The sequence below is a fragment of the Liolophura sinensis genome, chromosome 4 (genome assembly GCF_032854445.1).
Source record: "Liolophura sinensis isolate JHLJ2023 chromosome 4, CUHK_Ljap_v2, whole genome shotgun sequence".
In the NCBI taxonomy this organism is placed as follows: Eukaryota; Metazoa; Mollusca; class Polyplacophora; order Chitonida; family Chitonidae; genus Liolophura; species Liolophura sinensis.
The window spans coordinates 20,157,715-20,229,803 of NC_088298.1; the positions used below are offsets into that span (position 1 = coordinate 20,157,715).

At 38.4% G+C, this 72,089-nt stretch overlaps 2 protein-coding genes across 5 annotated transcripts in view; one reads left to right on the forward strand and one right to left on the reverse strand.

Moving 5' to 3' along the window:
- Nucleotides 1-12,915, forward strand: part of LOC135464638 (outer dynein arm-docking complex subunit 4-like) — a 21,573-nt gene extending 8,658 nt beyond the window's left edge. For both annotated transcript variants that reach the window (XM_064742096.1, XM_064742097.1), the window contains 10 exons: nucleotides 1,364-1,535; nucleotides 1,872-2,093; nucleotides 2,916-3,123; nucleotides 3,478-3,564; nucleotides 4,544-4,740; nucleotides 5,233-5,457; nucleotides 6,026-6,076; nucleotides 7,888-7,947; nucleotides 9,886-10,126; nucleotides 10,902-12,915. In XM_064742096.1, the coding sequence (XP_064598166.1) occupies nucleotides 1,364-1,535; nucleotides 1,872-2,093; nucleotides 2,916-3,123; nucleotides 3,478-3,564; nucleotides 4,544-4,740; nucleotides 5,233-5,457; nucleotides 6,026-6,076; nucleotides 7,888-7,947; nucleotides 9,886-10,121 (1,458 nt within the window). In that variant the 3' untranslated portion in view covers nucleotides 10,122-10,126; nucleotides 10,902-12,915. The remainder of the gene's footprint in view (nucleotides 1-1,363; nucleotides 1,536-1,871; nucleotides 2,094-2,915; nucleotides 3,124-3,477; nucleotides 3,565-4,543; nucleotides 4,741-5,232; nucleotides 5,458-6,025; nucleotides 6,077-7,887; nucleotides 7,948-9,885; nucleotides 10,127-10,901) is intronic.
- A 10,070-nt stretch (nucleotides 12,916-22,985) lies between these two features.
- On the reverse strand, nucleotides 22,986-55,682 carry LOC135464816 (zinc finger protein Xfin-like). 3 transcript variants are annotated; one of them, XM_064742383.1, is made up of 7 exons: nucleotides 55,529-55,682; nucleotides 34,216-35,366; nucleotides 32,827-33,468; nucleotides 31,640-31,912; nucleotides 30,319-30,579; nucleotides 28,529-28,891; nucleotides 22,986-27,949 (listed from the first exon to the last, which is right to left on the reverse strand). In XM_064742383.1, exons 2-7 carry the CDS (start codon nucleotides 35,057-35,059, stop codon nucleotides 26,679-26,681), a joined length of 3,654 nt encoding a protein of 1,217 aa, XP_064598453.1. In that variant the 5' UTR covers nucleotides 35,060-35,366; nucleotides 55,529-55,682; the 3' UTR covers nucleotides 22,986-26,678. The 3 variants fall into 3 exon arrangements, with proteins under 3 accessions (XP_064598453.1, XP_064598451.1, XP_064598452.1); XM_064742381.1 differs by having other exon boundaries at nucleotides 55,398-55,682; XM_064742382.1 differs by lacking the exon at nucleotides 55,529-55,682 and adding an exon at nucleotides 46,000-46,100.
- Nucleotides 55,683-72,089: the final 16,407 nt, after the last annotated feature.

The window sequence follows — 72,089 nt, forward strand, 5'->3', positions numbered from 1 at the left end:
AGTTGCTGCAAGACTTTCCCACGTACAAGATAGTTATGTGGTCTTCAGTATTTTTTCAATTTTTGATTTTTGAAGAGAAAATGACACCTGAAAGTAATTTTTGTAAAATTTTAAATATCCTTTTCACCTAAAAGAAAAAATCTGAGAATCAGTTTTTATGTTTTCATCTCCTTTAAGGATGAACAGATTTAATGTGTATTAATTAGGAGATTAGGGATAAGTGAATGAATCATCATGGCTTAGGACCACAAGATCATTACCATTGGAGTATTTGGCGTAAAATTTTCGTCCCTGACTATGCTACTCTTTTCTTTCATGATTCTGATAGTTCTGTTGATTTAAGAAAGGTGTTTGGAGGTTTGTTTGAAATGTAGGATCGTACCATGATTACAAATAATAATAATAATAAAAAATATTAGAGGGGTGGGGAACAATTCAAAACCCAGCCCTATCAGAAAAAAAAAAGAGTGGGTTGGTAGGTACCCTAAATGACCATAAATTTCGTCCAAGACTAACTTGAGCATTTTTTTCTGATTCTGAGATTTCCATCAATTTTATATAGGTTTTTTTGTGGTTTGATTGGAACATGGGATGATATTCTACTGGAAAATTGTAAGTTTCTGCAACAAAGATAATATTTTGTTATGTTTTATTTGCATCTAAAAATGCACTTACATGGGCGAAATTTTAGGTCACTTAGGGTAAATCTTCTTTTTGTATCCTGACTGATATTAACATTGAGAGGAATTGTAGTGAAGACAAATTCCCGAAGGCTCATTTTTTGGTGGGTCTGTCTGGTTATGCCCAACACGAACAAACATTTTGTAAAGATGTCCAAAAGCATTTATACTTGTGAAATATTCTGTGCAGTTCTGAACATTTTTTTACTTGACTTTTTGCATGACCCTGCCTGCAGATCTAGATGAGCCTCAATTTTATTTGCAAAATATCTTTTTTAGTTTTTTGGGTGGCTTGTTGGAAAAACAGCTGTTTGTGTTATTTTCTTGTTGATTGTACGACCATTGTTTTCTTAATATGTACATTCTTTAAGTATTAATTCTAAAGTGGACTTCACTTGAGTGCCAACACTTACTCTGTACATCTATTGGCACATCCTTTAACTACATGGCAATTCTTTGCAATTAAATTTTACTTATATGTAGTTTACGGTAATTGGGCAATTTTATCGAATATTTTGGTATGATAAGTAATTAGTTGTAAAATTTTGAGAGCTTTTGAAGATCAGAAAAAGTATTGAAAAGTATCAACTGACAAGCTCATATATTCATCCAGTATTTGATTGTTTAAATAAAACAAAATGTTAAAATTTAATAAAATACATTAAAAATATTGTTCCTTGTAGAAAAACAAAAAGCAAGGTAAAGGTGCATACAGCAAACCTCAGCCAAAGAAAGAAAATGAAAAGCGTGACAGGACGCGACCAAACAACAGTGGTGACTCCAAAACAATAAAACAGTTGCTCGGGGAGTTGTATGGAGACAAAGAATTTCTGGAGCGTCTCTTACAAGATGAAAGTAATAATTGGTGTTTTTGTCCCTTTTTTTTTTTTTTTTTACATTTCTTGTTGTTTGTTTTCATGTTTGCTTTAAAAGAAAGATTTGAGAATAACTGTCACAGGATGAAAGAGGAATTAAAATTGATCAGATTTTGATCAGATTTTGTCAATGAACCAGATATGTTAGCAGAAGATCAACCATGAGATCAAAGATGATGGAATGCTAATGCTCAGGGAGCTTTTGCACAACAACACCAAAAAAAAAAAGCAAAAGAACAAAAAAAAAAAAAGACATGGTTCCTGTTGAAAATTAAAAAAAATTGAAGTTTGTTGAGTCTGTTTTGTTTGATTACAGGTGTGACAGGTAGAGACACATCCACCAGTCAGGAAGTGAAGAACCTTATTCTAGATGGCCTAGAATACCTGGACACAAGGACAGAGTTCTGGAGACAGCAAAAACCATTGTACGCGCGGAAAAGGGATCAGCGGCTGCGCGCCATGGGGCGTGAGGGAAAAACGGGTAAACAGGCCAACCCAACGCGATACGTGCTGCGCAGTCTGGAGGAGATTGATGAAGGTGTGATATATGCCCTCTTGTCTGAGCTTCGTTTGATATAAAAAGGCATATTTAGATGCTGTTTTTGAATATTTGAAAGTATTTCCTGGATTACTCAATGTTTCCTGCATTTCATGTGAAGTATAGAATTTAAATTTTCACGCGGCACATTTTTCTTAATTTTGATTGATTCATTCATCATATAGGGTCTCTTAAGATTTTTTTTTGAAGTTTGATTAATTTCTTAGCAGAAAAAGTAAAGAATTGGCATCAAATGTTTCAATTTCACATACCAAACTACTGTTGAAATACAGTAAATTGGGTAAATTTATTTATTTATTTATTTGATTGGGGTTTCACGCTGTACCCAGGAATATTACACTTATACGGCAGCATCATGGTGGGAGGAAACTGGGCAGAGCCCTGGGGAAACCCACGACAATCCACAGGTTGCTGCCATACTTTCCCACTTATGGCCGGAGAGGAAGCCAGCATGAGCTGGACTTGAACTCACAGCGACCGCATTGGTGAGGGGATCCTGGGTCATTATGCTGTGCTAGCACGCTAATCAACTGAGCCATGGATGACCCATTTGTGCAAATTAATATGTATACTAACAATGTGTGTATTTGTTCGTAGAAGATTATCTAACAACAAGTTCTGACAACATTTCCACTTTAACTGGTTCATTTTTCTCAAAAAGGCTGAGTCACATAAGACGATGAAGCATGGATTTTATTTAACTTATTTCAACTCACTTTCAATGCAAATACTAGAAAAAAAAAAGCTGCAAAACTGTTATATCTGCAAGGAATGGATTATGACTTTGTTGTCATGTTTCAGCTCAGTCCCAGGGTAAATATCAGAAAAGTCTTGACAAAGCTCAAAAGACACTGAAAACTGTCCAGGGTTGGTCAGACGAGGAAATCCTTAATCGCGAGGAAATCATCGCAAATCTTCACAGCCAGATAGGAAATGCTCATCTGGAGATGGGCAGATATGACATCGCCCTGGATCATCATGAACAGGATCTGGAGATCGGAGAACAAAAGTAGGTATAGTGGGGTGGAAAATGAGGGCTTAAAAATAGGTATAGTGGGGTGGAAAATGAGGGCTTAAAATAGGTATAGTGGGGTGGAAAATGAGGGCTTAAAAGTAGGTCAAGTGGGGTGGAAAATGGCTTAAAAGTAGGTCATATGGAGTGAAAAAACAGGTGGGGAAAAATATTGTGTTGGTATATATCTGTTGATTTTCCATCTAATTGACACTTAACTTCATTTGCTCATGATATAAAGTAATATGAAGCACTTCCAGAAATCATATCAGTCTGATATGAAATGCATGATTTACTTTAAATATGTGGTAAAAACAGCATATGATTTTGTTCATTTTTCTTGTATGACAGTAACCTGGCTGAAGCAAAGTCTCGGGCTTTGGACAACATTGGGAGAGTGTATGCAAGGCGAGGCGATTATGAAAATGCCATCGGCATGTAAGCCACGGTGATTTTTGCTGAATTTGTCTTGAGTATAGCATCTAATTTACATGTGCCCTAATTCCTCAACCTCTCTGCAGATAAAAGAGCAACTTTCAGTGAAAATTACGCACATTTTTCATTTTATTATGGAGAGAAAATAACTTTGGTTGGATTGGTCAATTTCAGGGCTCCTGAAAAAGTATAATTTAATCACTCTGCACAGAATAATGCCATTAGAATACGCTTAACTAAACACCTTGGAAACATGTGAAAGGGGTGAAGAATTACACTATATGTATAATACACTAAGCTTTGTATGAAATTGGAAAAAGCGAAAATGTTTGCAAAATTAAACATTATTTTTCAAAGTGAAGGCAAATAATGGATAATGTTGTACAAATCTACAATGAAACATTTCTTGTCCTAAGCTGTTGTCTGGATGCTAAACTATTTCTTGAAAGGTTTACTTACCCTAATTCTTCAATCTTTTCAACCACCTCTGCAACCAATATGTTGAAGCATCCTACGAGAACTAAGGGATGTAGAGAACTAATTTGTACTGTGAAGCTGGCATTTTTACTGATATAAGCGAACCTTTTTAGCAACATTTTGATAACAATTGTATGCTTAAATTCGGCTGTAAAAAGTGCTTTAGTTGTTGTACAGGTTGAAGATTAATTAACAGACTGTTATAACACACCATTGCAAAAGGGCCTTTCATGAAATGTTGCCTCATTGGCTAATAATGTTCAGCGCAGAGATTCCCTTTTTGCAACTTGTGTGAAGTGAAGTATGTTGATTAATATGTAATGGGAAAGAGATTAGAAACATTTCTTGTTAATTGTGTTGTGTTGTTGTTAAATGGTTACATTGTCAAATTTCCCATGTAATATTACAAAATCCAGCAGGTAGTAAGTTGTTGTGACGTTGAACATTTGCTGTAGTGCAAAACTGGTCGAAAAATGTTGCCATCCTGTATCTCTTTTTGCCACAGATGGGAAAAGAAGTTGCCCATGAGCAAGTCATCGCTGGAAAGCACTTGGTTGTACCATGAGCTGGGGCGATGTTACCTCGAGATGGAGGATTTCAGCAAGGCTAAAGAATACGGGGAGAAGTCATTATCAGCCGCACGAGATGCTGACGACATTGATTGGACGCTACATTCCACAGTTTTGATCGCTCAGAGTGAAGGTATGGCCTGAAAACATCAGACATTATAACTTTGGCGTAAGATTGACCTTATGACTCTGAGCATCTGAAAGCAGCTGGAAACATCTGTTGATCTATGCACACATGCAATCACTCAAAACTGCTGACTCAGCAGTTGCTCACAGTCTGCTTTTCTAAAACTCTATCAAAGCATCAAGTTGTATCCAGGTTCAGTGAACTATGCGTTCTTGCGCCCAGTTGCTGCCCATCGTAGCTAACATACTTGCAAACAAACTGAATGTGTTCAAACACCGCTAGATGATCACGATTACAAGGTTTTTTCATCTTTTTTACATAAGCACTACACATACATGTAGGCAGAGTTCGACCGTTGAGTTCGACTCAGATGCTTAGCCTCACAAGTTGACCTGTTAAAAAAAGTTTTAGTTTTAATTTTTGTCTCTTTTACGGCGAGTATGTAGCATTGTGTCTTTTACTGTCTGACAACTTTGCTTCCCCACCCCTTCCCCGCAGTCAAACTTAGGGAGTACCAGGGAGCTGCTGACTCATTTGAACAAGCTCTAGAGCTGGCCCAAACCCTTGGGGACAGGAAAGCTGAAGATGCCATTAAGACAGCGCTGGAAGATGTCAATGAGCAGATTGTGCGAGAAATCCGGGCCGATGAGGAGGACAGGAAGGCTGACCGTAGTAGTCCACATGGGTCTGCAAGGTCAAGAACGTCCAATGGTCACAGTGAAGGTACAGTTTAAAGAAAAAAAATCTGAAAGTCAATTGCCTGTAATCAATTTGCACCAGTTTGAATCTTTGTTCCCCAAGAGTTGGCATGTGGGACTAGAATAGAGTGAGAATGCAGGTATGTTGATGGTTCTACAGTATTACCTATAGGTACTAAACAGCTCTAGGTCCAACTGCATGATCAAGTCCTGCTCTTGCTGCTTCCTTTCAGGCTGTGCGTGGGAGGGTCTTCCAGCAACCTGCTGATGGTCAGGTGTTTCCCCTGGGCTATGCCCGGTTTTCTCCCACCATAATGCTGGCCGCCGTCGTATGAGTGAAATATTCTAGAGTATGGTGTAAAACACCAGTCAAATAAATAAATGAATCCAACTGCACTGTAAACTAGAATTAAGTAGGATTTCAGCCCTAAGATAGGCTTTGAGTGTAATGATGATACATTGGCAGTATATTGCTACAATTTGCCTTGACTCATTCAAACATTGACCTAGGTGTATATTTATTTTGGCCCCGTAAAAAAAAGAAGAAAGAAAAAAAAACCTGGTGACTTTTATTTGCCTTATTTTCCCCTTAGAGCGAAGAGAACGTACAATTTCACGGAGGAGTGATCGTAAAGACTCTAGAGGTGAGTAATAACGCCAAATGAAATTTAAGTTTTATATCATTTCATGTTTTTAAAGAAAATATTTCTCTTCAGGATGAAGCAAATTTTGTTATTAAAACCTGTAAATTTTAAATAAAGTTGACATTTTGGTTAGCTGAGCTAAAAAGCCAATTAATTTGATGGTCTCTTTCAGAGGGTAGCTTTATTTTCTTGTAAATTTACAGGCAGTTTTACATTTTTCTGAAGTTATTTAAACAGATATGTTTTTGATAAGCTGTACATACATAAATAATATAGGTTATTTAGAATCGGTCAGATGTACAGTGTAAAAATGTGTTTTGAAGGTGGAAAAAAAAATGAGACACCTGTTTTAATGCACACCTGCCAATGTGTAATTAGGGTGTAATTGATTTAGACATGTTTAATTAAGACTATTACACTGATCTGGAATCCTGCACAATCTGGACCCTGAGTGAAGCTGGTAAGACACTTCATCATCAGACTGGGGTGCATTTAAGACTTGAGATGCAGTGTTATTTTCTGTTTGATACCTGATTCTTATTTTTCTTCATTTCCTTCCATTCTTGTGATCCTTCATTTTCACAATTAATACAAGCCTGGAAACAAAAAGCAGGCTGAGGACAGTGTCCTGCAACAAACAGTGGTTGATGTGGCAACTTTTTGGTTCTAAACAAACCTTTCATATAAATATTGAACAGCGTTTATTTTTTAATGAGAATTTTGCTAGTTCTAGCCTTCACCACCTTAAAAAATATTTCCAGGTTTCTTGCTAATAGATTATAACTAGTTTGAAAACATTACAGTTTCCTTTTAGATGTGACATGCAGGTCTAAAAGTCCCTCCATTACTGTAAGTCTGTCAGTCTGTCGATTCGTTTGTCAGTCTCTTGTTTGATCAGATCATATTGAGACCCTGTCTTAAAATGAGCCAGTCTGTCAAACGTTTGACATGGGTAAGGGGTCTGGGTACAAGATGACCTCAAGTGACATCAACATTTTGTGAATTTGCCCTATGCCCCGCCAACCGGTTCTCTTATAAAATTATGTATTCGCTCAAAATTCCTCCCAAAATCTCCCCAAAATGATGCAGGTTATTAATTCCCCAAAAGAGACCCATTCTTTCTGAGCTTTTCCTTCAGATTGCATAGATAATTACCACCTGTATTCTTAAACATTTCAAACAGGTTTTCTTAAATCTTCTTTTATCTTTTACAAACTCTTTGATATTCCCTTTTTTTCTTGTTTTTCCTAAACAGGTGGTATCTGTGCTTTATGTTGTTTGACATTGTCCATGTTTATTGCACATGAAAATTGATGTGCAAAAAGTTTTTTGTGGTCCACAAAATCCATGAAAATAAAATTGTTAAATGGTTTTCAAGGTTTTGAGAATCCTTTATTTTGGGATAAGTGCTTGAAAGTACTTTTTCCAGTTTTAAATGTCGTGTTTCAAATGGACTGATAAATAATCTACTAAAATAGTAGCCATTGATCTCCATCGGAATAAAATGGTTCTTGAAAGAATTGAAAAAAAGAGTTATTAGGCCCTTTTAAGTTACTAAAAAACATTTCAAGGTCATCTTCAAAAATTGTAGACAGGCATTCCTTTATTCTTTTCCTCATGGAGGGAATTGACACTTGTTGTGAGAATAGCTTTGGAAATGTTTTATGATTTTAGTTAAATTTAATACAGCTGTGGAACTGCATGTATATAGTAAAGTAACAAACAAATGGTCATGGTATCCGGAACTAGTTTTAGTTTGGCATCGATAAAATTACATGTATTATATTATTGTGTCTATTTTTACCTTCAAGATGAGAAGAGTGACGACTCAGGGGAGAAAAAAGACTCAAGGGAAGCAACTCCAACTAAAGGTGAGTAAAACCATTATCCTGATTAAATTTAAAATTAAACACCTGATGCAAATTGAGTATACTATAGCTTTGTAAGCCAGGGTACAGGTGTATAAAGTTCAGAATCAATGGTTTTATGATTTGCATGTTATGACTGATATATAGGTACAATTTGATTTTACCTGTACCAGGCGGAGCAGATTTTATGACTTCTTATGGTTTCTAAAAAATCAATGACATGGTTGTGCTTTTGTGATATTATTTGTATGAATTCACATATTGTGCTGTTTAAACGCTGTTGTGTGTATGCTTACTAACACAATGACTGCTTCGCCACAATAGGCATGGCTTTAATGTGTATGAATGGCTTCAGTGTGTTTTAAAGGAATTTTACTTGGCTTGGAGCCATGTTTTTACTTGATCTGTTTTCGTTTAAAACTGCTGTAATTTTTCAGTCATTTTGCGCTTTTTGGTTTAGTGGCATAAACAGAATTAGGTGGGTTCATTCATGCATGTCAGTGGATATTTCTGCGCATTTCGTTCCCGAAATACTTCTAATTTTCCAAAAGACTACAAATCCAAAACTGATCTTGTTACAGCCTTTGCATTTGTAATGTTATATTAGGTTTGTGCATGTTGGAAGACAATGTTTCCCAAACAAAATAGAAGTGAGTTTCAGTAACCAGTCTTCAGGAAAGAAGTTATGCTCGCTCATATTTTGAAAGTGCTTAAATTTTTGTACACCTTTTCTAAGTGCTATCAAATTATGTAAATGCCGGTTATTAAAGAAACACAAATGGGTTGTGCTATTGAATTACTCTAATTCCTCAACCTTTTCCATAAGAAAAGGCTACTTTTAGTGCAATTTATGCATGTTTTTAATTTCATTTTGGAGGCAAAACTACATTGGATTGATTGGCCAGTTTCTGGGCTACACAAAAGTATAGGTTTATCAGTCTACACAGAATAATGCCTTCAGAATATGTTTGAATAAACATCTTGCAAACATACAAAAAGGTTGAAGTATTACATTACTTCAAATTTTTTGTTATCATGTGTTTTAAGGGTCAACCAAAAAGCTATTCTCACATCATAATGCTCCATTTGTAATACATGTATAATTATTGAACCATTTTGTTTTGGGTGAGCTTATTCTGTGTATGTGTACACAAATGCATGCTGGGATTGTTCGCTTACCGTCATATCGCTTCATTTGTTTTTACGTTTGTTAATTAATGCTTGGTCCGTAACTATTACTTTCTGTTTTCTTTTTGTATCCATTATGCAAATTGCTTGCAAGCTGCTGTTTATATTGGCTGTCATTATTAATATTTGTTTTATGGCTTGGTATTTACACATTCACTGCTGACACTGTCCATTTTTGTATGTTTTGCTGTGTTGTCCTAATTATAAATGTATTTGTTTTTGTTATAAAACTTACTCCTTCTTTTAAGACCATTGTTAAATTGGTTTATCTTTTCTGCTTAAACTCTGATGTATGCAAGTGGTAAATGTTTGGTGAATATGCCAATCAAAAATCAATAATGAATAATTTGAATAATTCAGTTGTTTTGGAGATTGTATCATGCAATTCCCTTTATCAGGTGTGTGTCCTCAAAATGTAATTTTCAAACTAATTCATTTATTTAGCCACATTTAAACACATAATCCAAACAGTTACATTTAGTGACAAGAAATTATCAGTTGGATTACAATGGTCTCACTCAGAAGTGGCAGGCTTTCTGGCAGAATTTGATTGGTCTGTTTGAGTATAGGCCCCTATTGTCATTTGCCTGTGTTTATTGTATTGGAATGTGCTATTTATGTAAGTTTCGAACTCTGATTCTGTTGTTATACACTTTGTTGTCTGTTTGATTTCTTGGAAAGGTGTTATTATCTAAGTATAATGGATATAGAGCAAATTCCAATTTTTGGTCAAAAATTTGTTAAATTTCATAGAAACAGAAGAACCTCTTAGAAAATCCCCTTCCCCGGAGAAACACGAAGAAGCATCTAGTAAATCCAATGAAAATGATGACCAATCAAAGGATGAGAAAGAAGCAGACATAGATCAGTCAAAAAATATAGAAAATGAGGACAATGGTAGCGTTAAAGGAGAGGAAACTGAAGATGACAAAGAGGGGAAAAGAGAAGAGGAAGAAGAAATGAAACTGTCTCAGATGAGGATGAACTGATGAAGGTTTGAAGAATTGTCTCATACTCAGATGTGTAATTTCATGTTGATTTTAAAACAAATATTTTCCTTTCAGCCCTCTCACCAGTTCACCAACTTTATTAACCTTCCACACATTAGGCTGGTGTTATTTGGTGACCTTTATTTTGTGCTACGGATCAAATTTGCATCAGGTAGCTAAATGAAGTTAAGTTTTAAGTTTAGGAAAATATAGCTGCTAATTTTTTTCTTTCTTTTTATTCTCTGTGTATTTTTTCGTTGTTATGTTATTATTACCTTTAGTTATCTGCAAATTTCCACAGTTAAATTGTCTTACCCATGTATGTGTGTACGTATATGTGTGCAGTATTGTATGAGACGTCCTATTCTGACTTCTGTCTCCCACCATAATGCTGGGTGCCGTAATAGAAGTGAAATATTCTTAAGTAAAGGGTAAAACCAGTCAAATGACTAGATAGATATTGTAATAATTATCAAAGATGTCATTAGTAGTCAATAGTATTCTGCAGAAATATTTTTTCTGAATGACATTTTTATCTGCCATAGACTACTGCTTTACGTCAGAGAACTAGAGAAAATGTGGCGTCACGTTGCAGTCGATAATGGAGTCACGCAGAAGTTGTGTCAAGAGCAAGTTTCACCAATTTACTGGGTTCAAAAAATCTGAGAAACATTTATTGCAGGTTTCAGATAATTTGAAAGGTGGTATTTCAGTGGACATAAACATTGGTCAGGTGCTGCCTTTCACTTTAATATTCTTCTGTTTGTTTGTCTTTTTCAGAAAACTCAGATGTTAAAGATGCTATTTGAACCAAGCCCAAAGGAAATACAACATAGAGAAATTGAGATTTCATTGGCTGACATCTGGGCCCTCCAGCCAATTGTAAGAAGTGTATCGTGTGGTGGGAGAGTATGTGTTGATCTTTTGAAGTTCATGATTGGCTATGACATGAATGACATTGGATGCACATTTGTTCAAGATAATATTATTTATACAAATTATTGAATACCAATCATGACTGCCTAAATAAAAAGTTGTTCTTACAAACTTTTTAAAAGTTTGCGTACGCTGATGGTGTTGGTTTATTGGGAAAGATTTATATCAGTTTGAAACAGATTGGTCCAAAGCTGTGATGTGCTTGTTTGTTTTTCACATTTTTTTTCCCTGTTTTTTTCCCCCTTCTGGCATGTCAGATTTATTGTTCTTGCTTAAAAGAACATAGTAAATGAAATGTGCCTGCAAAGAGAAAAATGAGTTGTTTGTCTCTTATATCACTTTGGGGTTTTGAAGATGAATGTGTTTTTACGCAGCTTGGAACAAAATTTGACTGTTTTCCTTAGCTTTCGATCTGAGCTGTTTGTCTCAAATGTAAGTGTTTTTATTTGGCTTGGGACCAATTTGTATATGTCTTTCCTCGGTTAAGACCAAATTGTATATGTTGTTCCTTGGTTAAGACCAATCTGTATATGTTTTTCCTTGGTTGGAACCAAAGTGTATATGTTTTTCTTGGTTTGGGCCAAGTTATGTATGTTTTTTCTTGGTTGGGCCAAGATGTATATGTTTTTTCTTGGTTGGGACCAAGTTATATATGTTTTTCCTTGGTTGGAACCAAGTTGTGTGTGTTATTTCTGGGTTGGGACCAAATTGTATATGTTTTTCTTGGTTTGGGCCAAGTTGTGTGTGTTATTTCTTGGTTTGGACCAAATTGTATATGTTTTTCTTGGTTTGGTTCAAGTTGTTTGTGTTATTTCTTGGTTGGGACCAAGTTGTAAATGTTTTTCCTTGGTTGGGACCAAGTTGTATATGTTATTTCTTGGTTGGGACCAAGTTGTATATGTTATTTCTGTAAAAACAGCTATCACTACGCAAAAAAGTGTGATGTCAGTGCCTTTTTTCAGTTTCTTTTACATTTCAACGTTATATATTAATTATTGACGCATGATGTTTTTATAACTTAATTTTATGAATACGCAAATTAGCTTTTGCTGATCTGAATTTGTTTAGTCCGACATTTACCTATTTGCTATAATTTGATGCCTTCCTTGAAAACCTTTTTTTTCACTTTCTCTACAGAAGTATAAATTAAAACTATTTTATGGAAAAATTGATGATACGCACTCAGCACTTTCATTAATTATGTCCTTCTTAAAATTTTCTCTTTAAATGAATTTAGAAATTTTGAATTGTTACAAATTTTAGAACTTTAGTTCATATGAAATATACTGTATTGTTACCTTATGAAATGAAATACAGGTTTTGATATCTTACATACTTGTGAATCAAGCACTGGTTTTGCTATCTTGTATAAATGAAATACATATAGGTTTTGCTCACCTGAAATACAACGTATGTAGTGATATATTGCATGTTGATCCATTTGAATCTTGTACAATTCCATGCTTTCTATTTGCACAAAGTAATGATGCTGTTAAGTGAAGTACTAGCCAAGCTAAAAGTCGAGTAGTGTACCAGTAGCCTGCCACTGGTTTGTCTATGGTGCATTTGTGAATTGATTTTAGAACATTGAAAGAATATTCCAGTTTGTTCCAGTGGCCTAATGACTATATCCACAACACTAACTGCATGCACACTATCAACAGATGAATAGCACAGTGTGGTTGAGGAATGCTGGGATCATGCTACAAGTGTGCTACTGTTAAGCTTGTAGCATTCCGCTCTGAACAATTGGACTCTTTGGCACAAGTACCGTATGTTTAATATTGATGCATGTTAAGATTTGTAAGCTATGGAATGTTCATGAGAAGTGAAGGCAAAAAAATATTTTGGGATATTATGTTTATGTATACCTCTGCCTCTTATGAATGAAATAGTATGTAAAGTGTTATAATACAGTTCATTAAGAGAAATTTTAAATACCTCAGTATTGAAATCTTGAACCTCTTTTTTTTAAATTTTATTAAAATTACATCATGATTATGATTGAATTACATTTTCCAACTGATTTGAAATGGAGTCCCATGTAGAGAAAGAACTTGCGTATAATAATCATTGTTTTTTGGAACTCTTGTGAATATTTACACTTGGATTTTGTTTTACACCTGTATTTTTTTTTCTACTATGGACGTAGTATTTGGATTAGTATTTGAGGGACTCTTTTTGTTGTAATCTACGTGTGATTGTTCGTATGGTTGGGCGATGCTGGAAAAAAAAGAACGCAAATATTTTAGGGCTAACATTCATGCATTACTTCTATTTACCTGTTCTTCTACATTCGCTTTTCAGTCGCAAATATATTATATCTATAGCAAATACTGTGATAGCCAACGTCTTATTATGCTTTGGCCTTATTACATGAGCTTGTAACCTTATGACGTACTTATGACCATATTACGTATGTTTGTGACCATATTACATGTGCTTGTCATCTACTACCCCGTTCACACGGGCAAAGTTAAGCTGGTTTAACTTGTGAAAGTGGCTTTGAGCCAATTTGGCGTCGCCCATGTGAACGTAAAGTTGGGACATTTAATCCGGTTTATTTACCCCAGCTAGCGACGTGGCTTTGAGCCAGTTTCAGGGCTTGAGCCGGTTTATCTGTGCCGTGTCAAGGGCAACTGGATTAAATGTCCCGGGGTACGTGGAGCTCAGCATGACATCGCAATTACTAAACCGGCTTAAATGTGAACGGGCAAATCCCTGAACTGGCTTAAAACTGGCTTGGCCATATTGTAATGTGAACGCACGCATTTTCACAACTGGCTTCGATTTAAACCAGTTCAAATTTGATCCGGTTTAAATTTTGGCAGTGTGAATGGGGTATTATTACATATACTTGGTGACCCAGTGCCTTGTATTGTCCCTGTGCTATTGTGGCAAAAAATGTGCAAAAAAAAGCCTACGCATCCAAACGAGAGCTTTTGTGAAATATATAAATTCTGAAGTCATTATGGACTAGTAAATAAAATTAGGTTTTGCTTGATGAAGGTCAGGTGTTATGGGGGTTTTTTGGGGTTTTTTTTGGCTGACCCACTGAGCAGACGTGATGTCATATGAATCAGCTGCAATGGTAAGAGTTCAAATTCAGCTCGGGCTAGTTTTTCTGCAGCTTTACGTTCTGATGGTTATTCTACAAAGAATTTGCTCTTGATGTGAAATAGTATATGGTGTCCTAATGTAGAGCGAGGTTAACTCATACTCGTTTTTCTAGATTCAGTTTTCTCAGGTGTTTCATGAGCATACATACACTGAACAAAAGTGTTGTCATATGAATCAACTGTTGTAATGGTAAGAGTTCAAATCCAGCTCAGCCACTTTGCCTGTGGCTTAAAGTTGGGATGATTATTCCACTAGGAACTTGTAATTGGTTAGCTTTGAGATCTGTAGACAATCTCTTCTCGGCTCAGCTTCCACGTTATTTCTGAAAGTTAAGTTGGGAAGAATGAAAGAGATATCAGATCCAGTACTACATGTGAAATCTGCTACAGTTTCACAATGTTGAGATTGGTTTCCTTGTATTCAGTCCCCGGAAGTCTGTTACTTCTGGTCCGGCAGCATTTCCTTGGACCCTGTTTAATTTTATAATGTTTTTTTGTTTTTGTTGTCATGGTTGGATGAAAAAAAAACAACAAAAAACTAGAGCCCAAGAGCTGTGAAATGGGTCTATTGCTCTTCCTCTAGTTTTATATTTCTTGTAACTGATGACAAATTGTCTTCTAATACAATTCATTGGTCTTCTCCACCCACAAAGGGCCTATCAGTTATTCTGTCTGTAATGGAGGACTCAGCCCCACCTCGTTATGACTTGACTTTAAAGAGAATGCATTGCACCAGAACGTCATATTATGATATACTTTAAGATTGTAGACATTTTCCCGAAATTTTTTTTGCAGCTAACTCGTTACCATTTCTATTTGTTCGGTTACTATGAGCATGAAAATCTTCATTATTTGTACCACTGCGCTATGTGGCAACAGATCAAGACTACATACCGTAACACAATGCATGTTTTGGTTCTTACATTGTATAGTTGTATCTCAACAGTACAAATATGGTCAGGGCACATAAAATACATGTACAATCTGTCAACCTTTTTTTCGATCTTTTCAGGATTATAACAAAATGTTCAGCAAATATAGCAAACGTAATTAACAGCTCAATCCATAACTAAACAGATAACGTCTTCAACGGATCATAAAAAAAACTTTTTATAATAGGTTTGTTGGCATTTAGGCAATCAGGAAGATCAACTATTGAGCAGTAGTCCACGGGTCAAGTGGTGCTACAGATAACTTTCAGAGGTAGTGCGGTATTCCCTACTTTTGCAAGAGAGGGAGTACACAGTTTTTTTGAAAACACTTCACAATTTTGGGTCCCAAACAAATTTTGGGGTGGGGGCGGTCAGCTGCATATAGTGTGGTTCAGCTGCATATAAATGGCCGTCGCACGGAATATACTGGGAGCAAATCCGTAAATGAACTCGATTCAGAGAGAGCACATTTCAGTTTATCCAGAAATGTAAAACATGTTATGGGTTAGTTTATTTTCAGCTCCTTATCCTGAACAAGATAGGGAGAGAGAAAAAAACGCGACCACGAGTGTTCGCCTCAGTAACCAGAGTGGTTGAGTTACGTGACCAAATCTGGCCGCACAGGGGAGATAACACGAGTCAGCTGGAGGAAGAGATTTATTTATTTGATTAGTGTTTTACGCCATACTCAAGAATATTTGACTTATACGCCGGCGGCCAGCATTATGGCGGGTTGAAACCGGGCAGAGCCGAGGTTGCTGGCATGGAGGAAGAGAGAGAATTTGAACAGATGTAAAGCGAATACAATACATACTGAAGATAATTTTATACACGCTAACCTGAAAAACATTTTTTTCTCAAAATTATCTCGTTTTGTTTATCTGTTTGTTTCATTTACTAGCTTACCCAAGATCTGTGTTCTTTGTATTCATTATTACTTTGGTTTTAATTTTTACCATCATTATTTTGACATAGATGGCCTGCTTTAACGCTATCAAGCTCTTTTTTTCTCCAAATAACTCGTCTGATGCTCTTGCTTATTTTTAACTATTTTAATGTACCTTTTTAATTATATGTTTGTTTGTTTATTTATTTTTAAAATTTATCATTCCTTTGCACATTTATTTATTGATTTAAAAATATTTATTTGTTAATAAATATTTTTCAATTAAATAGTATAGGTTGAAAAAAACGGCAAGAAAAATATTCAGAAATAATTCATGTTATCAAAATGAGTTTTTCTGCTCTAACACCAAGCTTTTTTTTTGGGGGGGGGGGGGTCAAATAAATCGACTGATGCTCTTGCTTATTCTTTAATATGTAATAATAATTATTTGTTTACTTACTATTTTATTCATTTATTTTTAAATCTGATCATACCTTTGTACATTTATTTAAATAAGCATTTTGCAATTAAATAGTACAGGCTTAAAAAACTAGAAAGAAAAATTGTATCTGAACTAGCCTAGTATTATATAAATGTTTTTCTTAGTTGCTGCTTTCACAATTTCAGTGTTGTAAATACCGTAAAATATCCTATGGGTAAGAAAACTGACTCACAAACACAGTTTTGTCATTTACAAAAAGGTATGTCTGAATTGGACTACCGGTGTGTCTGTCAGACATCCAGTCACCATTTATATATCTATCATACTTGTCAGCACAGGAAGCATGTTTCCAGGCAGGGCACTCCTTTCTTTCATCCATCACAGCCCACCATGTCTTCCAGACAATCCGGCTGGCCACCCTTACAATGGCACAATATCCTATAAACTGGTATTACGGTATTAGCAGGCAATTCTGTTGTAAAACTAATTTTGGAAAAAGTTCCATTTGACCTATTGACAGACATTTAAGTAAATGTTGTTTCATAACACTAGTGTTGTATATCAGCTTTAGTGTAACGGCCTGTCCTAGGCGTAACATTAATCCGTGAGTAGAGAGTTGTTGCCCGTTGTACTATGAGAGTTATTCCCCATGTTTTTGTATTGATTTTTGAGTGCCTGTGTGCAGCCATTTTGCGAAAACCTATAAATGCAGATTCTATCTAATTTCAAAGAGACATGGTCATTAGTATGTTTTTTTTGGTTTGTCATAGCTGTTAGTGTCAACGTAATGACAAGTTGTAATTCAACTGAATAACTGTGTAACTTTTCATCTAGAAGCTTTATTTCGAGTAAAATGGAATAAATGTAAAATGCACATGGCGTAATGTTATAACCGCCATATGGTGCCCAATTTTCGTTTTGTGTAAACTCTATTCTTGACGCACGTTTCTAGCTATCTTCCGTTTCACGGAGCTTTCAGTCTAATCAATAAACCTTCAGTAGTAATCCCAGAAACTGGGAGTAGCCGTTTCTTCATCGCAGTGCGATATGAGCTGTGGTGCTAGACATGCGAACCGGTACTAGAGCTGGCACACTCCGTTACATTTATTGTCCCACGGTATCCAGTAAAACAGAACTCTACCAAATTTGCATCAGCCAACACACCACAGTCATAGCTGTTTTCTTGTTGCTGGATGTCGGGAATTTTAACAGTATAAATCTTTTTTTTCCGATTACATGAGCGGAGGTGAATTGTATTTGTAATGATTGAGTTAGCGTCTTGTCATGACATGGATCTTTGTCCTCATTCGTACTGGTTCCTTCGCATGTCTTACAAGCACCAGGATTAATATTTTGTAAATCTGTCTTTATGTATTCTACTATTTCTTCTGGCCTGACAACTTTTTTCTGGAAAATAATTTCATCTTCAGGTACGAAAATGCCCTTCCAGGTATAATTTCCTACTCCGCAATATCCTAGCAAAATTTCGTGACAATAAAATAAAAAACGTAGTGAGATAAAAGAAACTGAAATCTAAATTATCTGCTGTCATATCCTTCCAACCATGTAAACTTTTCGTGACTGCATTTAAGGATTCAGACATGTTATCTGTGGCCCCAGAAAATGAATCAGATAGATTTGACTGTTTTTCAGTTATCTATTGTTCAGAAAACTTTACAATATTTGGCATTATTCCTTTTTTATAGTATGACACGTCAGCGCCTGACCACTTGGATGTGAGTTTTTAACAGGTCTCCAAAAACTGTGATTTTTTGTCACATTGTAAAAGAACTTTCAAATCCTGCATGTAGGCTGCGATGTTTGAGGATATATTTCCGCCGAAGCCAGAATTTAAAATCACGCTTAAGGTGATTCCAGCTATGTAAAATTTGACAGTTTTGAAAAGTTTGTTCAATAGCCTTCGTTATTACTTTTTCAGGGTCATTAGTAATGGAGAATTTTAGGGTAGATAGCCTCGTTATAACTTCTATGAGTGTTTCAAAAGAGAATTTGTGATATTTTTGAAATTTTCTATCATGAATCAGAAATACCAAAGAAATAACAGGGGATTCGTTAAACAGCTCGTGTCAGTATACTAATGGGTAAACGTAAAAATCGCCAAATAAAAACATGGTATCGTAAGCTAGAACAATTTCTTTCGGTGAGGCTTTAGTCAGTGTGTTAAATTCTTGTACTATTTCGGACGATTCCACTATTGCTATCAAGTTGGGATATACTGCCATATGCAGAACGCAGTCACCTAAATGATGAGCTAACTCGTAGAGATTATATTATTTATTATTGTATCTTCATGACTTAACCGGTTAGCTCGAGATACAGATTCTTTTGCGTCTTTAACTTGCTTCAGGTTATGTGGATTAAAGACTTCGACAGGCTTCGCTTGTCGGGTTTGCACAAACTGCTTGTCGATAAACTTCCATGGCTGTCTTATTTTGACTTTCTACCTTAACACGCTGAATGACAGGAGGGGCATGTTCTTACAAATTCTTTGGAGTTCTTCATTTTTTTATTACCATGGAATCAAGGTGTGTACACAGATTTATCATTAATATAATGCACAAGAACAGTTTTCGGATCAGAAACTAACCAGTAAGCCATCCGTTTAAATTCCATAAATCAATTAAGACTCTTTTTTTCCTTGAAAAACATTTCAATTCATTAAAGTTTTCAGATCTAACTATGAAAAATTCCCCGCTGATAGGTTTGATTGGAGGGATAGGTGATACTTTGTTAGAGCTGTTTGTTAAAATTTCAAAAGCCCTATCGTAAGCGATTCTTTCTGTTCATTCCCCGTTTGCGTTACACCTCCACCAAACGCGACGTCAGCCGTCGGTTTCTCTGCATTAGAGCTATCCTGCGTGAAGTCGGGCATCAGCAAAATGATTTAAATCCTTATGGTTTTGTGGTGGTCGTGAATAATTTAATGAAAACGATGAGAGGAGATCCATAATTACCATGCATGGGTATATATATATATAGAATGACGGAATCGGCCTTGTTGTTTAGGTGTGATAACCTTTAGGGAAAGATATCGATTTTCTACAGTTTTTAGTAGTCTGGTGCAAAACTGAATCATTGAATGGAAACATTACATATATATATATATATATATATATATATATATATATATATATAATATATAGTTCTTACAACCCTGTTCGCTCCCATGGAGCTAAGGTGGAGTCCATCTCGGTTAAGGAGATCCTCTGGAGCACTCCTTTGGAAACGAAGGTGTGTCCAATATACAAAAAGCCATTGGATTCTTTGGCTTAATCTTGCCAGGGCACTATTTTCCTCCAGGACCCTTTCATTGACTGTTCCAAGAAACCGCATAGTATTGTGAGAGTCGTTTCTGGTTCTGGGCAGAATGCCAGACAGGGTGACCAGAACCCTGAAATATACATCAAGGTAAAGATAATTGCAGAACAAGCGTAAATGCTACAGCTTGTGGCTACGGGCCACCATTTGTACAGTAGACAGGAGCTATCATGCAGCATGTTATATGAGATTCCCTCCTACACAATAAACTGCACGATTCTTTTTTTGTTCGAGCAATGTTAAAACAAGATCAGAACGTGTAGCTTTCTGGGCAACCTTAATTCTGTTACAAAAATGTGTCCCCACAACTAAGAACCAAGTCTTTCTTCTTGTTCCGGTACATGTCGTATGTTATCTGGTGGTGTTATAGTCATTTCTGCCAACGTGATATAAGTGAAATTTTCTTGAGTACGTCGTAAAACATCAATCAAATAATTCAAGCAAGAAATACATTCCTTTCATGCACTCACATTTTTCTATATTTTTTTCTAAGGATAAAACCTGTATTAAAATATACAAAAATAATAATTTTAGGATATTATTTTACGAATAATTTACAGCTGATGAGAAATGAACTGTGATGCATGTATTTAAAAAAATAATTTCATTTTAAAAGGAGGAAATCAATAAATGTTTGACCTCACTGGACTTCATTTTATTCAGAATGTGTGAGGACAAAAAACTTTTCATTTGAAAAATAGACAAGGTTTCTTCTGGGAAACCAAGAAAAGAAACAAACGTTATTATAATACAGTAAGCAAATCTATAAGACTTAGAATTATGTCTGTAGTTCATAAATTTTCAACAGTTGTGGTGGCTTACATTTTGAAAACACTAATCTATTTCTGAACCAATTTTTTCTTTAATTTTTTTTACCTGTAAATTATCTAATTGCAAAATATTTATTGAGAAATAAATAAATGTGCAAAGGATTGATCAATTTTAAAAATAAATAAATAAACATATAATTAAAAAGCTATATTAAAATAGTTAAGAATAAGCAAGAGCATCAGACGAGTTATTTCAAACAAACAGTCGATGACACAGAGCCCGTTTCTGAAATCGCTAATGACAGGTATTTCCTGGGACAAGTGAAAAGTGTCCACAACACTTCGGTACCGCCATGGCGAACTGTGCTGCACATAGATGGTACTGACATTGACTTTGAGATAGACTGTTGTGCTGATGTGACTGTGATTTCTGAGAAAACGTTCAGCTACGAGAGAGACCTTTCAGATCAACATCAGTCATTTTGGTCAGTCCTGGAGGTCAGTTAAAGTGTTGGATCAGTTCATCAGTTGTTGTTTTCGTAAATTATTACCTGAGAGTGTATGTAGTACAGAGTGATATTGACCATTTGTTGAGTCGCTCAACAACTGTCGAAATGAATTTGATCGCACGTTTTGACACTGTAACACACCAAGAGCAGAGTGAAGATGTGTTTGGTGAACTTGGTCTAGTGAAAGACACTATGGTCAAAATTAAGTTGCGAGATGACGCTATTCCGTATTGTGCTACAACAGCTAGGCGAGGACCTGTTCCACAACTCAAGCGCATGGAGCGTCTCGGTGTTATACGAACAGTCACAGAACCGGCTGATTGGTGTTCACATAGGGTCGTTGTACCTAAACGGGGTGGTAAAGCACGCATCTGCAGTGATCTAAAGCCACTTAATAAAGCCGTTAAACGTGACTTGTATACTTTACCAAACTTCGATATACTTCATGAACTATCAGAAGCTAAGGCATTTTCTAAGTTAGATGCATCGTGTGGTTCTTGGCAGTTGGGCCTTGATGAAGAGAGCAGTAAAATTACACCTTTCATAACGCCTATTGGGAGATTCAGATTCTTGAGAATGCCGTTTGGAATATCAAGTGCCAGTGAATTTGTCCAACGCGAAATGACTGAATTGTTAGATGGTTTCCCCGGGTAAGTGGTATTCCAGGATGACGTCATGGTATTTGGTCCAGACGTAGAAGGACATGATGACAATTTATCCATTGTTCTTAAGAAAGTGAGTGAATCTGGCATGAAACTCCTACCGAGTTACTCCATAGACCAGTCCATGTGATCATGAAAATCACAGCCACCTCATTGGTGAGAGGCTCCTGGGTCTAGTAGGAAACCACTAGGCTACGCAGGCCAAACATCTCCCCCCACAGCAAATCCACAAGTTTGCAGACATTGGAATCAAAACACCACATAAAATGTTATTTATTTTTTTATTTAATTTAATAGGGAATTTAAATACATACTGAACAACCAAAAATAATTAACTGACTTCAATCATGACAACAAAGGACAAACGCCATGTTCCGTGATGGCCTCATCACTAGTGCGCTTACACAAAAACAACAAGAAAATGATCTAATACAGAACTGGATTGGAGAGTTCCTCTCCGGAGCGTAAGATAACAGAGGGATCAGAAATAATAGTGCAAACTTTGCACTTTGGTTGGTCGCATTCTGAGAGATGCCAAATTGTTTGTGATGCCTCTGTTATATGCCTCATAAGTTCACCTTAGTACAAGAAGTGTTCAAATGAACACTTTTCTGAAAATTGTCTGTTTACAAAGTTTTTACATCTTATTTTAAACTTTTTTTACTGAAAGCTGACAGTGAAATTCAAAACTTTTCTCTGTATAAAACATAAAATTTATAGCAAAGCATATATAACCTTTAAAATTTAACATTATTATGAACTGGCTTTCCTCCAGGAACAAACAGATCATTCCATGCTGTTAACCATTAAAACTCTTCATTTTTCATAATTATAAAGAAAACACAGTTTGCTGTTTTGAACAAAAAAGACCAATCCTGACTTCCTTTAAAAAAACTAACTTTCATTTTTCCAACAAAAAACTAACTAATCCTATGTAACTTTCTTTAAAAAACAAACAAACAAACTTTTATTTCAACTAAAATTCCTGATTTTTAAGATCATCTAAAGAGAAATGTTTTTAAAAAACAAAAAACCAGAACATATGGTTCGAACATCAATTCTCAAGCTGACCCACAACAACATGCGACAACGAACAGAAGGTAAAATAATTATTCCATTTTTCATTATCACAGATAATACCATATACCAGAATATATTATCATTATTATTATTATTCAAAGGATACTCTTTATGTCATACTGTAACGTTATATATATATAGATATATATATATATATATATATTTATAGATGTATGAATATTTGTGGATATAGTTTGTATATAGACATCTTATACAGAAAACAAACGTAGATCATCTGACACTTAACAATAACAAGTTCACAAAAAGAACACCACTGTATCCACGAAAATCACACAATACCGTAACAACACAAAGAAATGAACAAAAAAAAAATCATTTCAAGGAAATGTATTAAGAACACTTCTGAAATGATTTGCATGTTCATGCGGTCAACTCAAGTCTGCAAAAATCAAGCACTACATCTATATAATCAATTATATATTATAATAATATTAATAATAATAAATAATGAATAAAGAGGGGAAAAATAAATGGTTCATACTTGTATGAACAAAGTGTGCATAACAATAAATTAGCAAAGGAACGATGGGAAGTTAAAAGAAAAACTGAGGTGTAATGGTGGTGGCGATGAGGAATAAAAGGGGCATCACTCTCTCAATCCTCATTTCCAAATTAACTGACAAGGTTATCCCCCTTGTTCTGCATGACGCATTAAACTGTAACATATTTACAAACTGTGAGTAAAATACATGTAGATCCACAAGGAACAGCACAAAATACATCTACACATTAATTATTAATCAAATTATTATCAAATAATTAATGGCAAGAAAATTTCACTTGTTAAGCACCATTATGTATTTTGAAACTTCTGCAAGTAGATGGCTCAAACCCAGTACAGGTAGTAAAATTCTAGAACTTTTTCTCTGTAGGCCTACCATCAGGTATTTGCAAAGTATTAATATCTTTAGTTCCTGTTCCATCAACTTTAAGCTCCCAGAGAGATGGCCATCTGCAATATTATCCGCCAGTCTCGATGCCTATGATTTAGTCACTGTCCGCAAATTCTATTTCATTACTGTCACCTCCGCTTTTCAACTTTCATTATTAAAACTCTATCCATATTACATGTGCATTACCACTTTCACTATGTTTTTAGGCTACCAGAAGTCCATTAAGGTTTCACTGTTTCACTATTAACCCATTACCATTATGCCTATTACATTATCAGAAGTTTCATTATTTCACCTGATAAAATTTGCAATTCACCTGTTTCATTACCTTAAGTAATACACCCTGTTTCAGTATGGTACCATATCTTTAACATTGTGAATCTTCAACACTATACCCTCCTCTTTCAGTTTCCTATTTCACATCTGTCACTTGATTTTGTGTACAGACATTTCACTGACAGGCACTAGAGAAATAAGCATTATTAACCCAGATACAACACAGCTCTTCGACAATTGTAAAAAAAAAAAAAAAAAAAATCATTATTTTTTAACAACCATAACATTAACTTAATTACTTTCTCACAACAAAAAAAAAACTGTTTTAAAAACCCACAGAATTTCTCTGCTTCAAGTTGATCAACTTTTGTGATCAGGTTTAATCAATTCTAGTGCGATCAATTCTAAAAAAACTAACTTTTTCATAAAAACTGACTGAGAATATATGACAATAACAAAAAAAATTAATTACATAAACTGTGAAAATGACAGGCATAAATTAATAATTAGTAGCTTAGTTACTGGAACTACATGTGTCTTCAATAAAGTGAGCTTTAATACAAGCTCTACCCTATATGGTTGAGAATTTGATATCAAGAAGAAAATCTCAAGGAACAATTAAATCTCTTCACAACAGGGGGAGAGAATTCCCGCCAAAAAACACGCCACCTTCCATGGAAAAGTCGCCATCAATAACAGTAGCAACAACAACAACAAAACGCTTCATAAACTCTACAATAGCATTACCAACCATAATTTATGAACCAACACAATCACATATGCAAATCACAGCACTGGGGCATGCTGGGCAATACTTCTGGGATATACATGTATTTATAGGTAGATATAGATATATATTACTGTAATATGTAACTATTTTCACAGAGAAACAAAATATGGCCCTGGCCTATCCATAGCACAATAAGGGGAAAAAAATAACAAAGAACTGAATAAATATATAGACAGAAATCTAAGTACATGTACGTATTACAAACAAAATTAAATATTCCAAACAATTTTTCTCTTTCTTTCCGTGTCCTGTACTTCCATCAACTTCTACTCAACAAGTGCCGTTATTAACTCCTAAAAGGAGAAATCTCATCAATTTGACTTTACAACTTCATCATGTCACATATTATCAGTATCTACATGTACCAAGTAAGGGGCGGCTATAAGGACAAGATATAAGGTTACCATGGTGACGTCAACACAAGACGATTCCATTATCAACGTCCAACACTTTACACTGATATTTCAAGAGTACATATAATATTCTGCCGAGAACAAACCATTTAAAGTTGAAAGGAGGAAAGAGTGGACAGATTTGAAGTGTCTTACAGAAAGGCCACAATGAGTAAAGGTTTGGATCTGGCTGGTCAGCAGCTTTTATGATCAAATTCTAGAATCATACCTGAATTGATCAATACTACCGATTATGGTTACTACATGAGTGAATACTGATCACATTTTAATGTTTAGTAGTTACGATCTGAGATCACTGCAGTACACCAAATGAAATCATTATCAAAATGATCAAAAATTTGGGATGTTGATCAACAGTTTGTGATCAAATATTAGAAGCATAGATCTTGCAATCATATAAAAAAATCTTGACCAAACCTTTCACCAAATACAACGTACTTTATGAACCTTAGATCAAACATTTGGCTCATACTGACAAAGTTTGGAAGTGAGCATTAATATGTAGTGGTAATGTCTTCATACAAAAATCTGCAAGTCCAAATAAGGAAACCTTATTACAGGAATAATAGCAGGCAATAGCAGGAGAGTGAGTAAATTGTTTCGCAAAAATAACGAGGAACCCCCGAATTTCCAATGACATCTGGGAGACAACATCCTTGTTTCTGAACAGTTCACAAATGAACCCCCCAACTTTGATAGCTTCTAGATCAATCCACGATGACAGTTCTTAATATGGGCTTTATCATTTTCTTCCCACCGCATAACGACCTCACCGAACCAGGCTCTTGGCCAATCAAACCTCTTGACTAGTTGCAAATACACATATACATAAATATACAAACATATCTCTCCACTTATGCCATAATAAATACCTGACACAATACCAAATGTATTTTTCATTTCACAGGGCAAATTTCACAAAGTATCATTGCCGGGCATGTTTAATCCGTCATATCTACTTTGTCTTCCTAAATACGCTCCACACTGACAAAATCTTGTGCATTTCTTCTTTCAATAATCATTTTTCATTTTGTGCATGTTTTGATCACTTTAACTAGAGACTTTTGGTCATTTTCAATGAAAGCTTTTTCCAGGTGCTACTCCTTACTATAAACGACCAGCCTTCACCAACCATGAATGTTAACTTCAAAATTTCCCTGGGCAACATTTTTCTCATGCTCTTTCCACATTTTTTTTTTTTTTTTCAAGGCACGTGATGATGACTGCAACTTCTTTTTTTGCATCTCCCATGAAGGCTTTTTCAGCGAGCATCAAAAAAAAACAAAACCATACTCCTTGATGCAGTTATCTGAAATTACTGTAACAGCACAAATTTCCCAGAACCAACAGTCATGTTCCTTACTAGGGCTTCTTCCTTAACTAATATCTTACTCCCATAAATATGAATTTGCAGCACACTGCTCTAAACCTTTGTCTTGCAGCTGAAGACAATTTTGAACAATCCGGCAGTGAATTTCTCTGAGCAGCCCTAGTGATATTTTACGATATGTTCCTCGGCGCGCTCCTTCCTCGGAAAACCTCGGTTGCACACTGAGCATACATAAGGCTTACTGCCCGTGTGCACACGCGTGTGGCGCTCCAAGTAAGAGATGTTGTCGTACTTCTTGTTGCAGTACTGACAGCGGTACGGTTTCTTATGAGCTCGCGTGTGAGCTCGCAAACTGTCCATATCGTTAAATTCCTGATTGCAAACGGCGCAGACCGTTTCCAAATTGATAATGACCTCTTTGACTTTGCCCTCACTGACTACTTCTTGATCGGCTTCTGGATCTGGTTCTTCATCCATCGACATTTCCACCTGGTCTCGCCTTCTGTTGGTCAGGCTGAGTGGTTTGCTGAAAGCTGTTGGCTTAGCAACCGTCCCTGACAAGGTGTTGTCATAGTAACCATCGTCCGAGTCATCCATGTTGAACTCGCTGTGCTCTCGTATGTGGGATTCGTACGCGGACTGGAGTAGAAACGAGACGTTGCACAAAGTGCACACGTAACGGGGTTCGTCCTCGTGAGATCGCAAATGCTGCCGTAGAATTTTCTCGTGGCCGAACACTTTGTCGCAGAAAGGGCATGCACAGTTTTCCGCAGCCAAGTGAAGTTTCATGTGATGCTGATACAAGTCCTTCTTGGGAAATGTCTTTGGACAGCGTGAGCATTTCCAAATCCCCGAGGAATTACGCAAGATTGAATTATGCAACAACTGACTGGGTTTGGGGTACACCACCAGAACTTCACTGCGGTCATCGCGGTCATCGCGACCTTGGTCCGTGAGCAAATTCTCACCGCGAACGCTGTCATAGTGTTTGCGGGATATGTGGATGCGAAGGTGAGTGCAGCGTTTGAAATTCTCGCCGCAAAAGTCACAGGTGAAAGGCCGTACATTCTGATGAATCTGGCGAATGTGAGTGTGAACATTGGGACGGGCAGAAAACACCTTCTGGCAGATTCGACACTCGAAGTTGTTCCGATTGACCACTGTGTTCTTCTTGACGAACATCATGGACTCCATTTCATCCTCCGTGTCTGTGTCAACAAATGTCAGGGACCGGATGCCGTTTGCACGAGACATAATTTCAGTAAGGTCAATATCAAGGTCATCCTCACCGTTGTTTTCAAGGTCAGAATCATTGACCTCAAGGTCTCCGTTGTCGGCCTCCACATGATACAAGACTTTCCGAGGCATTGTCTTCTTGCGGCGATTCACAGGCTTGGGCTGGCTGTCCTGGTTACCCTGATGTGAGACCTCTGAAATTCAAAGACAACATAATTGCAATTTTCAGACCATGATATTTGTCAATTGCTGGGTTTAGGAGAAACAAATTGATGACTGACATCATACGCAAAGTCATCTGGCTTGATACTTATGATGGCAACAAGATTTGTGGATGGAGATTATCCCTGAGGAAGCGATAGTCTTGTCTTGTGTTTCACAAACTTCCTTTGATGTGAAACATCCCTGGCCAAGAGACTCTTGATCACATCTGAATAATTACATCATGCAAGGCTGACTCTGTCCACATTGTTTTAAACTCTGCCTCCAAAACTTTGTTAGGTAATATGTAGTCTCAGTGTACTGGTATCTTAAACTTAAAGTAATCTTCATCACAGATTTGAAACTTAATCATCAATTAAATCCCACTAGAATCATGTTCAATCTTTACTTTTAAAATCAAAACTGTCAAAATTGCCGAAGCTGAATTTTTCATTCACAATTAATTCTTGCAGGGACAAAAAAAAAAGGAGGGACATTAAAAAATGTTATGGTCTAACACCTCTTCCTCCCCACCCTCCCAAGCACCTCATGCATTAAATTCGACTGCCTACCTCTCCCGTCTGTGGCATGCACATGAGTGAGGTGCTTGTCCAAATCCTGTCGTGTCATGTATGTCCTCTCACACAGGTCACAGGGGAAAGGTCGTACGTCCGGGTGGAAGTTCCGAATGTGGATCAAGACGTACGAGTGACTTTCAAAAAACTGTTGACATATGACACACTGCCACGGCTTCAGCGAGTATTTGTGCGACATGTCGACTATGTACTGAGTAAGATCGGCTTCTCCCCTCGTCAACTCAGTGCAATGAATCCCAGAAGCCCCCTGCTTCCCAGAATCCCTGCTGCGGTTGTAGGACAGAGTGGAGTTCTGAAGTAGACTACGAAGCGTGCTTCTGGGATGATCCAAGAACAAATCTGTGGACACATAATGCAATCAGCAGATTATTTAGCAAGGCATTCAGAGAATGCTGGTAGTTGGCCTGATTAAGCAGTATAGGAAACTGCACAATGTTCAAGTCATGTGATACATTCAAATATTGACTTCTAAACCCCAAAAAAGTTGAATGATTGACGCTGTTATGGACAGATATTATTCTCTAATTAGATAGTGCTAAGATCTTGCCATTAAATGAACAAGAAAGACTAAAATTATTATATTGCCACAACTGTCACTGTTTATGGCATGTGTAAAGATTGCAGAGCAGTGACCTCATATGTTATGGAGTTGTAAATCACTGTGGTGGTAAAACACACTGCGGCGTGTTGATGCACAACAAGACACAGGTCTTTGACATGCAAATCGGGAACTGCGAAATGTTGAACTACAAGGTGAATGACTGCCTTGGTCTTCGATATGGAAATTGCTACCAACGATTGGCCATCTTTGTACTATGGGTGGCCACTGCAACCCTATGAATGGCCAAAAACTTTCACCAAACTGGACACCGCGTCCACCACTGACAGCATCTGATCCCCCTTCTCACAATACCTCTACTTACTTAATAAGGCGAGTTAAACATTCACTGATTGAGCCATCTTAAAAATGTTTCATGAATTTTTCATTTTATGCGACTGTTGTTAGGCTTATGAGTGGTGGATACCTAAGGAAACATCACAACAGTCATCCATTAGATCCATTAGACCATTAGACAATTAACCTGTGAGAAATTGAAAGTGTCATGGATCAAATCCAGCTCCTGCTGGCTCGACTGCAGATTTAAATCCGTAAATTTGTCAGGTGCATCTACCTGGTGATGTGCTAGTGGTTGTTTCCCAACTGCACACAACTCCATTTCCTTCACACATAAAACTGACAATCATGTGAGTGAAAAACTAACATAAAAAAGTGTCACAGAAATAAATTAATTCTGACACACAGTGTATTTAAGTGTACTTCGACTGCATTCCTTATATACAGCCAAATTAGATGTCACTTAAAAACCCAAAATTTAGAAAAAGACCTAAATGGACCTATAAAATCTCGATTGCTTATAATTGCCCATATATAGATTTTTATTCCCTAATTCTTCAACCTTTTTAACCGCCTCAGCAACCAACATTTTGAGAGAACTATGAAGTACAGAGAAACAAATCGCACAGTTTCATGAGCCTTGCTTCTTTAATGACACAAACAAACCATTTTTAGCATCATTTTCATACTACTTGTATATATAAATTTCACTAAATTTCATTGAGAGAAGGGCTTTAGTGCTTGAAAAGCTTTAAGATTTACAGTAAAGCATTAAGTTGGAAATCTGTGGATTCCCCTGCTCTCATTGTTCATTGGGCGATGGTGAAAAGACATGACTGAGGCAGAACTGAAATTCATTCTCACCACCCACCTGTGCCTGTTGGTTCAGGATTGCTCGGAGTCCTCCCCCTTAGAGAGCTCTCCTGCAAAGAAGACTTCAAGTCATAGTTTTCTGGGTCCACTTTGATAACTGACACACTATCCAGGTCAAAATTGTGTGTTGAGCGTTTGACTGGCTGACTAATGTGTTGCTTGACTGGATAAACACGCTTACGATCCAGCAAGGAAATAAGTTCGCTCGATCGGAAGTAGGAATTTGGTAGGGCATTTTGACCCTCTCTGACGCCTTCATCTACAAATGAAAAAATAAAGAAAAGAAATGAATGAAATTTAGTGTTTGTAACTATCTGAATGTGTCGACAAAACATACTTTTCTAAAATATTTAAACATAATTTTGCAGTCCATGTTTTGGCGGATGATCTCCTGACTGCTGGATTTAAACTCTGATGATTAAAGGACTGCATGTAGTTGTTTGAAGTGTTTTCAGGGCTTACTCAATATTACATGTATTTCACTGATTTTTTCATCAATCAGGTTTGTCGAAGGAAATCTCTTTCCCTAGCAAACCTCCTGATTCACAATGCGGTATCACAAAATAAAGAGACAGCTGCATTCATTGGTCACAAGGCAGACATCTGCAGGGGAGCAATTTGATGGTTTTAATAGCCAGCAGTTACAATTTATGCACTGACTCAAGCATTGCTGTCACCTAACTTTACACAAATCATTACCTTTTTTCTTTTTAATTTTTTACACTATTTCTGGTAAAAGAAATCTCCATCTATTTCAAATTTCATAGAGCAAGCCAAAAAATAGAAGAAAGGACAAATAGTATTTAAATAGATTTTTGCATGTTCTCCCATTTCAGCATGTCTACATGTAATTATATTTGTACATATATATTTTCTTTTTGATAAGCAATACTTAACCATGATATTATTCTCTGTGTAGAAGATCATATGAACTTGGACTGTTTGCACAGTGTATAAACTGACTGTACTTGTATACAGACACAAAATTATCTGGGTTTCTTTTTTTGTACTTACTGGACTATGAATCTTACAACTACAGGCTGAAAGTTTGTGTGAATGTGTGAGTAAGAGGGCCTCAGGGAAGATCAACAACTATGACAGAGCATGTATAACCCTCTCTAAATAAACTTTATAATTATTATTTTTATTATTATTATTATTATTAATGAAACCATATCCATATATATATATTTTGTATATTAATGACCTATGTGCTGCAGAAACGTTTCATTACTTTCAAAAACAGATGCCAGACAAAACAAAACATTTCGGAACAGTTCAGGAAAGAGTATATATATCATTTTAAAGCTAATAGTTACCATGGTTACGAGAGATACTTGTTTTGCTGCCACTGGCAATCACAGTCTCTGCCTCCGTAGCTTCCGTTTCCATGGCAATGTATCCATTGGGCTCGTCGTCCGCATCTTGCCTTGGCAGCTGCAAGGGGTGTGACCTCGGAACCATGGAGATAGGAATGTCATCGTAATCATCGAGGTAATGGCCTTTCGGGAACCTGTGCTTTCCTCTGGACAGACGGGAATACGCCCCGTTCAGGTGAGTATACTCCTCTTCTTCAAGGTCGTCCAATGACCCTGGAACAAAAGCGAAACACGACATTCATTACCGGAACTTACAAAAACCTTCAAACAGTACGAAAAATAGTATTCAGACAAATATGCAGGTTTTAGCTACATGTTGTCATGGAATAGGTCCCCTAAACCCTAACTTCCACATCAACTTCTACAGGTGTGTATGTCAACAGTTTACAGGTCTTCTAACAACCTACTGATACAAATAAATTTGTAAGTTTATCATGCTGAGCCTGTAATAATAGCACTACAGGAGTACAAAGATGTGTGTATGGCGATTTTTTCTTTGAAATTTTCACCTTTGAAATCTGAAAACCACCGTCAAAATGATGGGCAGACAAGTCTCTGGCTACATTCATGTCAAGACCTCAAAATTTATCACAATGCGGTCGCAGCTCATGCTGGCCTCCCGTCCGGCGGTACACAGGAAGGTCTTCCAGCAACCTGCAGGTGGTCATGGGTATCCTCAGGGCTCTGCCTAGTCCTTCCCATCATAATGCTGTCCGTCGTCGTATAAGTGATATGTTCTTGAGTACAGTGTAAAACACCGAGCAAATCAAGAAATCTAAACTGCCATCTGGTGTAATGTCTAGTGTCATATCAGACCTTAAGTCAGTTAATGAGATTCACATTTATATAAATTTACAATTTTCCAATATCATCCCATGTTCCAAGCAAACCTCGAAAACCTTTCTAAAATCAAAAGAACTCTTAGAGTTAGGAAAAATGGGTGAGTTAGTCATAGACAAAATTTATGGTTATTTAGGGTACGCATCTTGCCTGATTCTGAGAACTATATTGATCCGAGAGCACTCCTTGCCGGAATTTGGGAAAACAAGATGGCCACATGAAGTATTGAGGTTGCATCTCAGGAAGATAGAATCCATTTTTCAAAGACATCATTACCACCATCTTACCGTAGACCTTATTCTGTCCAGCAGCCTGACTGAGCCTCTGATGCTTGTTGGAGTTCATGTGACGCCGCAGATGCGTGCTGCGCTTGAACCGCTCTCCGCAGAGCCTGCAGACGTGGCGCCGCTCTGTGCTGTGCGTCTGACGCAGATGGATCTTCATCCGTTTCTCCGAGTCAAAGATTTTCCCGCAGAGGACGCAGGTGACGGCTCCATCCTGGCCCCAACTTGTCCCGAGATCTTCGGGGTCGGGCGAAGCGGTTGCCAAAGCTTCGTTCACTGAATTGGACAAATACTGATTGTAAGACTCTTCCATAGGAACAGGGGACACAGAGTTGTCTGCACTTGTATCGCTTTTAGCTGCATCAGGTGGAGTTATGTCCCCCATCGAAAAATCCAGCGCGACTGATTTTACGGAGGAGCTTGGAGTATTGACCTGTACAACCATCATCTCTTCACTAGGTTTCATGTCTGCACTGACATTTGATTGGCTGTCTTCCTCTATGGAACCCTGCAACTTACTACTGTTTTCAACCAATGAGAAGAGTGTTTGAGGTTTAATACCAGTGTGTGAGGCGAAAGACTGCATCATCTCTTTGGGAACATCGCCACAATTGATGACATCATCACCGTACTCTGGCTTGTTAGCTGAAGGCAAGAAAAAGAAGACATTTTTAGATCAGAATTTTAAAAAATTGGATTTTATCAGAAAATCTAGAAAGAGCATCTAAAATGATTAATATTGTTTTGGTTCTCACTAATTTCCAAAATACTGGTGAGACTTTCAAAATTCTGTGCGAACCAAATCAAAGGCATCTGTACTGTAATTCTTCAAATTTTTTAAGTTTATTCAAGCATATTCTGAAGGCATTATTCTCTGCTGATTGATAAAATGATACTTTTAGTGAAGCTTTGAAACTGGCAAAACCAACCAATGCTGTTTCATCTCCAAAATCAAAAATGTAAATAAATTGCACGGAAAGTTGCTTATTCATATATCAGTTTGAGAAATCAGGGTATATCAACTAATGAACACCCTTGAAAGTCAAGATAGCAAAAAATTGGCCAATCGCCGCTGTCACTTAAAATGATCTGACCAATCGCAGCTGTCACTTATAATTATCTGACCAATCGCGGCTGTCACTTAAAATGGTCTGACCAATCGCCGCTGTCACTTAAAATGATCTGACCAATCGCGGCTGACGCTCAAAATACTACATCAAGCCACTTGGGATACTTGATATTTGTTGATGCAATGATTTTACCTGACAATTTAGCATGTCAAGGGAACGAGTTTGTTTCGAGACACCTTTACTGAATGTGATTATTATTTTCAGACCAGAAATCATAAATCACTGAGAATCATACAGATGCGGCCAAACAAAAACCACTCACCGAGAACGACCCTAAGTTTGTGTGATTTGGATTCTCTGTGCCGATTCAGGTGGTCTTGCCGCTTGAATCCTTCATTACAGGTACTGCACCTAAACGGGCGTTTGTTCTGATGATACTGCTGGATGTGAGCCAGAAGCTTGTTGGCTCTCTCAAACACCCTCGGGCACTGCGGGCATGAGAATCGGCGCTTGTCCGTTTGCACAGGAATGACGGGTGTCGTGGCCTGAGGGACATGGCGACGGTCTCGGTGGCGCTTGAGGTGCGTGCTGCGTTTGAAGCGCTCCCCACAGACGGGGCAGACGTGAAGGCGAGGGTTGAAGTGCGTGTCTTGTTTGTGACGTTTCCACCGCTGTTCAGTACTGAAAACCTTGAAGCAGAGCTTACACTTATAGTAAATGTCAAGGCCGTTCACGATCAGAGTTGGTTCTTGAGTGATAGCCATTTTCTCAGAAAACTCACTGAGATTTTCAGGCGACACAGAACTGTCACCATCCATGCTCTCGGCTGCTGGGGATGATGGGTCGGTTTCGTCTTTTGAGTCCTCCCCGCGACTGTTGATAGACCCATCCTCCTCATCTGAACACTGAATCCCAATTCTGGACTCCTCTAATTCTGGTGACAACTTCAGGTCACTTCCATTGACCTTTGACACCGGGTTCAAAGCCTCTTTTTGATAAAGTCGCAATCCTGAACCTTGGTTTTTTATATTATTATTATTATTATTGGTAATTCTAGCTGCAAGCTGACCTTGACCTTCATGGCCCTTTAGTGTTCTTCCAAACACCTTGTTTCGACTTGTTGAGCAAAGATTGATAGGCAGAACTTCCGTTCCTCCAGATTCCATTTTGTTTTTTTTCTAATCTCTCTACAGGTGAAATTTTTTTTCTCTTGTTTTTTTCTTGACATAAAGTACTGTGATCATCACAACATGATCGGTAATATATTTTGTATGTCTGCAAATTTTTCTCAAGATTTTTACTTAAAAAAAAAAAAAAAAACATCTGCAGAACAACAAACAGTTTCAACTAACTACGTGTAACGGGGTAGGTGGGTTGCTAGGAAGCCATTTTGAAATTTGTTATGCTCCTCCGCAGAGGACATATTGTGTGATAGTTGATACAACAGATCGCTCCTGGCAACTTCTCCATTTCCTGAAAGCAAAAAGAAAACAATACTTAGCCATGTTGAAATTATTTATAAAATAAGAATACATATTTATAAAACAAGAATATTTCACTTATATGGCGGCGATCAGCAGTTGTGCAGAAACCGGGCAGACCCTCGGAGAAAACCACTACCATCCGCAGGTTGCTAGCAGACCTTCCCACCCCTGAAGCTGTTTATAGGTTCATTAGCGCATGTCGTACTCACAAATTTTCTGCTGATGGTGGTCAGGACTGTGGGTGGAGGAAACCAGACTGTATGAGTGGGTGGAGGAAACCAGACTAAATGAGTGAGTGGAGGAACCAGACTGTATGAGTGGGTGCTTAGTTTGCAAGTTTATCTTACAATGTGTAACCTACCTCTGCTTGATTGTAAGTAGTAAATATCATCGAATGGTGTCAACAGTCGGCACACTAATTTTGATATACATTTACATTTATAAGTTATTCACATACACTTTGCCTCAACTTTTATTCACAAATAAAGTTCACAAATAAAATTTGATATCTGAACTCATCTGGGTGTTGGTGCAAACCATGTATTGTTTGTAAGCATAAATTAACAAAGTGGAATGACTTCCGTGGAGGCATTTTGTAGTATCACAGAGTCAGAAAAAATATTTTAGGTACACTGTGCCTGGTAAGTCTATTAGTGCAAATCGGCAATTATTATTTCTGTTTGTGTGAGAAAAACAATTAAAACAAATCATTTTTTTTTCCTTCATGCGTTTACTATGTGGGTTCTTTTCAAACATTGTTGCGTACAAACTACAAATTCTCAACAGTCATACAGACAAAAATTTAACTTGTCCTGAATCGTGTTTTTATTTTTTACCACTTCTGTACATCAAATTCTTATTGTAATACCGTGTTTCGGCTTCAAAGTGTCAATTTGGTTTTCTGACTCACTTAGCGGCAGATAATTCTTCACTACCAAATGACACCCACAACAAGGAAAACCTTCTACGGAAGAAACGAAGGTTATTGGTCCATCTTTTAACTTCCCATGGGGGATGAAGAATGTGCTAGTTTTAGCAGTCGTGGTGATCAATTACAGATGTCGCCTGGACTCCTTCATAAATCACTACTTAAAAGAAGACTGCCACTTTGCGATCGAAAACACACACATCAAATATTTTACTTCAGTTTCATGTATCGTGTTAGTCTATAAAAATTTTTTTAAGTCATTCTAACAAAGGAATATATTTTCCATCGTCAACTTCCCACACCGAGCACATAGGCCTACCAAGGCTCAGCCACGTGTGTGATCAGTCACAGTGGATAGATAACTGACTCTGCAGGCGACTGTCTGTCTACAGACCCTCTACATACTCTCTGCAAGACCTCCAGGCTAATCTCCAGCCTCATTTTGACTCTTACCCTCTGCTGTATTGTATTTAACAATTTTCAGTCATATGACGACGAAGGGGTCCTTAGAGTGCATGTAATGTGCCTCCTTGTTGCAGGACGGATTTCCACCGCTCTTTTATCTAGTGCTGCTTCATTGAGACGCCTTATCGAAGGCAAGTAAGCGACCCCACCCGAGCCATTATACTGATGCAGGTCAACCAGTTGTTGGACTATCTCCTCAGTGCTGAACGCCAAGCAAGGAAGGTACAACTTCCTCTTTTAAGGTCTAAGGTGTGACATGACCCAGGATTGACCCTGGATCTACCACCCCTGCAATGGACGCTCTAGGACAGGTTCGAGGAAACCAGGGTGCTTGGGGTAAACCCTCGTTTTTTGACAGGTACATCTACCTCACAAACCTCCTGACTAAGCTAGTCAAAAAGGCGAGAGTGGGATTTGAACACATCATCACTGGTCCGGGGTCTGAATCAAAATTTGTTTATATGCTCTGTACCTATAACCAAATTACTTAATTCAATGTAATTTTATGTGTATATCAACCAAATAAAAGACTGCTCCTGTGTTAATAGAGCGTCCACCTCCAAGTTGAGAGACCTGGGATCAAATCCAGGTTGGGTCATACCAAAAACCTTAAAAATGGTACTTGTTGCTGCCTTGCTTGGTGCTCAGCACCGACTGGTTTAGAGCAGGACTGGTTGGCCTTGTGCCAGTATGATATGACTGGTTTGGGTGTCTTGTCTGGTGTCTTTGGCACTTTGGCGGCATGGACACGACCTCCCACAGGCAGACACATGTATACGTATGCACACACCTAATGACTCCTCGTCATCATATGACTGGAAAATTGTTAACTACATATACAATGTTTAACCCCAAGCTTGCATACATGCACCATATGAAAATATGAAACAGATCTTCACTAACAAGGGAATCATATTCAAATGTTCAAATTCTCAGGTGTCTGAATCTGCAACAAAAGCTAAAATCTAAGTAGATCATCTTTGGGCCTTAGAAATGTTAAAATTTTAGAAAATCCAAACATGTAATTTTACACACATATACACCAAGAATAAATTCCAATTATTAATATAAACACAACATAATGGAGTAATTTACACTTGTTTGTACAAATCTATTCATTAAGTTGAATCAAATTGAATTCCACCTGTATATACTAGACCTGTACATGTACATAAACAAGACAAAAATATACATGTAATAAAACCTGATTTTTCTACATGTATCAGCCTGAGCTAGTCTGTGAAATATTGTCCAAATGTTGTGTCTTTCATTTATTTATTCCACAATTTAACAATATTTCGTTCTGGTGAAATTATATATCTGTTTAGATACAGAATATATGTCCTATTCCTACTCGACCCCAAACGATTTACAAATTTGCTGATGATTTAAAATCTTCACACATTTTTCCATCTTATATTATTGTATATATAATGTTCTTCTACTCATACTAATAATGTATATAGGTTTGAATGCAGGGCCATAATGTAAACTACATGTAGTTCCATAACTAATTATGTAACCCTGGGTAAATAAAGGATCTATCTATCTACCTATCTCTCTCTTTTTAAATTTTCTCTCTGGTTCAAACAGCTTATGGTAATCTGCTCCTCCAATTCAAGATGCTTCCCTAATATTAATACAGCATCCTAGGAAGCCCAGGAGTCATTTAGCCCTGTTGCCATAGCAACAGGGGGTTACTCTGTGCTGTTAACCCACCTGTGGCACAAGGCCTTATCAGCCTTGTCACCAAGGGGAAGGGGCCATATATAACATTCATAAAATTACACCACAAAGGGACCATCACTAATATACAAAGGAGAAATATTAGCAGAATTACATAAAGGTCTTTTAAAGAGATACAGAATTGACGCTAACTGATTGGCTGATGGTGGAGATGCAACTTCATGGGTTACAGCCTACAGCTTTGGTAGGGCAACATCAATTTCATTTTTGTGTCTAAAGAGCGTGCCAACACTAAAAAAAAACTCAAAAATGGAATAAAAATAAAAATGAAAATCCACTTTTTCATTTGTCTGATCTTATTGTTTATATGATTTTCAAGGCTTTCTGATCATGTATGTACATGTATGTCTTCAACAGGAAAAGTTGCTGAGATAGACCTCGTTTTCAACATATCACATGATTTTCAAGTTTTTATTTTTATTTCTCTACCCTCCTTCAGCGCCGAGAAAACATTTATTCAGGATGTAAAACTTCAATTGGTGTGGCCTAATACTTGAATAAATATACAGCAGTGTAATTCAGCTTGGCTTAGGATTAACATCAGAATATCATGAAGGATTGTCCATCTTGTAATCACATCCTACATGTAAATTGATTTCTGATTAATTCCACAAAATTTTCACATTTGAAAGAACAATTTTCAGTTTAATTTTTGTATATTTTTTTTAAATTTGATTTTGGAGACAGAACTACTCTGGTTCGGATGGCCAGTGTCAGGGCTTCACACACACACACACACAAAAAATTAACACAGTCTACACAGATATTAATGCCTCCAGAAGATGCTTGAATAAACACCATGCAAACATGTGAAAAGGTGGAAGAAAAACAGTCAAAACAATGTCACTGTAACTATAGAATTTCAGTAACACCAATCTCACTGAAATGAGGTCTATTCTAATGGTATTTATTTATTTATTTATTTATTTGATACAAGTTTTAAGCCATACTCAAGAATATTTCACTTATACAACGGTGACCTGCCTTATGGTGGGAGGAAACCGGACAGAGGCCGGTGGAAACTCACAACCATCTGCAGGTTGCTTTGATATTCTAGTGGTACGTAGCTGCTTCCTATACTTGAAGTCTGGAAAACTGTTTCATTTCCATCAGTCTATAGAAATTGGCAGGTACAAAAATTAAAGTAGTAAAAAAAAAAGAAGCAATTACTGGGGAAGACGACAGCTTTCTTGAGTTTACTGTACTGTAAGTTTTTTATTTTTTTTATAAAATGCTTGCTTTTCCACGACCATGCTAAAAAATTAGAGCCATCCAATATCTGCATAACTTTTGCTTTTACTTTAACCATTCATTTTGTTTTGCCACTTGTCTTCATTACACTTTTTTTTGAGGGGGGAAGGCTGGGTTGATAATTAATGTAACAGCCAGGACAGCCAGCTTCAGAGTCTTATGTCCTGTTCTGTTCACCCATGCTTATGTCCTTTCACAAAAAAAAAAAAAAAACTGATATGTATATATATATATATATATATATATATATATATATATATATATATATGTGTCATCTGAGCAACATGCTAATGAGTTTTACCTGCACACAGGTGTTTTCCTCTCACCTGGTCCGATAACAAGCTCTGATAAATGCCCACCTGTTAAGGGTGCCCCGGCTCCCAGCCCCTCGCTAACCCGACACCTACATGTATGTTAACATCCAATACACAGCCCCAGATTCCCAAAGGGTATCAACAGGGAGTGCTAATTTTTTGTGAGGTGCAAAATTACAACAGGTGTAAATTATCACCTTCATTCCCACAACTGGCCCCAAGCGCTTACACACCAAAATTGGTGTGAAGATCTGTCAAGAGCCATACATACATGTACTGGCCTTCACTTTGATGTATGCAGGCTCAAAACAAAAATATACTAGACTTGCATTTTTTGAGACAGAAAGTAAATAAAAGTAAATTTCCTTGTACCTTCCGAATAAAATTATTAGCACTTTTAGAATTAGGCAACATGTGTAAATACAAAAATTACAAAATGAAAGTTTACCAGTTTTTACCATTATATGGAATTGCAGAGACACTTTATTTAACCTGTCAAGCATGTCATCCAAGAAACTTGATGTAATCAAACCACGTAGGCTTTCAAATACTACATCTGAAATATTGCAAAATGTTCTTCTAAATGAAATACTACTCACATATATTATTTTTGGGAATCTCTGCAAATCAATTAGTTGCGGAATGTAACTGTCTGTATCGACCAACATGATTTGATCTGATTTGTGAGTTTTACAATGTACTCAAAAATATTTCACCTGTAAGGCGGCAGCTAGCATTATTGTGAGATAAACCGGGCAGAGCCCAGAATAAAGCCACGACCATCCGCAGGTTGCTGCCAGACCTTCCCACGTACGGCCGGAGAGGAAGCCAGCATGAGCTGGACTTGAACTCACAACGACCGTATTGGTGAGAGGCTCCTGGGTCATTAAACTGCTCTAGTGCGCTAACCAACTGTGACACGGAGGCCCCCTCGACCAACATGAATTGTTAGAGTTATGGGGAATAACAGTGTCTAATGTGTCGGATCGACAGTAAGCCACATTTACCGCATCTTCACAGGCGCATTAAATCTTCCCTCGCGTAAATCCATGTCAACCAAGTGGTCTCCACACTCAACTAACCTGTTCGCAGTCTGGCTGAACCAAAAACGATTCATGACAATGACACAAATTCACAAAATAAATACATTTTTAGACACTTTCCCTACTGTAGCGCCCACCACGCTCTGATAGTTGTACGCACAAGTCATGTGATCGAAGAGAAATAATGGAGATAATACATGTGGCAATCATTATAGTAACACTAGGCAAGTCTGGTCGTCCATTTGGCTGGTTCACTCCCTCCGTCGTCAGATGAGGCTAATCGTTTCAGCCTCATTCGTGCCTGCAAGTGATCAAAATGGTGACAGACCGATTGTGGCCAAAGTGGGTGTAGTACAATGAGCAAATCAAAATCAATGAACTCTTGACATTTTCAAAATCTTAAGACCTGCCTCTGCACTGCACTTTATAAGTTCAATGCTATAAAACCTTGTTTAATAAAGACAAGTTGACCAAACTGGGGCTTGTAATCTGCCCAGACTGAGTACAGAGCTGCAGGTTGGGGAGCTCCAAGTAAATTAGCCCCAATGCCGTAGGCGTCCTTAAATTTATCAGCATCCAACATTTAACTCATAATGGATACAGTGATATTGGTTTATATGGCCTGTAGAGTTTCCCTGATAAAACACACAGGGATTTTAAAGCAAATTCAAACCTGACACCTAAAATTAAATGATAAGGAAACATTAGGGGGGGGGGGGGGGTCCCTGTATAGCCTCCCCTATGCCCAGCCCTTAGATGCACAAGGTGGATCCTCTAGAGCCTCCCTGTTGCCCATGCAGTCCCCATCCTCCCATCAGGTTACTGTGGATCAATACCAACCAGGTAAAGGGGCACGGCTAGAGTACTGAGCTAGGGGGTGACCAGAGCTATGCGAGAGAAGATGACACACAGCTTGCTGCACATAGGTACTACATGCATGTACTGTAAAATGTATGTATACCTGGTTAGACTACATCAGCCTCCTGGGCGGCGATGACAGGCGACAGGCAAAAATAAACCAGGTCAGTTTAAAACCGGGACACAGCACACAGACGACAATTAACACAGATGGAGCAGTATGTACATGTACTGTATATCTACATGCAGAACTGCAGGTTAGAAAAATATTCTACAGGTGCCAGCATGTCCGGCAGGGGGATCAGTCCTACGTATAAGAGTATACGAAAAAAATAAAAATGCCCCCCCCCCCACACACAAAAAAAAACCCCACCCCCCAAAAAGCCTAATACACGAATTCAGGGTCTACGTCTAATAGTGCTGTATATATCAGGTTCAGGAAGAAATTCCACAAACACGATTTCAAGTTTTTCATCTAACATTTGGTATACCAATTTCGGAAAGAACTTCCACAGACATGAATTCAAGTCCTTCATTTTAATGGAATACCAATTTCGGAAAGAAATTCATCACGAATTGTATTCAAGGTCTGCATACAATAGTATACCAATTTCCAAAAAACACAAAAAAAAAACAAAAAAAATTCTAAGATTTTAATCATCAGAAGTGTTACAGCAAAACAATTTAAATGTACACATATAAATTTACAAAGATGGAAATGCGTTGTATGATTAAAGCAATGTGCATGTATGTATTATTTAATAAAACCTTGTTTATCCACACATGGAAACAAATGTGAAATATCAATTTTTAATTCAGGACATACAAGACCAATGTGTAATATCACATTATTTATGCTATTACATTTCTGTTATTGCGCATTAATTATTACACCCTCTTTAGTATGCATCAACTTTTACACTTGTGTTATTACACATTACACACTTATTGTTTTTACACCCATTATTCCACTTCTATTACATTTATATTTTTTTTGATTGGTGGTTTTTTTACGCTGTACTCAAGAATATTTCACTTCTACAAGGGCAGCCAGCATTATGGTGGGAAGAAACCCGGCAGAGCAATGGGGAAACCCGGCAGAGCAAGGGGGAAACCCACGATCATCCACAGGTTGCTGCAGACCTTGCCACTTATGGCTGCAGAGAAAGCCAGCATGAGCTAGACTTGAACTCACAGCGACCCCATTGGTGAGACTCCTGGGTCATTACGCTGTGCTATCACGCTAACCAACTGAGCCACAGAGACCCCCACTTCTATTACACTTTATCTTATTATACTTTTGTCCTAATCAGTGACCTCTGACCTTATGATACCATACTTCATATCATTCTGATGAAACTACTCATTTCAATAATAATAAAATATATAGAACACTGCACAATAAATAATGATTGATATAAACACTATTATATTATCCTTAGATAGTGAAGGAAACAAAACAAACTTCATACACAATCTCTGGTCGTCCGGAAGTTTCCGTGTTAATACCTGCAAAAAACTGCTGTAAACCACTCACGTCTCACAAATTAAATGAAAATACTTTGAATATCCTATAAATGTTAGATGAAAATAGTCCATCTATAAGCTGTTTGGGTAAAAAACTTTCAGTACCCAATGAAAATTATACCAAAGTAGCCCATTAATAAACTGTTTCTAAACTACTTTTCAATACCCAATGAAAATTAAATCAAATCTGCGTTACTGTGCTGTGACAATACAGAGAGTTCAGCAAACACTAGGCCTGTAGTTAGTAACAAGGCAACGGAACAATACGACATGTGGTTGGTAACAGACGGCTGTTTGGTGCAGCCGTTGGGGGCTAGAATAAATCAATAGCAAATCAAGGTCTCCTCCACTGACTTCAGGGTACTGACCCATCTCATCAGTTTAAAGTTTTTCATACGTCGTCGTCATACGGACTTTGCCAGAAACTAAAGCAATGGGATTTGTACAGATGTAGCTAAATACATGTAGTAAAGCTACATGGTGAAGGAAGCTTGGCTAAGTTCCTGTATATAACTGTGTCTTCTTGGTCAAGTATTCTAGACTGCTTCAGATGAACCCATTGTAGCCTGTCACCAGTGAAGTCATGGGTTCAAACCCAGTTCACGCTGGCTTGGACATGGACCACAGTCAGGAAGTGTGTAATGTACCTTTAGTGATAAATCTGACTGACCACGGGTTAAATGCGTAGGTATAAAAACCAGTCAAAATGAATAGCTGATTTTTGTTTTTACTGGGGAATCTGCCCTGTGACACATGATTTAGGACATCACCAATGAGTTACCAAATTTGTTATACTTTGTCTCGCATATCTTCTCTGCATCATTACAATGACACTCTATTACGTAATACATCTAGGCAAATACACAGCTGTATCATCAACAGTCTTAACTATAAACAACTGGAGTGACGAATTCTGACATCGGTATCACCAAACATTCCGCCGCTAGACTATGTATAAACAATACATTGTTGTTTTATTAGTACAAAAGCACTAACAGCATAGGCTACGACACATACGAACTATGCTATGCACGTATCTTACACTTCGTTATGTTACGGTCAAGGCAATAATCCTTTACACTACTGTGTACACTCCAAACAAAAAGTTATTTTTATAAGTATCAGCTGTTTCATTATATTTAAACATATACATGTACACGATGACTTATATATGAAAATTCCTCCACATAATTACAAAAAAAAACAATTAATTTTTTTAATTAATCAGTAATTTCCCTTGTTATAATCAGTAGGGTCAAATTTACAAATCCCAAATGGATTCAATCAGGAATCCCAATGACAGCGTATAACGGAAACAAAGCACAATGGTATCACACTCAAGGTATTTCCACATGAAATCATAGTCCTGATGCATGTGCATTAGATTTTTTTTTCTTTTTTCAAACTTAATTTGACATCAAACATACAAATTAGTTGTTCTGACGTCAAATGCTATGCTTACACTGAAGCAAAATCACAGTGACTTCACTGTAGGAGATTTCATTTATTTATATATTTATTTATTTCACTGGTGTTTTATGCTGTACTCACTTAAATGAACACGGCCAGCTTTATGGTGGGAGGAAACCAGGCACAGCCATGAGCCATGACCATCTGCAGGTTGCTGCTTGACCTTCCCACCTACGATACACTTATACAATCAGTGACAGCACATGTATAGATGAAGTCAACCTTTACAGTATACATGTACATCTGACTATTTATTTCATACGGTGAAAAAAAAAAAAAACATATGACTAAACGTATTATGACAGTAAATGTTTTCTCCAACAAATTTCACTCGTCTTTCTGATCGCATGGTTTAAGCAGAGAATGGTCATTACATGTACCTTTACAACTGACAGTGTACATGTGCATAGACAGTTCAGAGCACACGGTACAAGTGTTACAATGCATAACTATATGTATGTGCCAGCATGCTTTCCACGGCATGCAGGTCTCTAACACATGTTCAAGGCCATACACTAAACTCCTCGCAGCATCATCACACCTGAGCTCCACACCACCGCACCACTAAGCAGATTACTAGACAAGCCAAGCCAAGCTTAAACTACCCTCCTGGGCAAGGTCTCATTCGAACAGCCCAAAATAACTTGCCCGGTCTTTGCCCTGGGAAAAGCGGGTGCAGCCGCACATGAAGTTAAGCCTGTGTGGTTTAGCTGCAGCTAAAAGTCTGCCAGGTGCCCAGTGAACTGCCAGGAGGATGCCCCAAAAAGGGCAACACACCTGGTAACCTGGCACCCAGTTAATGCATACCGCTCTTAACCCACCTGATTTTGATGCTGCACTGCAGAAAGGGGTGCGGGGTGGAGATTTCGGATAACGAGGTGGTAATGGTGTTAGGAGGGTTTGCCACATGCAGCTCTCTGCATGTCTGCATTCACACTTTCAAGGGCAGATTGTGTACGCCCCTGGAGAGACTGGAGGATACGGTCTTGTATGTATTAACATACAAAAACATTACATTACCTGGGTGGGCTAAACACTGGACTGTGAACACTGGACTCTATTAAGATAGATTATGGGATCTATGTTGCATTAAGAAAGTTCAAGTCATCTCCACGATTCACAACCAGAATGACATGTCTAAACGTGCTTTTTACTGTAAATAGGATGACAGGTAAAAAAACATCCATGTAATGGCAGGTAAAAGCAAGGTAAAGGTCAACATGATGACCAATACAGTCAATATAATGACAGATAAAGTAAACATAATGACAGGAACAGTCAGAATGACAGGCACAGTCAACACAATGACAGGCCAGAATAACAGCTACAGTTAACATAATGACAGCTACAGTCAACATAATGCCAGCTACAGTTAACATAAGGACAGGCACAGATAACATAATGCTTGTCATAGTCAACATATTGCCAGCTACAGTTAATTTATTTACTTATTTATTTGATTGGTGTTCTACGCAATACTCAAGAATATTTCACTTAAACGACAGCTGCTGGCATTATGGTGGAAGGAAACTGAGCAAAGCCCAGGGGAAAGTCACAACCATCTGCAGGTTGCTACATACTGAGACTGTAGACTATATTGATGTAAAGAAATCATTTTAGCATCATTTTCATAATAGCAGTACGCATAAATTTCACTGAAGAAAGTGCTTTAGAGTCTGAAAACGTTTTATGACAGGAGGAAACCAGGGTGCCCTGGTTAAACCATTGACCTGCGGCAAATTACTGACAAGCTTTCCCACCTGTGACATTCATGTGCAAGTACAATGAGCCAGAAGCCGCTCACCAATGCTGTCACTCTGAGTTCAGTCCAGCTCCTGCTGGCTTCCCCCCGGCAGTACATTGGAAGGACTTCCAGCAACTCGCGGATGGTCATCGGTTTCACCTGAGCCCTGCCTCGTTTCCACAGACCCTAGCGATGGCCACCATCGTATAAGTGAAATATGTTTGAGTATGGCGTAAAAAAAAAACCAATCAAATAAAAAAATAAAGATATGTCTGAACACAACTAGTGGTCTTAGAAATTATCATTAGACGGCACGAATGGCCATACATGCACTGTCACCCACTTACTCTCACCAAGAACAGGAAGAGCAAAATTTGCTGTCCAAGGCTAGGGTTGAACCCACACCTAGTAAATCAAAGAAAGGCATCTTGACCACTCGACCATGACATGCTCTTGGGAGGCCTATAAACAAGTCTGACACTTTTTGGACAGGACAATCACCTATATCACATTATCACAAATGGCCTATGTCCAAAATGTAACCCCCCCCCCCAAAAAAGACTTACACATCCTTTTTTTTTTTGACAAAAAATGCAGGTAACATGTACAGAAACAGTGACATGCCCTTTATGCTTGGCTAAAGATAACTGTGTTTATATTAACCCCTCACCTATGTCCAGCTCATGACCCTTAATACCTGCTTGTCAATCACTATAGTTCCTGGGGAAGATTGGTCGAAGCACCCCATCATGGGATTTGTGCATGGTCCACTATAACACTTCTGAAGAAAACCACTAAGCCTATGTAAAAAAATATGACTGGTAACTAGCAGACACCCTCCCCCAATGGGAAATAGAGAAACAAAAAAAACAAAACAAAAAACAAAAACAAAAAAAGAGAGCCCCCCACATCGAGACCCTCAGACAGGAAAAAAAAAAAAAAGGGGCGTTTATGCATGTATTCTGCTCCAGGGGGTGTGTATGGGAGAGATATACATGTAAAGTTGCTCCAGATTTTCGACTGCCCTTAAAATATGGGTCATGAGCCAACTGCGTGGATAAGAGCATGTCTATGCAGAGTGGAGAAGTGTGGTGTGGGGGGGGGGGGGACATGAAGAAAGGGGGGCATCGTGGAGGGGAGAGGGATTTAGCTTCTTCATAGCTTCAAGCCATGGCTCACAAGTAAACCCGAATAAATTTCATTTTTATTTATTTACAAGAGAGTTGTTTCATGCCATCCTTCCGAGGTTTTTCCTCATACACATAATGGTGGGGGGGGGAGGGGGGTGTCAGTTTTGTAGGTGGAATACCCTGGTACACCCAGATAAAGATTTTAACCTTACTGCCTACATATTATACTGTTTGTATTAGCAAGTCTTAGCAGTGGTTGACTTTATAATGGTAAAGATTTTTTTAAAAAATAGTTAATAAATTTGAGAACATATTTAGTTTTCTTTATCCATAATTAGCTATGCATAATATTAAACATAAGGTAAATTAATATTCCTAACCTGACAGTTATCTTCTGTTGCATATATATAATGAGTTAAACTTGCAAACCTTACTAGACATAACATCAAAAAACAAAGGCTTTCATTTGAAAATATCCAAATATTGGAACAAATTGAAATTTAAGTTTCAAAATGTCCATATCAGAGAATTTGTTAAGTATCTCTGGACAGTTGGACCTGTTCAGTGACACAGTGCCATCAAAGGCAGTTGGGAGGGGTGGGGGGGGGGGGGGACAAAAGGATGTACATGTATATTTATTATACTTATGTAATCATTAAATTGTTCCCCAGGTACATGTAGCTGATATTATTAAATGTACCCGGACCTCTAAATGCTGAACAATCCCTGCCCGTTCTGCAGTATTAAACCCCCTTCGGGTTTCATTTCTGGCAAAGTCCTGAATGGTTTAGTGCAGTCAACAGCCGAATTTGGCCACAATGCCATACAATGAGACTATGTTCCTTTCAACCACAAGCTAAAACTGTTTAAAGGTGACATGTAAACTTGTTTACAATATTACAGTGTACATGTAATACCTGTGTATACTGTATAATACACTGAGTAGAAAGCTGTGTCTTACTGACTGGGCCCGACTGTATGTGTTGGGGGAAGAGGAAGGGAAGTTTGGACATACTACATTATAGACACAGTTTTAACAATGGTTGGCTTTATAATGCTAAAGACTAAACAAAAATGCCCTACTATAGGGTCCCAAATATTAGAGATCCTATTACAAGGGGTCCAACAACTTCAAACCAAGCGACATCTTCAAGAGACCCTTTTCTTTCTTCAATGTTCTCCACCATTCAATTTGACCAACAATTACAACTTTAGATTTGCTTGTCAACCTGCTGAGCTGTTTTTCACACCTCTTTTTGGCCAATCCTGTCACGACCGAGCCGCAAGTCCTTCTTTTACGCGTGAAATCAGCAATGTTTGTTTACATATGAAGTTTACTGAGCCCCGTGCACATGCGCCTTATTTAAATATTCTGGCAGACTTTTTTTTTTCTATTATTTTTTAACAAGAGATGGGATTTACTTTATAAACTTTATATTTAATTTAAATACAATTCTACTATGTTCACACTGTACAGTAACTTTAATGTCTACTTTGTACAGTATCTTTACTGTTTACTGTGTACAGAAACTTTACTACGTTTACTTTGTACAGAAACTTTACTACGTTTACTTTGTACAGTAACTTTAACATGTCTACTTTGTACAGTAACTTTAACATGTCTACTTTGTACAGTAACTTTACTATGTTTACTTTGTCCCATAACTTTACTACGTTTACTCTATACAGTAACTTTACTATGTTTACTTTGTCCCATAACTTTACTACGTTTACTCTATACAGTAACTTTACTATGTTTACTTTGTACAGTAACTTTACTAAGTTCACTCTGTTCAATAACTTTACTATTTTCACTCTGTTCAATAACTTTACTATGTTCACTCTATACAGTGACGCTAACATGTCTACTTTGTACAGTAACTTTAATGTTTACTTTTACAGTATCTTTAATGTTTACTTTGTAAAGTAACTTTACTATGTTTACTTTGTACAATAACTTTACTATGTTCACTCTGTTCAATAACTTTACTATTTTCACTCTGTTCAATAACTTTACTATGTTCACTCTATACAGTGACGCTAACATGTCTACTTTGTACAGTAACTTTAATGTTTACTTTTACAGTATCTTTAATGTTTACTTTGTAAAGTAACTTTACTATGTTTACTTTGTACAGTAACTTTACTATGTTCACTCTGTTTCATAACTTTACTATGTTCACTCTGTTCAATAACTTTACTATGTTTACTCTGTGAAGTAACTTTTTTATGTCTACTCTGTACAGTAATTTTATTATATTTAAGAGTGTACATGTATAACAACTTACAAGTGAATATGGTTTTCTGTAGATCGGTTTTTGGTCTTTCTCTTTGACTTGGAATGTTCCTTCATGGTGTATGTGCACATGAACAGCAGACTCGACAAACAGATTTCATATTTCACTTACATAATGATGGTGGATAGGAAACCTGTCAAACCCTAACGGAAACTCATTACAGCCTGGAAGAAACCTTGCAACAGCCATCGTCTGCGATATAAATCATCACGATATAAATACTGTGTACATGTAGGTATATAAAACCCATTGTCAATGCCAGAGTGATTCAAGCATTACCAACCCACCTATGGTTGAATGTCTCTGTGTCAATTTTGCGCTCAGTCTGGAAAAAGTGCAAGATTCATTTTTTCCAGCCAACGAGTCAAGCATGTAAAAAAAACTGGAATATATGCATGGGGAATTTCCCTGTATACTTATTTTGCATGGTCTTATTGCCAACCAACCATAAATTTGTCACACTCGGGTGAGACATGTGTAAAAATACAGAAATTACAGCCGAAAAAAAAAGGCTGCGAGCAAGATTGTGAAGGATTTAGCTGTAATTATAAAGCCCTGCCCTGTGTCCCAGTGCTTTAATACAATTACAGGTAGAAACCTCAAAAACAAAGGTACATATCCTTGTTAATAGCTTCTTAAATGGCTTTGTTGAAATTTTGTCTGAATGCTAGACACTTGAAAAAGCTCTATTGTTTAGTTTTTCCTGGCTGAGACTAAAACGTTGGATTTGATTCTGAAGTTGCAAGAAAGCTATACGAACATGAACATACATTAGACAAGGCCCTATTGTATACTCTCCTGATTTAATGGTGCAAGACCAGCTAACTTCTATTTTCTAGTAAATGAAGTGAAACGACTTTCAATATTAATTAGAGAACAGCTCACATAATATATATGACCTACATGTGCACAAATACTCCATACAGTAGACATGCTGAAAATTCTATATTTATTTATTTGACTGGTGTTTTAAGCTGTACTCCCAAATATTACATCTGTAGGGTGGCAGAAAGCATTATGGTGGGAGGAAACCAGGCAGAGCCCGGGAGAAACCCACAGCTATCTGCAGGTTGCTCACAGACCTTCTCATGTACCAAAATTCTATAAATCTGTCCATTATCTACTGTAATTCTTCAACTTTTTCACATGTTTCCATGGTGTTTATTCAAGCTTATTCTGAAGGCATTATTCTGTGTAGACTGATAAAATTATACTTTTTTTGAAGCAGTCAATACAACGAATGTAGTTTGGTATCCAAAATCAAATTTAAAAGGTGTATAAATTGCACTGCAAGTTGCTCTTTCAGACGTGAAAAGGTTGAGGCATTAGGCACATATACATTTACATATATAACAGGTGAGGTGTATGACATGGCATCAAAGTTTCTGATGATGTAGTACAAAACTTCAAAAGGCTTATATTTACACGTAGGTTTGTCAAAAAAAAAAATAGATCAATAAATAAAAAACAATTATAAAACATAAAAACATTGAAATCAAAGGTTGAGATTTCACTAACCACCTGTTGCTGATGAAGCCACGGGCACTATAAGTCTATCAGATAAAAGAGGATCAGAGGGTAGGAAAATACCTTTTTTTTCATTCTTGCTAATGAAAGAGATAGGGCATTTTAAATCAACACTGAGAGGGTTGGTCTGGCTCATTCCATGTCATGGGTATTTATACTGTACTGCTAGAGGATACAGAATTTGCCTCCAATGGCACACACAGTATTCATATCATTTCCCAAGTGTCAGTATTTTTCTGAACAAACAGTAAGATTAAATGAATTTATGATCAGATATATTTTTCATACTAAAGACCACAATAGGAACTGAAAAAAAAAGGCAATTCTTGCAGAGCTTTTAATTATTTCTCAATATGTTCAATTGGAAGTTTTTATTATGTCTTTATTTATTTTCTTTTATGTATTTGACTGGCTCTTAATGAATATTGTGAATGATATTGTTCTGTCATTATAGGAGGACAGTGATGTTTACAAATGGTGTAGCTGCTCTAAATAAAACCTAATTTTTCAATATGTCATTTGATAAATTCTTTGAAAAATTGCTCGTGTGACCATTTCCACAGTCATTCATTGAAGGACACTTGTCTACCACCGATGTGATGTGCATGTCTGTACATCACATGCAGGCAATGTTGTCAGTAACTTGCCAGGGGTCGATGGTTTAAACCAAGCACTCCAGATTCGCATCATGTAAGTTAATAATGCTTGAGTTTGCCATTAATGAAGAGTCCAACAAAAAATAAATGCTATGTAAATATTTATGATGCCCTTCAGAGAGCATAATCACACAAATTCATCTGCAGTAGGCACTATGTTTGGGAACTGTTTAAACCTACAGCGAGACAAACCTGATAACGCTAATGAATTTTGCTACATCTACAGGGTGTTATGAAGTGAACTAGACACATGTTGCATACACGATAATGTCAACTGTTCTTCCAGCAGTGAGTGGACAGGCTTCAGCTTTAGTCATCCAGTTACAAACTAAAACCCTGCAGAAAAAGCCACAGAGAGGGGGGCGGGGGAGCTTTCTAACCAGACCCAGGGCACTCTACCCCTGGACAGTTAAACCTTCAAGCCCTAGCCCTTCAGACCCACCTTTGACCTCTGACCCTACCATGACCCCACCTCACCTTTAATCCCTGTTGATTTGGGCCCTTAGGGACTCCACCCCCCAAGCCCTTCAGTGTTGCCCTTTGGCACAGATTCAAGAGGCTATACATAATGTATCAATTGAGGACAAGGGGCTGGAGTGTTAAGCTACAGTCAGGGGGTCCACCCACCAGCTAGGGCTCAACGCTTAGGGCTGCCTATCTAGCATAGCTACTACTATACCCGTACATATGGTCAACATACTCACACCCCTTTTCCATGCTAGTGGAGTTTATACTTATACATATATATATATATATATATATATATATATATATATATATATAAGCATAGATATACATATTAGAGTCAGGCCTAACAGAGGGTAACATGCATCTGTACATGTTATATACATTATTTTAATACACATGTAAGCCTTTATTTTTGGAAATGATTGATATGAGTACCATCAAAGACACAATTATTATTTCAGTTAGAAATAATATTATCATTATTCATTTATTCATTTATTTATTTCACTGGTGTTTTATGCTGTACTCAAGAATATTTTACTTATACGCGGGCAACCAGCATTATGGTGAGAGGAAAACGGACAGAGACCAGGGGAAACCCACGACCATCCGCAGGTTGCTGCCAGACCTTCCAACATATGGCCAGAGAGGTATTATCGTTATTTATATTACCTTAATTCTAATTATTAATTAATTAATAATTTATCATCCAGGCTTGCAGATATATTATTTTCTATACACACAATGCAGCAAAATGTCAGTAAAATTTCCAATGAATGTACAGTAAAACTACGTAAATAATAATGATATATTATTATATACCTATATAATCATTTATACATGTATGAAAATATTCTTCACCTTCTTATTTTATCTGTCTCTAATAATGGCCTCAAAAAGGTTATTCTGTCTTTAAAAATATTTTATCACAAAAACAAATAATGATTTAAATTTTGACCAGGCTCAGATTCGCAATACACAGAAATACATGTAACCCCACAGGTAATCATATCAACTCTACCTTTCATTTCCTCTCCACACAAACTTCAAGCTGCTATAAACTTCAGACACATGTTAAACAGTTCCTCAACTTTAATACGCACAGGAGGATGTAGTATCAGGAAACCAGCCATCCAGATGGTTGGGGAAATTAAACTGATGGCAACATCCTTGTTCTTGATACGCTCACATGACTACAACGTAGTACCGTAGACGCAAGTCATTTTATTGTTCTGAATTTTTGTCAATAGCTTAATACCACTGCACCAGTCAGGCTACTTCTCCCAATCCCCTCAAAACCACTACGTCACCATATACCTATGGCTAGGCTTGTCCCAAGGGCGCTGCACCCGGTCCCTAAACTGTCACCTTTGCCCTTTTTCTCAGGCAAAATGTTAACCGACAGGCATGCAGTCGAAATTGCCACCTTGCCCCTTTTTTGAGGAGTATAGGGCTCTAGGCCTACCTTTGCCCTGTACTTTGCACCCTGTCCCTTCAGTTAGGGTTCTGGACTAATTAATTCATGGCAACAACAAAGCTGACAATTTACTCTTTCTACAACCCAAATAATCTTTCTTGCTTTCTTTTTTCCATTTATCATAATAACATTACAAAAACTAAATGTGGTATGAAGAGTGTGTAATACTCACAAAAGATTATCTACAAATCCCTATCCACTTACACGTAATTATAATTACACAACAAAAAAAACACGACTAAAAAACACACAACCACAATTAAGTCATGCAAATTTAGAACATGTGACTGGTGATACTTTCAGTTTTCATCAGGTCCCACAGGAAGAGCACTGAGCTTTAAAAAATGCACTATCCCCAGCTGACAGAGTTACTGGTGTGATTCGCAAAGAACTGAACAGGGCTACGCCCCCCTAGAAACAGCCGGGTTTTTGTAGGCCCTATTTTTGTGAGTACACGCTTATGGGTATAATACACAGGCCAAACTGCTAGAGATCAACAAACACCCTCAAAAACATAGAACTAGTAAAACCATTTGCAAAGTAGGCAATTTTTTACTATGTTTTAAAAATAAAATTCAGTTGACATATATTATATTCTAATTCATTCAATGAATATTAACAACATTAATTACTCTTTACATTTGAAAGAAAACATGAACTTGCAACACATACAGAGGACACTAATACAGTGGTCATACATGGACAGCTAACAAAGAGCAGAATATTGTATGTGTGTCAAATATGAAACAAAACTGAGAAGTGCAGACGACAAAATGTAAGGGATTCGTGAATAAATGAACCGGTGACACTTAGCCTGCTATGTATGAGTGGGTACGTAAGTGGGAGGTGGGGTTGAATAGCCTAGCGAGGAGAGGGATTTAACATGGCAACTGACAGACAGGGACATAGAGACAGTCAACTGGTGGTTTTAGAGAGCCAGCGACCTGCCGTAGAGCTGTGGGCTCTGAAGGAACGCCAGTAAAACGTTTCACTACACAGCGCACGTGATTCCAGCGACATACAATCTGTATGAAAAATGACGAGATAAGTTTCACTTTTAACTTCAGTATCAGCTAGCATTAAAACAATAAAGAAATAAAACAAGAAATGAAGACATACCGGAGAAATATCGGGAAGGGTTGGTCAGTACCCAAGCTGGGCTGTCAGTTGACGTCTGTAGAAATGTACGACTGGCTACTAACACTGAGGGGGGATTAGTGAAATGGGCTGTCCACCCTAAAGGCACCTACCCCGCCCGTTTTCTCCTGTCCCCGGGCCCTGGCCCGCAGTGGACGGCTACACCTCCCTTCTAGGCAGTCCGTGGTGTAATTTGGTGCGACAAAACGTCGTTGAAATGAGAGAAAATGTTGAAAATATGGCGACAATTTCACTCACCGAGCCCGCCCACTTTCCCCCAGCTCGAGCCGTCGAGGTCAGTCTGTTCCTTCAGGGCTGACCGGGTGGCGGTGACGGTATGCCTCAAGGGGCGCAACTCTGCAAGCCCACCCCAACCGCCTACCCGCATCTCGCTTACTCCGCTTTGTTTACATTACAACCCGTCATTATAATTCATCTATTTGTTTAGTTGACCGGTGTTTCAACTGTCGGCAAGATTTTCTTCACTACGACAGTCAGGCGGGATGGAGGAAAACCAGCGAACGACGAGCACACCACGGCATTTCCCGTGCAGGTAGCTGACAAACCTCGTGACCTCTAGCCCCTTATGGGGCTACGTTTATGTAGAAATAACCCTATGGGGCTACATAACGTCATATAAAAATATTCTAGCACTGATAAATACTATTCGTGTATCTACAAGGAGAAGCATACTGTAGAGGGAAAATCTCTATTAATGCGACTGTCGTGTAGATGAGTATCCTAAATGACTATACATTTCGTCCATGCCGATTCTGAGAGTTCTATTGATTTTAAAAAGGTTTGCTGTGGAACACGAGATGACATTCTGCTTGAAAATTGTAAGTTTCAGCACCAAAAATAACATTTTGAGTCATTTATTTGTCTCTAAAAATGTACTTTTTGGGGCGAAAGTTTAGATCATTCAGGGTACCGTATGTGAAAAATTTTATCAATCGTTGTTCAACGCTTGTAATCCTATGTTATGGATAGGGGACTCGGCCAGTGGTTTCCTCCGAACTTCATGCACGACGGCTTGTGTAACAGCTGGCGTTTAGATTACGTCAGTTTGGTTACACCCAGTATTGTAATGTTCGGCCTTAATTTGGGCACATTCAAAATTTAAAGGCATAGCCTGCTCATTTAGAGATGTCATTCACTGGATCGTGTGAGTGGATATTAGTTATCATTAACTCGCCAAGTTTGGGTACCGTTAGTTAAATTAATAATTTTTTTTTTTTTTAACATTCAATGCAGTGGAAAATGTTAAGCCGTTCGACCGCTGCATTGGGCGCTTTGTATTTTGGGCACACCTTTCACAGTAATGGAAAGCTTTACTTACTTACTTAAAGAAGAAGAGGGGGGTCCCCGTGGCTGAGTTTGTTAGGGCGCTAGCACAGCGCCAATGTGGTCGCTGTGAGTTCAAGTCCAGCTCATGTTGGCTTCCTCTTCGGCAGTAAGTGGGAAGGGCCCGCAGCAACCTGCGGATGGTCGTGCCCCCCCCCCCCCCCCGCTCTGCCCGGTTTCCTCCCACCATAATGCTAGCTGCCCTCGTATAAGTGAAATATTCTTGAGTACGGCGTAAAAACACCAGTGAAATAATTAAATAAACACAGGAGAAGAAAACATGAAAATGATGCAAATTTCAGATGACAAGGTGTGGAAAGTTCTTTGTAAATATGGTCTTCGATATTTTTGTTAGATTTTTTTTGACAGAGTAAACGAGATTTGAAAATAATTTTTGTATGGTGGGTGTTTCAGACCTCCTTTTGGTAGGCCTATGTGGTTTTTGTTTGACAGTGCTCTGTATTATGATGTGATGCATGTCTAATAAATATATTTCACTGTATATTTGTTGTTTAATATCTAATCACATGCGTTGAATCTAAATTATGATAATTTATGAATATATTGTATATGTATAATTATGATCAAAATACTGGTTTAAAACATTTATTAGAAGCAAAGACCCCGAAATCCAAGCGCATATATATTTATTGGACAATATTCTTGAGTACGGCGTAAAAAACCAATCAAATAAATAAATAAGTAAATATTTATTGGACATAAGTTACACCCTTATTTAGGGCATTATTATGCAAAGACGATATATACCAAGAGGTGATCCCTGATACCCACCATTCAAAAAATATTTTCAAATGCCCTTTTTTCTTTTAAGATAAATTGCAAGAAATATTGATGATCGTATATATAAAAATAACTTTTCACTTTCTTTCATTGTTAATTCTATGGGTGGTGATAAAACACCTTAATCGTACCGTCGCGATCAGCTCCCAATTAACAAAAGACATGTGAGAATAATAGACTGTATTTAAGATAAATAATGGCATAATTCGCATTACGCCATAGGGCTAGTTATAAGCCTAGTTATAGTCCCATCCAGATTATTTCCAAAATATTTGACAGAGGTCAATTAAATTTGTTGATACAGGAAACTGGGCTCAGTGTGACCGGACGAACAACCAATCCAAAAAACAAAAAAAAAAACAATACCCCCCCCCCCCCAAAAAAAAACAGCACAATAAAAGCGCCCCCCCCCCTCAAAAAAAAGCAAATTTCTTCTTCTGTAAAACATATTCTCTTCTCTTTGGGAAGAATGAGTCTGGTAGGCATATTCATTCAACATCGGGGACAGGCGACCTAACAAAGGCGGTTGGTTTGCCTGTCCATGTAACGTTGTTTTAGTTGTAGAATAAGTATGGTAAGGTGAGTACAATTAGTTTTCCGAAGTTATCGCCGTTGTCATAACTTTATATTACATATCCATACAGGTATGATTCATATAGACCTATTTCAGCGGTCACTGCTCGGTTTCCTTCCACGGTAATGCTGGCTGCCATTGCCTATAAGTGAATTATCGTGGAGCATGGCGTAAAGCACCAGTCAAATAAATAAATAATTTCATATATTTTCGACTGCTCTGATTCCCTCCATACAGCACAAGGTTGCGGACAGATTTTGTTGACACATTACGCATCGTTTGGCCTTGGCACATGCACCGATCAGTGGTGATACGGATCCTTTTTTAACTGTTTTTTAACTGTCAGTTGTCAGATAGCTGCCTGTCTGTCTGCTTGCCTGCCTGCCTGCCTGTCTGTCTGTGTGTCAGTCTGTGTGTCAGCAACTAGGAAAAAGGTATACACCGATCTGAATGAAACTTAATGCCTTCTGTAACAGGGTGCATGATATATAAGAGCTGTCTACCGCCCGGCAGGAGGGAACTTCCCTCAAAAGCGTGAACTTAAAACCTAGGGATCGCTGGTTCGAGTCCAGCTCTGGTAAGCTCCTCACACTTTTAAAGTACCACGCAATTTGTTAAATTTTGGCTGAATCCGGACCCAGGAAATTCGTCGAGAGGATATACACAGATTTTAATGAAGAATTGTGCACGGCAGGGGCTACGGGACCGATTTGGACGGGGAGAATGAGGTGAGGTGAGTGAGTTTGGGGGGGCTTTTTCAAAATCGGCCAGGCAAAACCCTGTAGGATCGCCTGATTTGAGACTTCTCCCCCCGACTTTGGGCTTTGTTCCACTGCCCCTAAATTGCACAAGAACCATATTTGTTATGCTTGAATGGTGTTCTGGATTCTCAAAATATTTTAAACGATATTCTGCCTTGCCAGATGACTGTCTTGGTTATTCCTCTTGTGATTGTCATCTTGATTTATTTATTTGACTGGTGCCTTAGGCCGAACTCCTACTTGAACTACTCGTCCTACTTGAACAGAAGTGTTTATCCTATCAAAGTATATGTGTAAAAACATTCCCACATTAAGCCTCAACCAGTCGCATTAAACACAAAGAATCAATCAATTAATCTCATTTAATACCAATCAATCAATCGATCGCACTAAACACCAAATCAATCAGCCAATCGCATTAAACACCAACTAATCAGCCAGTAGCAATTATCATCAATCGATCAATCGCATTAAACATCAACCAATCAGTCAATGGCAATCACATTTAACATCACCCAACCAATTAATCGCATTGAACATCAATCAATCAATCAAGCTGCAAACATAGGCTAAAATCACCAGAGGTCTTTCTTTTGAAATCTTTGGCTCACAACGCTCAAAGTTGGACGTAAGTGGGAAGGTCTGCAGCAACCTGCGAATGGTCGTGGGTTTCCCCAGGGCTCTGCCCGGTTTCCATCCACCATAATGCTGACTGCCGTCGTATAAGTGAAATAGACCTATTCTTGAGTACGGCGTAAAACACCAACGAAATAAATAAATAAATAAATAAATGATTTTTTTTTTTTTGATTGGTGTTTTTACGCCGTACTCAAGAATATTTCACTTATACGACGGCGGCCAGCATTATGGTGGGTGGAAACCGGGCAGAGCCCGGGGGAAACCCACGACCATCCGCAGGTTGATGACAGACCTTCTCACGTACGGCCGGAGAGGAAGCCAGCATGAGCTGGACTTGAACTCACAGCGACCGCATTGGTGAGAGACTCCTGGGTCATTACGCTGCGCTAGCGCTTTAACCGACTGAGCCACGGAGGCCCCAATAAATAAATGAAATAAATAAATAAATCAAAGTTGGACAACAAATTTTGTAACACTACGAAATACCAACATAATTACCATCTTGGTTTTATTCAATTCATTATTCTGAAGAAAACTTTCTCCCAAAATCGGACAGGGAGTTTTTGAGATTACCTAATGTAGGCCTACTGCATGTATAGCTCCATATAAGGATCTTACAGGAAGTTTGTGGTCCTGTTGTATTTCCCGTCATTTAAATGTTGTGCTGAACTGCGCGCTACCACCATGTAAGTTCATAAACATTGTTGTGTACTTGGCCGACAGTGTAAACTAGCCCGGGCAGTATTATGACATGGACGGTCGATTATTTGAACTGTGACATTTTACAACACCATCAAATCGTAGCTGTACTGTAATTCATTGATAAGGTGTTGTCATCTTGTTTTAGTGTTCCACATAAAGGTTAAGTAACCGTAACAGTAAAATTAAGTTCTTTTTGAACAAAGCAGTAAAACAAGGTATGTGTTAGAAAGATATTTTATTTAAAATTGTACTTACATGTATACGAGTCCCGCCAAGGTAATCCATTTAGGGGAGACAACTCCCACAAGTACATATCTTTTTATCCCAGTTTTATCTCCCTTTAGATATACGTTTATTTCATTTGTACAGCCTTTTGCCATACATTATGTCAAACCATATACTCGCTCATCGCGAGGTGTATCTTTGGTACATGAGAATAAAGAAAGTGAACTTTATCTACGAGGCAGTGAGAGGCAGAACAATAAAAGGACGAGTATCAGCCCCATCATCTACCAGACAACGATCTACACAGGAACAAAAATCAGCTACAAACAGACAACAGGACCTACAGTCCAGGCTACGGTCACCGGGTCAAACCCAAGTTTCGTTTTGGTACATATTAAAGCGAAGGTCGATGCGGCGATAATGAAATCATAGTATGCAGACAGAGAGGCCGTCATTAAGAAGAAACCGGCCACTATTGCCGAAAAGCAGCAACTAATTGCTGGACAATCCTCCCGCTTACAAGCAGAATTAGCCGCGGACCTAGAGTGTTGACAGACGCACGGCTAGACTGCGGAAACAGTCGCTAAAGCATCTCTGGAAGATAGTAACAGCCAGGACGAACGATCACTTTATTTCACTTCCAGGTTAAAAACCCGCAGAGCGAACACGGTGTTACGCCGAGAAACACAATAGTTCGGTTGGACTAACCTGCCCGGTGACGTTAAAAGGTCACATAGAATTTAGAATTCCACAATTACCCCGTCACGCAGATAGACAGATAGACAGTGCCCAGACCGCAACACCACGACTACACAGAGACAAAGTTTGTTGCTAGTCAGGACATGTTGGGAAATTCTGTTCACCAGGGAATAGCCAGTACCTGAAATCCAGATGGCTCGTCATACAGACCGCTGAAATACCGAGCCACAAGTTCGCCGAAGTCATCCATAGACACATCCTGTATGCCGCTAGCTGATCAGTGACCCTCGCGTGCTGACAACAGAGTCGCCCGACCCATGAACTGACCAGCTTTCTTCTGAAAAAGGAACTGTTATTAACTAGACTGAATAACTTTAACGATCAACCGAGGGTTATAACAATTGGAAATCAAGTTTTCGCAGCGTAGTCACATAGTTAAATGTGGCTCTGATGAAGGTGACCTGATTTGATGGCTAGGACCCCAGTCCGTCAAGAGCCCACTCAGCTTAAAGCCCGCAAATAGCAACGATGTATCTAGAGCGTTACGCCTGATACAGGAGGGCCTCGACCAGAGGTACGATGCACCGGAAAACGTAGTGGGCGCACTAAAGGCGAAATTAGATCGTTTTCCCAAAGCTCACCAATAAAGATGATAAACTGTTACATGAACTTGCTGACATTTTAACAGAGATAGAATCCCTGAAACAGTACAATACTTACTATACTTACTATTGTTCGCAAGCTCACCTACAGTCTTTTGGGAAAATGGACGTCTCGATCCTCAGATTACAAGACAAGTTACGGCAAACCATTTCCGCCATTCTCCTTTGTGTAAGTTATTAGAAAAATGAGCGTCACAAGGAACGACCCGAGCTTTGTCTACGATGTGCAGACGGACAAAGGCGGGAAAAAGGGCGAAAACAGGACTCTGACAAAGAGGCGAAAATGTGCCCGTTACACAAAACGAAGCATTCGTTAAACGACTGTCGTGGATTCAGAAGTGACAGCATTCAGGAGAGAAAAGAAATTCTTAAGGAATACAGACTGTGCTTTAGATGTTGTGCCTCTACGAAACATGCAGCTAAGATGTGCAGATCCCACATTGTGTGTAAAGAGAGTGACAGCAAACAGCACGCTTCGGCATTACGCGTCAATAAAGTGTCGGACTAAGCATCGGAAGGTCGATCAGAGAATGGTGGTGAGACAGGAACTCAGCAAGTTACATATTCATTGTCTGACCGGCATCATTGAAAACTGATGACCGCTTCTCTCTTGTGTGTTACCGGCTTTATTTCTTATTTGTGTAATTTCTTACATACCTTTGTCTTCGGGAGTTAGTGTTAAACGTTGTTGTGGAAATGGATCTTGCGATTATCGACTTGGAAGGCCCTTTACGGACTACGAATGGTATAGAAATGTCGGACTTATATCTAAATGTACCCGGATTTGCGAGAAACACGTCACAGGAAAATCTTGCAGTAAAACTATCCTCGTCAACTGTAAACGCATGTACGCCATATTAGACACGCAGAGTAATATCTCTTTGGCCAAAACAGAGTTCTTTGATATGTTTCAAGAAAACGGACAAACAACACCATATATCCTCTGTCCCCCTGCAACGGACTTTCGCAGACTACCGGGCGTAGCGCCAGAGATTACGTTATAACATCGTTGGACCGAAGGGGTTACCTGGAAACACCAGTTATTGTGGAATGCGATCAGATCCCAGATGAGAGGGGTTGAATCCCAACACCCAAGATCCCTCGTTACCATCCTCACCTTTGTGAATTACAGGACCGCATTCCAGAAATAGACAAGGGCGCAAAAATCTTGCTTTTGATAGGAGATGTTCCGGATGCCCATCACGTTTTGAGACAAATTACTGATCCACGTAACACACACTATGCGCAGCAACTTCCACTAGAGCGGGTGATCATAGACGAAACCTGTCTGGGCAAAGTTCATCTCCTATTCTTTACGGTGGGTATTCTTACCTGGTGAAGAGTGGACAGCCATCTAGGTTTGCTCCATGCGATATGAAGTTTGGCCTCAAATAGGGTAAATAAGATGGACAAAACTATACAACGTCCCATATTTTTGTTACAACAAAGAAAGACAACAAAAAAGATACATCCGTTGAAGATCGCCACTTTGTACACATCATGGACAACGAGGTTTATAAGGGACCGGAAACCTCGTCAGCGGCTTCCACATAACAGAGCTCAAGCCATGAAGCGAGCCAAAAAGCTCCACCACAGCCTGGAAAGCAATCCAATAAAGAAAGGACACTTCTTAGAATTCATGAGAAAAATCTTTGATGCTGGACATGCCGAACTCGCACCACCCTAAAAACCAGACGATGAACGGTGGAACCTCATCCGGATCAGGCGTTTTTTACTCCCCTTTACGACATGAGGGCGTCCCTCTGAATGACGTGCTTCTAACCGGACGGGACTCGACAAACAGCCTACTGGGGATCTTCTTACGCTTCCGGAGAGAACCAGTTGTCGTTACTGCTGACGTAGAACGCATGTTCTGTTGTTTTCACGATCGGGAAGCTTCTACCACTGAAACTTTCTACGGTTTTTGTGGTATTGGGATAACATTCAACACGAACTGGTAGAATACCGCATGAAGGTGCACGTATTTGGCAACAGCCCTTCCCCGGTGGTAACCACCTATCGCCTCCATAAGGCCGCGCAAGAAGGAAGCAGCTATTAAGTTTGTGAACGAAGACTTGAACAAAGACAAATGTTCATCTCCACAAGATCGTGTCCAATAGCCAATAAGTCATGGATGCTTTCCCCCCGTGGATCACACCAATGATCTGAAAGACCTAGATTTAGGGACCGACACAATACCCCTTCAACGTAGTCTTGGACTGGCCTGGGATGTAAAAAAGACTCAGTAACTTCCCAGATCTTATCGGAGCAGAAGCCGTTACACGACGCGGAATTCTATCGACTGTCAGCAGATTGATCTGCTTGGTTTTGTAGCACCGGATGTGATTTCAGGGAAAATGCTTTTCCGAGAACTCATGTCGCAAACTACTGACTGGGCCTTTCCTATGCCACAGCACTGAGAGGTACAGTGGGAGGAATGGAAGGCTTCTCTCCAGACAGCGCAGCAGCTCAACATTCCTCGAAAATGTGCCAAGTCAGTTGATTCCATTCCCGACATCCAGATATTCTCAGACACATCAGGACTTCATGGCCTGCATGAAGTCGAAAGATGAATCTGTCAATCTGATTTAGAGGTAAGAGAAAGGAAACATGACTGGTTGGCCCTGTGTCAGTATAATGTGAGGTGTCATGTCTTGTGTCTTTGGCATGATGCCTCAGTGGCGGCAGCACTTTGACGGCTTGGACTCGCCCTGCCACAAGAAGACACAGTATATGTACACACACCTAATGACACCTCGTCGTCATATGACTGAAAAATTGGTGAGTATCAAGTTAAAGGAGAAGAAAACTTAAAACAATGACACTGTAGGCTGAAAAGAGCACGTTTTTTTGTCTGGTGGTGCCGCCGCGTAATTTTGCGATTTTTCCTCGTCATGCACGTAAAGTCTGAAAACGGCAAAGCTGGCATAAATCGCTAAGTTCATCGCGTCCTCCATCTTTAACACCCTGTAATTTATGCTGGGGATTTATCCTCTCAGTCAGCGGCTTGTTCGTGTAAACTCGGAACCTACGTCCAACATTCCGGTTCCCCGATCGTCAAGCGGAAAACGAACTGTACTGTTGTCTACCTTCTGGGAAGAAGATTTCTACCGGAAATGTACGAACTGCACTTCGTCGGTTTCCGACGGCGATTCTCATCATAACACAGACGACTTCAGGGCTGGTTCTTAGGCAAAATGGAGTCGCCCACAGCGGATTTTGGCGCTGACTTTATTTATAATTTATCAACTTACATATTAGATACAGATTAGATTAGGTACATATTAGAATTTTTTTCATGGCATACACCTGTGAGGAAATGCATACTCTTATCAATGGTATTTGTTTGATATTTAAATTTTCTTCTCCTTTAAACCCCAAGCATATACATACATACATACCAATATGGTATTCACAATGAGCTCTCTCCGTTCTTCAGTTACCTACCAAAGTCCGGTGATTTATTTCTGGTCCTTTTGGTTTTCTCGAGCCACGAAAATGACTGGTGCCATGTAGTCTCGAGTAGACTAATAAATTATGTATACTCTATACCTAGTTTGAAACATCAATCAATCGATCTGTAAGAACTCAAAGCCTTACTTTCAAAAAAGATAATCTGTTAAAGTTAACAGAAAATCTGTTGTCAGGATGATGCTAGAATGTATTCTGCTATTACAACAGATTACTCTGTTAAATATAACGCACATATTCTATTAATTCAAGATAAAGACTCTATTAGACTAACAAAATACGATGTTGAATATAGAATACGTTCTAGCATCTCTCAGATAACGTACTTTCTGTTAAAATGAACAGATTAATTTTTTGAGTGTAATCAAATAGCCAACAATAACCAAGAAACACACTGTGAATAGAAGAGTAAGGAACTCACCAAATATCACTCTTGAAAAAAATATAAGAATGGGTTTATAAGAATCACGCATTTTTCTGTACTGAATTCTGCTGTTTCTGTTGTTGTAACTGGTTACTGTCTAGTTGCAGAGTAGGACAACTCTCATCAAGCAACACAGTTGGGAGAGTTATGAACGGAAACAGCCCCAAATGTGTCGGGCTGACGGTATAACAACAGGTTAGTTAATTAGTGAGATCAGTCGATTGAGGTCGATTTATGCTAAGGAACATTTAATGCGAGTATGAACAGAGGTAAACTTCTTTACCACCAATCCCACAGGTTTTGGACTGTCTTCTTCCGTAACTCTCTTAGTTGTGTTGATCGATGAGAGATAACCCACTGCGCAACAAGTGACTGTCATCTGAGATTAAGATAGACTGATCTTAATCCCAGCAGTCATGTGTACAACAGGGATATTGAAAGCTATTTCAAGGGAGGCAACTGGAGTGAAATCTGTTCATTACGGACAATGGGGGTTATTCCCCTTGTGATATGTCTAACCAGAAACATGAGAAAGACAAAAGTTTTTACATCACCATAAGATATAGATATGAAACCAGATTATCTTGCCGAAGAACAAGTGTCAAAAACTTCCCGACATAAATCTGCTTATGACTGAAGCTGGATTTGAACTCACAACCTCGCCTCGCCTCGCCTCGCCTGGGGATCGCCAGGTACTTGGGGATTTCCTCTACTCACAAACAGTGTGGCTTTGACCATCAGTGGGTTATAGAGGGCTAAATAAATATTTTAGAATGTTCTGGGAATTTAGTTAAGTCTGTACTTTCAGGGTTAACAAGTTTGTTGAAATCTTTCAAGTTTACGTGAATTGTTGATCTGTAGTCAGTCGATGGACTTGCATAATAAACAGCACTAAATCAATTACGATATATTTGTGTCAGCCGTGTAAATGTCAAGAAAACTGTTCACAAAACTTATAACTTCTTTCAATGGCATTTAGAAGTTGAGTTGGATAACATAACAAATATATGGGTCACAGACTTCTATTTCTTCTATCACTTTTATGAAAGAATGAATAAACGTCTATCCTTTTACTTTTAAAATGTTAATTTTAGCAGAAAATCTGCTGAAAGATATAATGTATATTCTGTTATTATAACATAATAGTCATAATCGTTAAATGTAATAATGGAACCTTTTTCTTGAATTAACAGAATAAATGCGCAATATTTAACAGAATAATCTGCTCAATTACAGAATAATCCTCTACAGCAACAGAACACATTCTAACGTTACGCAGACAACAGACTTTCTGTTGAATTAATCAGATTATTTTGTTGGGGAGGATAATTATAAGTTTTCAAAAGAAGATAGTCTGGAAAGTACCATGGCAGCTCAACTTCAAGCTCTTTATACAAAGGCTAATGTGAAAATAGAGTGTTGTGTATAACCAAAATATGTGAAAAGAGAATTGCTTTTAAACATATCCTTTTAATCTGTAAAGGAACCCTCTGTGACGTGTCTGATTGGTTTGTAGCAAGTTGTTGCCAGGATAGTTAGCTAACTGATTGATTGATTGTGAGGCAAGTTGTGGCCAGGATAGCTAGCTAACTGACTGATTGGTTGTGTGACAAGTTGTTGCCAGGATAACTAGCTGACTGATTGATTGTGTAGCAAGTTGTTGCCAGGATAGCCAGCTAACTGATTGGTTGTTTGTGTGACAAGTTGTTGCCAAGATAGCTAGCTGACTGATTGATTGGTTGTGTGACAAGTTGTTGCCAGGATAGCTAGCTGACTGGTTGGTTCGTTGCGAGGCAAGTTGATTGGTTGTGCGATAAGTTGTTGCCAGGATAGCCAGCTGACTGATTGATTCGTTGTGTGATAAGTTGTTGCCAGGATACCTAGCTAACTAACGGATTGGTTGTGTGACAAATTGTTGCCAGCATAGCTAGCTAACTGATTGATTTATTGTTTGACCAGTTGTTGCCAGGATAGCTAGCTAACTAACTGATTGTTTGTTTGACAAATTATTGCCAGAATAGCTAACTAACTGATTGATTTATTGTGTGACAAGTTGTTGCCAGGATAGCTAGCTAACTGACTGATTGGTTGTGTGATAAGTTGTTGCCCAGATAGCTAGCTGACTGATTGATTGGTTGTGTGACAAGTTGTTGCCAGGATAGCTAGCTAACTGACTGATTGGTTGTGTGATACGTTGTTGCCCAGATAGCTAGCTGACTGATTGATTGGTTGTGTGACAAGTTGTTGCCAGGATAGCTAGCTGACTGATTGATTGATTGTGTGACAAGTTGTTGCCAGGATAGCTAGCTGACTGATTGATTGGTTGTGTGACAAGTTGTTGCCAGGATAGCTAGCTGACTGATTGATTGGTTGCATGGCAAATTGTTGCCCAGATAGCTAGCTAACTGACTGATTGATTGTGTGATATTTTGTTGTCAGGATAGCTAGCTAACTGATTGATTGGTTGCGTGGCAAGTTGTTGCCCGGATAGTTAGCTAACTGATTGATTGGTTGTGTGGCAAGTTGTAAGGATAGCCAGCTAACTGACTGATTGGATGTGTGACAAGTTGTTGCCAGAATAGCTAGCTGAAGTTGTTGCGCTGAAAGTTGTCGTCCAGGATAGATCGCTGACACATTTATGTGATAGGCTGTCTGGCTTGATGAGATGAAAGATGACTGAATGTCTGACTGATTGGTGTACGGTTATATTTGTTGAGCTCGTTGGGAATTTGTCCGGGCTGAGCAGCTGGGATTTGAAACAGCGACCTCTGGATCCTGAAACAACGCTTCTACCACTAAAGGGAAATTGCCATGAGTAAACCATCGACCTTCGCCATGTACTTTGCAAACATCTTACCTTAAAGTAGTGGAAGAAACAGCGAGAGCTGGGTGAACACGCGACCTCATTTGTCAAGTGCCTGTTAGTCACGGCAAGCCAGCGGATTAACATTACACATACGCAGTTGGTACCTTTGGATCCAAGATTTGCTCCCGACCTGAAAAATGATTGTAAAGTGAATCCATAATACTGCCACACGGACATTATATAGATTATTGATACACTAGAAGTTTGACCGCGTCGGTGGCCTTGTGGTTAGATCGTCCTCCTCGAAGCCGGGTGACCTGAGTTGAAACCCGGATCGGATCACAATAAAAGACTTTAAAAATGGTATCAGGATAATGTGACTCGGTGGGATGTCATATCTGGTGTCTTCGGCGTGATACTTCAGTGGCGGCAGCACTTTGGCGGCATGGAATCGTCCTTGTACAAGAATTTATTTATTTACTTGATTGGTGTTTTACGCCGTACTCAAGAATATTTCACTTATACGACGGCGGCCGGCATTATGGTGGGAGGAAACCGGACAGAGCCGGGGGGGGGGGGGGAACCCACGACCATCCGCAGGTTGCTACAAGCCCTTCCCACGTACGGTCGGAGAGGAAGCCAGCTTGGGCTGGACTTGACCTCACAGCGACCGTATTGGTAAGAGGCTCCTGGGTCATTACCCTTGTACAAGAAGAGTGTAGGTACAATGAAACAGCAAGCACCGCACACATACATACACTATACATTTCTGCCCTGCATAATTTTTAAAAAATATATCAGAGTTTTGTTTTTGACAGGACTGAAAACTTTTTACCAAGTCATATGGCCCATGTTTTTTTTTTGTTTTTTTTTGTAAAGAAGAGTGCATGTGATGGTTTGACATAGCACCGTGCGAAAGTTAGGGGATATGTGTTACTGGAGCTGAGGGTGACAAATTGTGTCAGAGTTGTGGCTTGCCATAAAGTGCAAACATTTTCGTATCTCATGTTGTTGTATATATTTTTGTATTTTACAGTAACAATAAAAAAAATCACCTTTGTATTAAGCTGTTTTGAAATGCGTCGTCATTTCAGCCATTCTCTCCCGCGTGGTGGATTTTTTTTTTTTTTTTTTTTTGGTTTATTTTACAACGCGCCAAAAATATGGAAGCCGGCTACATATCATCATGCGCAAACTATATCCTGTACAAGTTTGCTTCGTTATATACAACAGCATGCCGGAGTATTTGAATGATCTCACGAGGTATGGTCGCGGTACAGTCGATATTAGGAAGACGAGAAAGCAAAAGGAATTCAAATACATACATTACAGTTGAGAAACGTATGCATGCAAAATTTCGCGCCCTTGTCTAAGTATATAGCAACAGTGTTCAGAATAACCCGGTTGACGTCAATACACAGACTGCCGCCTTCGTAGGCCTATATGTGAAATATTCTTGAGTACAGCGTAAAACAAAAATCAAATAAATAAATATAGATAAATTGTACCTCAACGGTAGGACACCATTTGCGTCTGCACACCAAGAACAACACAAGAAGGAGCATTCAAAACCGGAATTAAAAAAAAACCAAAAAAACAAAACAAACGCGCATGGCAAATGGAATGTCTGTGTAGTCGAAGATGGCCGTCCTAAAAGAATCTAAAGAATGCCCGCGAAGACGGTGACAGCGTAACGATGTGAGCCATGGGTTCAAAATCCTAATGTTGCAATAACAAGTGAGAGGGATGTACTTTGTTGATGTGTGCAAGCGGAAAGGTAATTACGGGGAGGTAACTCGTGTTTAAAGAATGTGTCAACTAGGCATAATTATGCTTCAATGAGAAATTGGGTCAAACACTGAAACGAGGGCGCCGTCGAATTTTGGTTAACAATGCGAGAATTAGTCGATAACGCGAAATTCAAGCCATGCGGGGTGTGGTGTTTGTTTTACAAGACTTTTCAGGGAATCTCGTCAGTATTTATCGCATTGTGGTCATAAACCTAGAACGAATCTCGAAATGTCGTGAGCTTAAATGACGTGAACTTAAATCTGTTCTTCCTGTTATTGGGACAGCTTGTGGGAGAAACGCATGACCGCAAGCGGTTTGCAAAGAAACAGAACTTACAGGTATATCGGTCGGTCACCGTGACAGTTATTCGAGAAATTTCTTTGTCAGTAGCAGCTAATTTTGTGTTGAATAATTAAATAGACGTAGGTCTAAGCCTATCTATGTATAAGTAGTGTTTTACAAGTAAAACGGTCGTACGTGTTCTTGTTTTTTAACCAGCAACCCAGTAATATAAATACCACATATTTCGCAATTGCGTTCTATTTTGGGACTATAAATATCTAAAATTAACCCGGATCAATACAAGAGTTCATGAATGTTCCCTGTGCTGTTGAAATTGCGAAACTTTTTCTGTCTGTTTTGACCCAAATCGTGTCCTGAATAGGGTAGAATATAAATTATGATCAGTCTAAGTTAAAACCCAGGGGGAAGTCCCTCTCCGGAGACGCAATAGCTAAAATAAAACTGAGGCTTGCTATAGAGGACGTTTTCACTCTTATACAAACACTGAGCATTTCGATTTATTGATTTTATTGATTTTATTGGTGTTTTACGCCGTACTCAAGAATATTTCACTTATACGACGGCGGCCAGCATTATGGTGGGTGGAAACCGGGCACAGCCCGGGGGAAACCCACGACCATCCGCAGGTTGCTGTCAGACCTTCCCACTTACGGCCGGAGAGGAAGCCAGCATAAGCTGGACTTGAACTCACAGCGACCGCATTGGTGAGAGGCTCCTGGGTCATTACGCTGCGCTAGCGCGCTAACCGACTGAGCCACGGAGGCCCCACTGAGCATTTCGATGGGAACTGGGAAATACACTGTCTTCTTTTTTGACTTAACGACATAACCGCTTCTAGTATAATAGTTTATTCCAGAAACAGACGGCAGTGGACAGGAACAGATGGGAATACATGTACATGTTTTATAAGCATGGAAACATAGCCATTACCGTACCCTTAAATGCATACAACACACGCATATCTCCTTAAAACATGTACAACTTGTAAACACATGAAGACACAAGCACAACTGGGAACACATGTACAACCCTTAAAAACATGGAAACACATGGGTGGTTGGTCGGTTGGGTGGTTGGTCGGTTGGGTGGCTGGGAGGTTTTATAGGTTGGGAGATTGGTGGGCTGATAGTTAGGTAGGCACACTCAAAAATTAATTCTGTTAATCTTAACAGAAAGTCTGTTGTCTGGGCGATACTAGAATGTATTCTGATATTGTCGTAAATTATTCTGTTTAATATAACACATATATTCTATTAATTCAAATTAACGATTCTATAACACCAACAGGACACTGTGTTGAATATAACATAGTATTATGTTATACAATAACAGAATACCTTCTAGCATTTTTCAGCCAACAGACTTTCTGTTAAACTTAACAGAATAATTTTTTGAGTGTATCTGGCCTGGGAATACTGACATTAATACATGTTTTATACATGGGCTGACATAGGTTAGGTTAATTTATGCGG

Bases quoted from the DNA above. Each gene is read 5' to 3' on its own strand.
- LOC135464816 (XM_064742383.1), bottom strand. From the start codon at position 35,059: ATGGAATCTGGAGGAACGGAAGTTCTGCCTATCAATCTTTGCTCAACA. The intron at 33,469-34,215 runs GTGAGTGGTTTT...TCTTGCCTTCAG, and splicing joins CAAACTTAGGGTCGTTCTCG to CTAACAAGCCAGAGTACGGT. The intron at 30,580-31,639 runs GTAACTATTAGC...TTTCATTTGTAG, and splicing joins AAGTATCTCTCGTAACCATG to ATGAAGGCGTCAGAGAGGGT.